This window comes from Lemur catta, chromosome 17, assembly GCF_020740605.2.
Source record: "Lemur catta isolate mLemCat1 chromosome 17, mLemCat1.pri, whole genome shotgun sequence".
In the NCBI taxonomy this organism is placed as follows: domain Eukaryota; kingdom Metazoa; phylum Chordata; class Mammalia; order Primates; family Lemuridae; genus Lemur; species Lemur catta.
In genome coordinates, this window is record NC_059144.1 from 24,289,014 (window position 1) to 24,359,064 (window position 70,051).

General features: G+C 51.6%; 2 protein-coding genes across 2 annotated transcripts in view; both read right to left on the reverse strand.

Annotated features, from left to right (window-relative positions):
• Positions 1-11,333: 11,333 nt before the first annotated feature.
• LOC123622441 (putative BPIFA4P protein) lies at positions 11,334-20,084 on the reverse strand. Its single transcript, XM_045528820.1, has 7 exons — positions 19,985-20,084; positions 18,708-18,855; positions 16,936-17,040; positions 15,671-15,820; positions 13,554-13,635; positions 12,849-12,912; positions 11,334-11,374 (listed from the first exon to the last, which is right to left on the reverse strand). The coding sequence occupies exons 1-7, from the start codon at positions 20,082-20,084 to the stop codon at positions 11,334-11,336; spliced, it is 690 nt and encodes a 229-aa protein (XP_045384776.1).
• Positions 20,085-52,768: 32,684 nt separating this feature from the next.
• BPIFB4 (BPI fold containing family B member 4) overlaps positions 52,769-70,051 on the reverse strand; it is a 22,697-nt gene continuing 5,414 nt past the window's right edge. The window contains exons 8-16 of the mRNA XM_045528821.1: positions 69,208-69,299; positions 67,383-67,586; positions 65,956-66,009; positions 63,797-63,967; positions 61,656-61,723; positions 59,971-60,013; positions 58,186-58,249; positions 56,298-56,374; positions 52,769-53,102 (exon numbers count right to left, since the gene is read on the reverse strand). Coding sequence (XP_045384777.1) covers positions 53,079-53,102; positions 56,298-56,374; positions 58,186-58,249; positions 59,971-60,013; positions 61,656-61,723; positions 63,797-63,967; positions 65,956-66,009; positions 67,383-67,586; positions 69,208-69,299 — 797 coding nt within the window. The 3' untranslated portion in view covers positions 52,769-53,078. The remainder of the gene's footprint in view (positions 53,103-56,297; positions 56,375-58,185; positions 58,250-59,970; positions 60,014-61,655; positions 61,724-63,796; positions 63,968-65,955; positions 66,010-67,382; positions 67,587-69,207; positions 69,300-70,051) is intronic.

The window sequence follows — 70,051 nt, forward strand, 5'->3', positions numbered from 1 at the left end:
GCAGGGGCTGTCACCCTGTATCTGCAGCAGGAGTGGGGGTGGTCTCAGGGCTGGAGTGCGGCCATGCTTCCTACTGGGAGAAGCAAGAATCTGGCAACTCGGGGGACTTGGCAGGCACAGCCTGCTCGGTAGGGGACCCCTCTGCAGTTGCAGCCCTCTTGGGGGACAGTAGTGGTCATCATAATGTGGTCACCTCTAGAGTGTTCTCATAGCACATGCAGACACCCCCCAGCAGGCCTTCTGGGGGCTCCAGGGCTGGAGGTGCCTCTTTCAGCCACTTTCCAACCCGGAGGCATCTTCCCTGGATGGACCAGACTCGCACCCAGGAGGCTTTTCAACAGTTTCACATCCAGCTGCCTGAGGAGTTCCCGGCTCACAGGACACACCTGGGCCACCAGCACAGCAAGGAGGGTCAGGCCAGGGGTGGGAAAAGAAAACTGAAGGGCTTGTGGCTGGAAGCTTCGACTGCACTGGATTTCCCACAGGAATCGTGGCCAGCGTATCTCCCTCGTACCAAGCACCAACTCCCTGCCGAATGCCACGTGTAGCGCTGATTGAACCAAACCTGGGGTTTTTCCTACCTGTGACTTTTAGTTACGTGAAATGAAAACTTTTATTATTGTGTAAGCCAGGTTGAGTTGGGCTTTCTATCACTTGTAGCTAAGCACTCTAACGCTACTACGATTTCACTGACTCGGCCTGCCCTGAGCTCGGGTCCCACACTGGGAACTCTGGGTTACTGTAGAGCAGCAGCTGCTACTGGTTGTAGCAATAAACATATCCACGGCGGAAGAAGCACATTGCACGTACTTGCCTTCACTTAAGTCTCAAAATCAGCTCTATGAACTCATAGTCTAACTGCACACATTGCACAGATGAGTTACAGATGAAGCATACACCTACACACCAATGTGTTTGATAACCTAAATGAAATGAGGGAAAATGGAAAACATCCATAATCAAAGAAATTAAGAAATTCTAAGAAATTTCTTAAATGGAAATAGTGATTGAAGATCTCATTCCCCCAAAGCTTCTGACCTAGATGGTTTCATGGAAGAGTTTTACCAAACTTTTATAAAGAAGGGACTGTGAATGAAAATAGAAAAAGAGAAACATGCCAAATTTATTCTGTGAGGCTAGGCAAAACTTACCTAGCCTCAAGGTTAGTATGAGGAAAGAAAGTTACATATTTGTTGTATGTATAGAAAATTTGCTTGTCCAAGTTCAAAACCAAGTAGTGGCCAAAAAAAAAAAATTTGCTACACACGTAAATAAATTATTGGCTAATAAAATCTAATAGTACATTGTAAAATATGTTTATTTGAGAAGCACTAGGATGGCTCAACAGCAGAAAATCTATTAATACAATTTATCATTTAATGGATTGGAGTAAAAAATTAACTTTTAGATGCAGAAAAACATTTGTTAAAGGCCAGTACTGACTTATGATTAAGAAAAATTCATAAAACTAGGAACATAAGGAATTGCCTTAATGTGATAAAAGCCATATTCCAAAAACCTACAGAAAATGCCAAACTTAGTGGAGAATTCTGGTTACATTCCCATTTTTACAGAAGGCCCTGGCTAGAGTGCAAGATAAGAAAAAGGCACAGGAAGTATAAGGCTTAGAAAAGAAAAGATAAAACTGTCACTATTTCTGGATGATATAATCCTCTAGATGGAAAATCCTATGGAACATATATATAACAAACAATGACAACCATAAGAGATCAGAAAGACTTTTGAATATCAGATTAATTTTCAAAAGTCAACAGCTTTCCTCTCCTCTGAACCTGCAATACCAATTAGAAAATATAACAGAAAATTAGGTAGCATTTACTGTGGCAAAAACATGATACATTCTCTAGGAATCAATTTACAAATAGCACTCAAGACATTGATAGGACTTTAAAATTCTATTATGGGATATATAGCAGACTCTGAATAAATTAAAAGATATACTAATTTTATGATTGGGTGGTCTAATGTTGCAAAAATATCAACTCTTTCTAAGTTAACAAGCAAATTCAATGTAACCCCAGTCAAATTTCCAGAGGAACTTTTTTAAAAGAACTCAACACATTCTGAAATTCATTTGAAAGAATAAAAGTCTATCAGATAAAACAGCATTCTGCAAAGATGTCATATTTACAATGTTGCGTTATTGGTATAGAAACAGTCACAGGGCTCAGCAGTGAATGAATCCTCATGTTTCAGAATTTGGCCATTTAGCAGATGGTTTGGGAAAAACGATTCATTCCATGGCGAGAAGTGAAGCTGAATCTCTGCCTTCCCTACATAGACTGACAGAAAGACGGCCTCCAGATGGGTTCACATTCTAAATGTAAAAGGTGAAACTCTAAAGCTACTAGAAAAAGCAAAGTCGAATACGTCTGAGGTAGGGGCAAGGTCTTAAGACTCTCCAGACATAAACCATAAAATAAAATATTGATGAGTTTGAAAATATTCCTGTTCAATGAAGGCCGTACAACGTTAATAGATGAGAGTTCTGGAGAAATATTAGCAATGCTTAAATCTGACAAGGTACTAATGTCAAGAATAAATTAATGGATCCTCAAATCAAAGAGGATAAAAAAAACCCAGGAAAGCAAATAGAAAAATGGATAAAAGATAAGAACAGGGAATTCAAAGACTTCAAAATGGTTAAAATTATGATGAGATGTTCAAACTTCCCATTAATCAGACAAAGTCAAGCTAAAACAACTAGAGATCACACATTAGGCTGGCAAAAAATTATCAAGATGTTTTTAGAGACTGAATTGTGTCCCACCCTCAGCCCAATGTGCAGGTATTTGGAGATAGGGCCTTTAAGGGGGCAATTAAGGTTAAATAAGGCCGGGTGCGGTGGCTCACACCTGTAATCCTAGCACTCTGGGAGGCCGAGGCAGGAGGATCCTTTGAATTCAGGAGTTCGAGACCAGCCTGAGCAAGAGCGAGACCCCCCCCCGTCTTTACTAAAAAAATAGAAAGAAATTATATGGACAACTAAAAATATATATAGAAAATATTAGCCGGGGATGGTGGCGCATGCCTGTAGTCCCAGCTACTTGGGAGGCTGAGGCAGGAGGATCACTTGAGCCCAGGAGTTTAAGGTTGCTGTGAGCTAGGCTGACGCCACGGCACTCTAGCCCGGGCAATAGAGTGAGACCCTGTCTCAAAAAAACCCAAAAAGGTTAAATGAGGTCATAAGGGTGGAGCCCTAGACTGATAGGATTGGTGACTTTATAAGAAGAAGAGACAGCAGAGATCTCTATCTCTGCATGCACAGAGAAAAGGCCATGTGAGGATACACTGAGAAGGCGACTGTCTGCAAGCCAGCAAGAGAGTCCTCACCAGGAACCAGCCCTGGGGGCACTTTGATCTTGGACTTCCAGACTCCAGAACTGTGAGAAAATAAATGTCTGTTGCTTAAGCCACTCAGTGTGTGCTATCTTGTTATGACAGCTCTAGCTGACTGATACAGATGCGTATTCTCCAGTCAGTGTTGGGGAGAATGGGGAGACATATGCTTATTTATTATGGAAGTAAGTGTAGACCGGCAAAGGCATTTCTAGGATTCTGGCAGTTTTAGTTAAATTGAGCTTACATCTACCCCAAGGTCCAGCCCTCCTCCTTCTGGGTATATCCTAGAAATTTTCCCACGGGGTCTAACAGGGACACATACAAGGATGTTCATCCCAGTGTAGCTTATAATAGTGGGAAATTAGACACAGCGTAAGTGTCCATCACTAGGGGGATGGCCAAATAAACTGAAATGGATGAATCTGTGGACCTCTTTGCACCAGCTGAAAAAACACAGATGCCAACAGCATGATGTCGAGTGGAAACAGTAAAACACCGAATGAGATCTATGTGGCAATACAATTTATGCAAATCAACACGCTGCATGCGCAAGGATACAGGCATATTTAAATGCCTACATTAAACACACCGCAGTGCCTGCCAAAGCAGGAGGGACATGGGAGTGAGGATAAGGGATAAAAGGGGAAAATGACATAGACAAGGACCTTGCAGGGATTCATGCTAGTGACGACGTCCTATGAATTGGCTTATGGTCAACTCAACCTCAATTTTCTGTGCTTGATGTCTGAGAAAAGAAGGAAGAAAAGAGGCTGGCTGACCCAAAGTCACACAACAGGTCAGTGGGGGGGGGAGCCCAAATGATGCCATCTCACCTGCTCTGTGGGCAGCAGGCAGAGCGTGGGCTCAGCTTACCTCTTGCCAGGGTGGCTTTGCTGTCTGTGGGGGCTTGGCCAGGCCAGCCCATGGCTGCCTGTGCAGTGCCAGGGCAAGGACAGCAATCCAAGGCAGATGAGGAGCCTCCAGAGTGGATGCATCTTGGGGTCTGGGACCTGCAAGTGTCAAGAAGTGTCAGTCGGGGCCTGGGCAGACGGCTGTGAGGGGGGTTGCCCAGATGGATGGGCTCACGGTTTTCTGCAGGAAGATGACGGCAGAGTTAGCCCCCAGCATGCTGTGGGGAGGGGTGCAATGGACTCTGGCAGCTGCCACTAGGGCTGGCTCACATGTGAGAGTGGCAGGTGGAACCCTGGTAGGGAGGCCAGGGCTCCAGAGGGAGGCCTTGTTGCTTGGGGACATTCACCAGAGCCCACTGTTGGGTCACCCAATGGCGGGAGGGGGGGAGGTCCTCTCCTAGGCCCTGGCACAGACTGGATGTTGGTGACTCTTCAGTGAAGCAAGGAATAGATGAAGGAGTGAGGACAGCTGATCCCAGGCTCTCCGATAGGACTAGGACTTTCTTAAGGGCAAGAGCAACCTCAATCCCTACCATGATGCTTGCTTCCCAGAAATTAAGTGCCAATGAAGGTTTGTTGAGTGACTAAATGACTGAATATGTATGTGGGGATGACTCATCTCTGATTCCCCACCAAATTATGAGTTTCTTGAGGGAAGGATGTGGGTGTCATTAATTCTTATGTCTACAGTGCCTCTAATGAAGGAATAAATGATTGGATGGGTGGATGGACGGATCTTGTCTTTCTGGGCAAGATTTACAGGATAGGAACAGAAAGGTTTACCTCGTGCCCTGGGGCTGGGGGTCAGAGAGCATTGGGTTCAGTTCAGATCCCCCATTCTCACCTTCTTGGGGACGGTGTCAAATGCATCCAGTTGTTCCTGTCCTCGCATTTCTCTTATCTTCCACAACTACCACTTCCAGAATGTGACCATGCTTAACGACTGCCCCTCAGCCACCATCAGCTTGACCTGAACTATTGCAAAGGGTCCTCCCTGATTTCCCGGCCTCTTATGCTGCCCACCTGCAATCTCTTCCCCATAGCAGTCTGAGACGTGAGTCGGACCAGGCTGCTCCCCTGCTCAGAGCCCTGCAACGTTTCCTACTGCACCCAGAGCAAAAGCCACACTCCGCGCCATGCCTGCCAGGCCCCGCAGGGCCCCTGCACCCCGTGGACGTCACCTCCTACCACTGTCTCCCTGACCCCCTGCACTGCAGCCGCACAGTCCCCCAGGGGTGGGCCCACAACCCGCTGCCGTGAGCTGAGACAAAGGCGCGAGGGATGTGCAGGGTCCCCATCGAGTGAGGGATGGGAACATCCTTGGCGAGTTTCGCAGAAGCGCTGGGGCCACTCGTGGGCAATTCCCTCTGGGTTTGCAGGAGACTGTGCTGAGGAAGGCTTGGTCGGGTGTTGGCTTTCCCCAGGTGAGGTCCCTTCTCAGAGTTCATGCTCCCCCAGGGGATGTTTGTAGAATATCGGTTACTTTGAAATGTACTTTTCTTGCCTTCCTGGTCTTGTGTAACCGGTTGGAATTTTGTTATTTTTTGCCAAGAAAATTGGAGAAGAGTGGACATTATCGAGAGGAACAAATCTGTTGTCCTTGGCTCTTTGGACGTCTTAACATGGGTGAGGGGGAGGTCAGTCCTGCCTCGTCACAGGCTGTGGGTCTCAGGGTCACAGAGTCTGATGAAGTGACAAAGTGGAGGGTGTAGACTTTCAGAGCTTGAGGCATGACAAGGGAGAACAGAAGTAGAGGGACAAGAGGGCCTCGCTCAGGATCTGGAGCCAGCTTGCTGCAGAATCACATGCAGCTAAGAGCATGTGCTTTGGGGTCACACAGACCAGCAGTCAGCTCCCGCCCGTGCCTCCTGCAGACTTGGTTCCCAGGTCTGTAAAGGGAGCTCACTGCAGACCGCAGAGCTGTAGCGAGGACCACAGGGACTCATGCTTGGCCAGGGCTCACAATCCACGCTATTATCATGGCCCTCAACCCATCCATTTCACAAACGAGAAAGGCAACTCCAGCAGGCTGAGATGACAACGGGGGGGCTAAGGTGGCAGTGGGGGTGTGATCATCCTAGAGGGAGCTGGTGCGTGGCTGCTCAGACGCTGGGCTTTGCTGTCGTTCACTCAAAGCATAAAGCTGCTAAAATCATTGCATGCTAAGTGCCAGGTGCTGTGGCGCTCAGGTTCCCACGGAGAGCAGCCAGGCAGACAGTCCTTGTCCTCATGGAGCTCACATACCCGTGGGGAGGCCGACAGACTTCAACTCGCCCTGAGAGTGGGCTCACGATTGTGAAGCGTGGCTGTGCCGGAGGCAGGAGGTGCTGGGGCGGGGGCACAGTGAGGGGAGACCTGGCCCATGGAGGAAGGGGGTGTCGGAGGAAAGACCTCCCTGCGGAGGTGGAGTTTGAGCTGACATCGAAGGGAAAAGGCCACAAGTTGGCCGGGAGTCCCCTGCTGGTTCTCCGGGGAGGGGGGGTGCGGAGAGGGGTGGGGAGCGGTGGCGGAATGAGGACTGCTCCTTCATACGCAGCTACCTGGAGGGTGGTGGGGCTGGCATTTATTTCTTGGGGCTCATTCATTCCCTGTGCTAAGTCTGCTCTGTGTGCAGTCTCATTCCATCCTCATACCACACAGGTGAGGGGACAGGGACCCAGAGAAACCCAGCAGCTGCCCGTGCTCCCAGCCAGAGCAAGACTGAGCTGCCATCCTAGTGGGCAGGCCAAGTGCTTTACTTGTAATGACTTATTTAATCCTCAGCACAGCCCTTTGTGGTAGGTACTGGTATTATTATCTTCCCTTCGCAGAGGCACAGGGATGTCGAGTAAAATCCCCAGAGCCACCCAGCTGAGGAAAGAGGGGCTGGGGCAGGAGCCAGACAGCCCGACCTGCAGGAGGGAGCGCAGAGGAGCTGTGGCCCCTTCCCCAGCACCCTCTCCCCAACATGGTCCTCACATCCCCCTGCCCACCGCAGCCAAGGCGTTGCAAGGAGAGGCAGAAAGACTGACGATAGCAGGCTGGTACCGAGCCCTGCCTCTGGAGTCACTTGTCTAAGGACACAGAGCTGGGAAATGTGGTGCTGGGATTGGAACCCAGGCCATCTGGCTCTAGTTTGTTCTATCTTTATTCTGCGTAAATTCACTCATGGTCCTTGCCTTTCACCCGGTCTCTGCAAAACTCTTTTTTCCGGTTGCATTTCCTCTCACGCTCTACAGAGGCCAGTAGAGACTGCATGGGACACGCGTGGCAAATATGAAAATGTTCAGTGAGCCCGAGTTGATCCAGCAGGGGGAGTGCAGGCTGCAGGTCTCACAGGGCCCTGCACACTCTGCACCATGGGGTGCAGGGACCGACCCATCAAGCCCAGGTCTCACCCAGGTCTGTGGTTTGCAGAATCCCAAGCCCAGCATTCAAAGCAGAGTACAGAAAGATAACTTTGGAACCAAGGGACAAAGGCTTAATAACCACCAGTTTATTTAAAAGAGCAAGTGACGTGATATACGTAAAGTGCATAGGAGAGTGCCAGGCATGAGTCAAAAAAGTTTTTTGAAAAGATAATGGTAGGGAAGAAAAAGGGCTGGAGGAGTAAATGGGGAGTAGTTTGGAGTAGTCACCTAAGGTGCACATTGTTAAATGGCTTGAGGAACATGAGCACTGAATGAGGTTTGCTGGTGTTGGACATTAAGGAGGTCGTGTATGACCTAGAGCAAGTTATTTGGAGGAGTTGGAAGAAGTCAGTTACACAAAAACTGAGCAATGGATGCAGGTGAGGAAGTAGAGGCAGCGCGTAGCACTATGTCTTTTTTTTTTTTTTTTTTGAGACAGAGTCTCACTCTGTTGCCCAGGCTAGAGTGCTGTGGTGTCAGCCTAGCTCACAGCAGCCTCAAACTCCCAGGCTCAAGCAATCCTCCTGTCTCAGTCTCCCAAGTAGCTGGGACTACAGGCATGCACCACCATGCCGGACTAATTTTTTCTATATATTTTTGGCTGTCCAGATAATCTCTTTCTATTTTTAGTAGAGACGAGGTCTTGCTCTTGCTCAGGCTAGTCTCGAACTCCTGACCTCGAGTGATCCTCCTGCCTCAGCCTCCCGGAGTGCTAGGATTACAGGCGTGAGCCACCACCCCCGGCCAGATCCACCACCATTTCTGGCGACTGTTGCCCCCACCCCATGACACTGTGGAAGCAGGGCCATCCGCAGTTCAGAGCTGCAAAAAAATTTATTTGTGGGAAAATTACAGGGAATCAGCACATGGGTTCTGTGAGGATCTACAAGGAAATAGCCTCTGTGCCCAGAGAAGTAGGGGATCTTTGAGTCCAGGGTGGGTCATGCAATTCCAAGCAGCAGCCGAATGATCGACATGATCTATGCAGGGGGTGTCCTGCAGCGTGGAGGACGATCCAGGGAGGAGACTAGGAAGCAGGAGCTGATTCTGTGTGAGATAATCCAGGTATTAGTGAACTTCATACCCTTTCTAAAGCAGGCTGTGAGCCAGATCTGCCAGCCTTTCCCCCTCCTCCCGCGCCCCTCCACGCGGGCGCGGCTGTCCACTGTCCATGGTGCTGAAACAGATTCCCGTCCCATCACCCATCCACCGTCTGTCCCTGGGTAATGTTTTCTCGCTGGTTCCCTGGATTCCTTCTCATCAACTAAGGTGGGTCTTCCTCCTCACCTTGGCCTACTTCATGACACAAGGCTGCAAAATATCATCAGATTCCCTAATTGACAAAAGACTTATTTCTTACTTTTAATCTTGGCAACTCATTCACATTCCTAAAACACTTTCTAGTCAAAACCAAATATGTCTGTGGGCTGAATATGTTATGGGGGTCACAGACTTGAGACTTCTGTGATAAGTGACAGCCTAGATGTATTGGTGGGGACAAAATGAGATGCTCCATGCCTTTCAACATCTTGCAACTGGCAGCAAATTAGCTTAGTTAAATTAGCACAGTCCACATGGAGCCAGTAGTTACATGTGGATACTAGCATTTGAAATGCAGGCAGGCCAAACTGAAATGTGTTGTGTGTATAACAAATACACCAGATCAAAGACCTGCTACAAAAATGGAATGTAAAATATTTTATTAACTTTTATATTGATTACATGTTAAAGTGATAATATTTTGGACATATTAGGTGAATAAAACAATTACTAAAATTAATATCATCTGTTTGTTTTTTTAAATGTCTTTGCTAGAAAATTCAAAACTTCATGTGTGTCTCATGTTATATTTCTATTGGACAGCATTGGTTTAAAGTGTTACATAACTAAGCTAAGCAACACAAGGATGTGGATGCAATGATAGCAGTGGCTGCTCAATTTCTTTTGTCCCCTGTCATGGATTGTACCTTCTTCTTAGCAGCTCGATTCATTACATGTGCCCTTGTCCTCAGAAGGCACGTGTACAGCCCACTACAAACTCATCCTTACTCCTCAGAGGATCCCTCCATCCTCTGTGACTTCTATGACCTGCCACCCAGAGCTTCTCCCCCTTGTCCGGAGATCAGATCCTTTCCTACTCCCATCTATTTGCATACGCTGTGTCCTCTGCTCAAAATGTCTTTTCCCTCAAACTCTTAATCGTTCTTCAATACCCAGTTTAAATCCTGCCTCCCAGGTGAAGACTCCTCGAAGTCTTTTGGCAAGGCTGCTGGGCCCCACCTCTCTGCTTGCGTGGAACCTTAACAAGAGCACCTGACAGCACGCGAACTTGCCTATTTATTTGTTTTATCCCTTACTAGGCTGGGGGGCTTTTGAGGTTGGGGGCCATGTGTGATTCATCTTTGTAATCCTGGCACTTGGGATAATACAGGGAATAATAGAGAATTCTTGCCTTCTTGAAGTCTACAGTCTAGAGAGGGAGACAGAAAAGAAACTAGTAATGTAGTCGGAAAGTCAGATAATAATGAGCGTTATGAAGAAAAATAAAGCAGGAAAGAGAGTGGCGGATGTGCCTTTTTTGAAAGACTTGAGATGGTGACACCTGAGCAGAGTGTATTCAGCACAGAATAGTTGCAAATACATACACAATAAATAAATGAATAGTTAAATCTCCTTTTTACAGAAACTCCCTGACTTTTCTCTGCCAAATATTACTCTTGTAAAGATGTCTCCTATAACTGAGCTCCCTCCATACTCCAGCCATGCCGGCCTCCTTTCATTGCTTCAAAAAGGAAAGCTCGGCCGGGCGTGGTGGCTCACGCCTGTAATCCTAGCCCTCTGGGAGGCCGAGGCGGGTGGATCGCTCCAGGTCAGGAGTTCGAGACCAGCCTGAGCGAGACCCTGTCTCTACTAAAAATAGAAATAAATTATCTGGCCAACTAAAAATATATATAGAAAAAATTAGCCGGGCATGGTGGCTCATGCCTGTAGTCCCAGCTACTCGGGAGGCTGAGGCAGTAGGATCCCTTAAGCCCAGGAGTTTGAGGTTGCTGTGAGCTAGGCTGATGCCACGGCACTCACTCTAGCCCGGGCAACAGAGTGAGACTCTGTCTCAAAAAAAAAAAAAAAAAAAAAAACAAAAAGGAAAGCTCATTCATTCCTGCCTCAGGGCCTTTGCGCATGCTCATCCTCTTGTTGTGGTGCCTGTGTCCTGGGTCTTGGCACAACTTCTTCTGCCTTATCATTCAGAGCTCAGCCAAAATGTCTCTTCTCCAGAGAGCCTTCTGTCTGGCTATATTAATTTGATGTCTCCCTCTCTGTCCTCGCCCCTGTACTCATTCTTACATCCTCCTGCTGTGTTTTCTTCATAATACCCACCATCCTTTGGAATTTAGTTGACTATGTACTCATTTCTTTGTTCACTGTTAATAGTCCCAACCTGAATACGAGCTCCAGGAGATCAGAGTCCTCATCTATCTCGTTCCCTGTTGTAGCCCCAGCATTTAGAATAGTGCCTAGTATATAGTAGACATTCATAACTAAAATTTTATGAAGATGAATGACACACTTCTGATGACCCTAAAGGCCAAACGTAATGGCTAAGGAATGGAAATATGCTCTGGTTTCTCACCGGCTTGGTGCAAACGTAGCTCCTTCACTTTGGGGACATTTAGATGACGACTTGGAACTTGTCCTGCTGTAGTATCAGATCTGGAATGCAAAACAGATGCCTCAGATGGCAGGGGTGGAGGACGATCAGAGAGGCCAGAGGAGGTTCCCCTGCTCCAGCTGGGAGCAGAGCAGGGTTGGGGGAAGAGCAAAGGCTTGGGGACAGAAGGCTGAGGCTGGAAGCTCTGATTTGCCACTGGCTGACTCAGATTACTTCACTGGCAGTTCTTTATGGAAGCTGTGGAGTGACTACTAGTGTGGGCTCTGCAGCCGGGTGTGCGGGTTCACTCTGGCTCTGCCACTTTATTCTGTGGAAATACGGGCAAACATTTTATATCCCTGTGTCTCCATTTCCTTATCTGTAAAATGCAGCTAGTGATGATACCTACTTCACAGAGTTCTTGTGTAGACTGATCAAGCTGATATCTGTAAAGTCCTCAAAGTTCCTGGCATGTATTGATAGTAAAGCACTTCATAAACGCTTAGCTTTTATTGTTATTATTTCTTGTTGAGTAATCTTGGATAAATTGCTTAAACGTCTTGGGCTTTGGTTTCTGTAGATTGGAAACAACCACCTCCTCCCAAACTGATCACTTAAGAGCTTGTACATGAGAATGAGACAGTCAGGGAGGTTGGCATTATGGCTGCCACAGTCCCCATTTGTGCCTGGCCTGAGTGATGGCCCAATAGCAGAAATTGGTGGCCAAGCTGCGTCACCCATTTGGATAAGCTTATGAACCCAAGGTTTGGGAGTTCTAAGGCCCATCCAGGTCAATTACCTCAAGCTTCCTACCTCATAAGTAGTGAGCTCCCTGTCAATGAGGGTGTGTGAGCAGAGGCCAGAAAATTGTTTGCTGGAAGAGCCACTTAAGGGAACTTTAGAAACTCCAGCACCTAGCATTTGGCAGAACTAGTGAATATTCAGTGAACGAAGAAATAGACCTTTCAGCCCAGCAATTCTTTCGGTTTTTGATTCCCATTGGGGCCCTGAGCTGCCAAGATTCAATCTTGTGTTTGTTGCTTTGAGTTCTGGCAAACATGGAAACTTTGCATGCTTGAGGTAGTGACTACTACAAGGAGACAGTCTCTGTCTCTGGCTGAAACCTGGCCAGTTTTCTGCCCACCGTGCGACATCATATAATTTAAGAGGACGGTAAAGGAGGAATTGTCAGGTATTCCTTCCAGAGAAACCTCCATTCGTATGTCAGCTTCTCTAAGCTTTCGGGACCAGAACAGAATTGAAACCAGCATCCTTAGCTCGCGGTGGGGTTTCACTCAACGGCCAGGGCAGGCACAGTGCTGCACTCTGGGCTTGGCACACGGGACTCCCTCAGGAAACGGCAGCTGAGTTTATTAGGGTTGTTATTATTAAGGACCATTCTGCCTCAGCAAGGGAGAGATTTTTGGTCTAAGAGAAGTGTTAGGTGAGGTAAGGGTGGATGAGTTGAAAAGGGTAAGGGAGGAGTCTGAGCTTTCTCCCAGAGTGTTCCTGTCCCTCCCCACTTCCAGCACTTACTAATCAACTCATTAACTTCATGAAGATCCAGCTCATAGAGCCATCTATTAATCACAGGACACAGCTGAAAGACAAGGAAATACACACAGATTAGGAGGAGGACTCAACCAATCTCAATAAATAAAAATAAAGCCTGAATGGGAAAGGTCAAGGCAAGTCCTCCTGAGCCAACCCATTCTAGGGAACAACCAAGTAGATGGGTTTTGGGGACAGACTGCCCTAGATTCACATGTCAGCTCAGACAGTTGGCCACTGAGTAACTTAGGTAAGTCATTGGCTATCTTTGGAAACTTTTCTCAAACCTGGAAAATGGAGATAATATTGTTACCCAGAGTATGTGATTGTTTGGAGGATGGGGTAATATCATTTCAGATACTTAGCACAGTGAATGCATACTTAATGGATGTTAGCTGTTAATTTTATGATTACTCATACCCATTCTGCAGGTAAGGAAGCTGAGTTTTGCAGAGGCTTGTCAACGCACCTCCAGTCACACGGATGCTGATTTTGACTTATTGAACTAAATAATGTCTGTGAGGCACTTCACCAGTGCCTGGCCACAGAATGGGAGCTTAATAAATGCCACTTCATCTCTCCCTAACTCTCTTTCCTGGAAGATTACCTTCCGCTTCATTAAGAAGATCCAACCCACCGTGTCCTGGGTCTCAGCTCAAAAACGTAAGTAACCTGGGTTTGCATACTTACTTTTTCTCCCAAATCATGGGCTACTACGGTTCTCAGGATTTTCTCTATGTTTCCCAGAAGAAATTTTGTAATTGGGTGGGTTCTAAGTGAAGAATGAGGAAAATGTGCAGAACAGATTAATTTCTCCTCAAACTCTCTTTTCTCCACATCACTTCTTTGCTCAATGGCCCTGAATCGCCTCAAGTCTCCTCCTTGTTTCCATAGTATTCCATGACCCAGCCTTGCCCAACTGCTCCGAGCTACCCTCGAGGGATCCTTAAATTAATCCTTCAATTTAAATCACCTTGCCCTTGTCATTGTCACCCATCATTATCTTCTCTGTAACTATTTTGTGTTCCAGTCCGACCACCCTAGTAAGCCCAACCAACTGGTTTCCTCCAGGACACCCTTCCTGACCTTTCTAGCCAACTCGGGTTCTCTCTTTCCTACCTGCTCTCCCATTTCCCTGATTATCGGATGCTACAGTGGCACTATCTCCTGTGCCAGGTGGCCAGTGCCTTCATGGAAGGAAGAGTGTAAGGTCCTTCACCGTTGGGGGAGATGAGAGAGCAGCAGGGACGGTGCAAAGGCGTCTTCATGACTCAGAGTTCCCAACCCTTACAGGGGAGGGGAAACCTGTCTTATTCTCAGGCGAAGCGTTTATGTCTCTATGGCACAGAAATCAGCTACGATCTACTGCTTCTAGCTTGAGCGCTCAGATTCTCCACAAAAAAGGGACTTCTGTTCTTTACTATATCAAAAGACACGGAGAGAGCCGTATTTTCCGTCTTCAGAGGGGGAGATCGGCTGTGAATCAACATTGCCGTGTCTGGATCTCACTTGTACTTGAGCAGGGCGGGAGGCCGTGACCAGCTTTGCAAGGGTTCGGAAAGGACTCCACACCCAGATCTCCTTGAAACAGTGAGCAGCAGAGACGAATCAAAATAAAGAATTTGTGAACAAAAAAGGGCAGGGTATAAAATGGCTTTGGTGATGACCATTGGATTCAGTTAAATATGTGTATCAGCCTCAACTTTAAAAATCTCAAAAAAAGATTCTTTTTTTTTTTTTTTTTTTTGAGACAGAGTGTCACTCTGTTGCCTGGGCTAGAGTGCCGTAGCATCAGCCTAGCTCACAGCAACCTCCAACTCCTGGGCTCAAGCAATCCTCCTGCCTCAGCCTCCCTAGTAGCTGGGACTACAGGCATGTGCCACCATGCCCAGCTAATTTTTTCTATATATTTTTGGTTGTCCAGCTAATTTCTTTCTATTTTTAGTAGAGACGGGGTCTCACTCTTGCTCAGGCTGGTCTCGAACTCCTGAGCTCAAACAATCTACCCACCTCGGCCTCCCAGAGTGCTAGGATTACAGGCGTGAGCCACCGCACCCAGCCTCAAAAAAAGATTTTTAAAAAAGAGATTATACATTTCAAAGAAAACACTAAGACTCTAGTTAATAAAAGGACAAAAACCTCTGATGACATTTCCTCTTTAGAGATTAATACACAGATAGTGAAATGCTTTTCCACAGGTAGTCAAAGGAATAAAAATAATAGCTTCCATGGGACTCTCCACCTACCGAAGAGCAAGGCTGTGAAAAGGAGGCTAATTGGTACTGACTGTGCACAGGGCAAAGCTGACCCTGGCCGGCGAGAGTGGTGTCACTTGGTTTGGGTCTACTGGTGAGGTGTTTGGTGAGCGAATTGGCGATGCCTTACAACGATGATATGCCTTAAACTTAACAGTTGTAGAACTCTTTATACTTTCAGAGTAATCTTAGAAATCTATAATAAGGAAATAACTCTATTTTTAAAAGAACTTCCTATACCAAAATGTTCAGGATTATTTATGAGAGCAAAAAATTCAGAAATAATCTGTCAACCCACGGCCAAACAACCTTCCCTTATTTTCCCTCAGTTCTATTTGGTGAACATCTTTTCATGTCAATAAAATTATGGCTTTTATAACAAGCAAAATTATAAAGGCGAGTAAAGTTATATTTGTCACATACACATCTGCCTACACACAAAAGGCTTGTTTTGTAGGGTACTGGTTTTCTGGTGACGTCTTTCAGGTGGGACCTCACTGGAGACTTCCTAATAAGCAGCTGGACACAGGGAAGAGAAGGTCGAGAACTCACGCGCTTCCAATTTGGGTCCGCACGGTCTCAGGGGTGACCCTGCAATTCCCAAAAGCAAGTGCGTAGCTGCCATCTAGATTCTTCTCCAGGTGAAGCTGGACCCTTATATCTGCTTGCACGTTCACTGTGAAGGGCCTCAAGGCTGGGAACCTGTGGGAAGGAAGAGTTGGAGCTGTTGGGAAAGAACTTTGTTGTATCCCATTTGTTTCTAGGACGAGGGTCCCCATGTTTGAATAGAACTTTCCAAACCACCTGTTGAAGGCCATTTCCTCATTTTTCAAAAGAAGTGATTCAGGACTAGAGAATCAGAATGGCTTTCTCCAAGTCCTGCATCCAGCCAGTGGCTATGTGCGTTCAGGGATGCTAACCGAGACCTGCCACCTGTGGCTCTGGGAGCTGCTAGAAAGGAAAATGTTGACCCTAAGTAGGGCATCCTGTCAGAACTGAGCCGCTGCTTCCGACCTTGGAAAGTACTCTTCTTCTTTTTTTGAGACAGAGTCTCACTCTGGTGCCCTGAGTAGAGTGCTGTGGCATCAGCCTAGCTCACAGCAACCTCAAACTCCTGGGCTCAAGTGATCCTCCTGCCTCAGCCTCCCCATTAGCTGGGACTACAGGCACAGGCCACCATTCCTGGCTAATTTTTCTATTTTTAGTAGAGACAGGGTCTCACTGTTGCTCAGGCTGGTCTCGAACTCCTGACCTTAAAGGATCCTCCTGCCTCGGCCTCCCAGAGAGGTAGGATTATAGGCGTGAGCCGCCGCACCCGGCTGGAAAGTACTTTTCTGGACGTCTCAAACTCCATTGCCTTGAGGGCTGGGCTTGAGTGGAAATGAGTGAAGTCGGCCAGGGCGATGTCACAGGGAGAGGTAGGAGCTGTAGCGCACTGAGGACACCTGCCCTCTGCAAACACACTGCACCGACCAGACAAGGTGTATCTGTAGGCCAGGGACGGCCCCCGGGGCGACCCCTAGGCAAGGGTGCCGAGGATCGTTGAGGCCCAGAGCTGGTTCTGTGTTCCTGCCTTCGGTCGTCCTCAGTCAGAGCCAGGTGGGCTTATGAAGCCTAAATAACTGAAGGTGGCAGCCGTCTGAATAAAGCAGGGAGAGGAACCTGCCCAACTCTTTGCCCCTAATTCAGCACACGGGGTGACCCAGGCCCAGAGAGGGTGAGTGTGGTGCTCAGCCCTTTGGTGGGCAGCTGCTTCCCACACCCCAGACACCTGCACAAAAGCAGATGTGCCAGCGAGACTCACAGCTGTTACTTACTCCATAGTCAGACCAAATGCCAATGGTGCCCATAACGTGGCCTCCTTTCTTTGATGGGCGATCTCGAGGGAGACTTGAAGCAGTCGAGGATCTTGCACCTGCAGCCTGGGGAAGACAGCACAGCAGGGGAAGGGTGCGGCTCCTGCAGGTGGACCTCGCTTTTTGCAAAGGCAAGTCCCTTGCAGAGCATCAGCTGAAGGTACGTAAGGGTGGTTCCTCACTCATCAGTCGTGTCATTTATTGCACAGCTACTATGTGTTATACGCACTGGGAGTGCAGCCCTGAGTAAAAGGAAGCTCTTGCCTTAATGTATCTCAGAATGAGCATGTTCAACACTTTGCCCAGCACTAAGCAGGCTGAAATTAATGAGCGAATAAGTGAATGAATAAAGAACTGAAAGCCATATATAGCAGATGCTTGGGGAAGGTATATATATGTGTAAAAGAATAAATTCAGTAAATGAGTACATACAGAAAGTGTCAGGTGATAGGCACTGTGAGGAAAAGGACCTACCGGATCAGGAGATGGAAGGCGACTTTGGAAAGCATAGAATTTTAGACAGGGTGGTCAGGGAAGGCTTCTCATAGGAGGTGACATTTGGGCAGAGTCATGAATAGAGTGAGAGTATGAGTCATGCAGACAGTCAGGGGCAGAAAGGGCCAGGCAGAAGACAGAGCAAGTGCAAAGGCCCTGAGACAGAAATGTGGCTGGTGTGTGTGAGGAACAGCAACAGGCTCCATGTGGCTGGAGGGGAGGATGGCAGGAGAAGAGGTGAGGGAGGTGGCCAGGGGCAGAGTGCGTGGAGCCCGTGGGCCAGTGGCAAGGACTTTGGGTTTGGTTCTGAGAGCAATGAGAAGACATTAGAGGGTTTGGGCGAGGGAGTCACAGGGTCTGTGCCCCTTCTTAGAAAGATCCCTCTGGATACGGGCAGAACAGAATGGAAGAGTGGAAGGGGGGCTCTGGGGCAGTCAGCCAAGGGCTGAGATGATGGCGGCTCAGACCACAGGAGATGGAGGAAATGGCCGGACGCTTGGGTGTGTTCCCAAGGCAGAGCTGGCAGGGTTTGCTGACAGGTTGCGTGTGGGTATGAGAGAGACCGAGGAGCCAAGGACATCAAGATTTCTGCCCAGCGCACCTGGCTGGGTGGGGCTGCCCTTAGCTGAGGTGGGCTGAGCTGGGGAGGAGCAGGCTCGGGGGATGAAGGTGGGAATTGGCCGTTGAGTTTCGGACGTGTTGAGTTTAAGATGCTTGTGAGACAAGGGCCCCGGGTCTTCTACGCTCTGGTGGTCAGTCTAACCTCAAAGCTCGGTGTCATCTGTAACTATATTTATTATTGTTACTGTTGTTGTTTCGTTGCCTTTGACTGGGGGCTTACTGAGCACAGGGAACTGTGCAAACATTTTACACGTTATTTCATGTAATGCTCACGACAGCCCTATGGGGACAGATGCTATTGCTCCCCATGGGAGAGGGGCAGACACTGAGGCTCAGAGAGGGGAGGAGATTGGGGTGCTCTCACAGCTGGTGAGCAGCATCCTCTTCCAGGACAAGGGGACTGAATTTCTGTGTCTCTCTCTGTCTTTATCACCTCCCAGCCTCCTGCCTCTGCGAGTTTCTTCCAACCAGGGGATCTCAGGCCAGCAGAGCTGGAAGGGCTGTTGGCTGAGGGAAGGGCCTCTGCAAAGTCAGGAAACATGGGGAGAGCTCTAACAAACCAACAAAGACCAGGACAGCCTGGACTGGGGGGTGGCTGGTGATCAGAGACCGCTCACCCGACAGCGCCGATCTCACTGAAGAGTGGGCCACCCACGGCGTTCAGGAGGCCCGACGCATGGCGGAGGGCGTTATTCAGTGATGCCTGGAAGTTGATTGGCTGCAGGCTGGGAAGAAAGCCCACCCTGAGGAGTCCTTGAGTCAAATCTGAAAAAAAGATGGGGCTCCCCCAGAACCCGATTAGACATTCAGATGCCAAAGATTCTCAGATGTAAACTTGACCTCCAAGCATGTCCCTCACTCACTCACTGTTCACCTATTCTTTCTGGCCCGCTGGGTGCCGGGCCACGTGCCCGACACAATCATCCAGCCAGCATTTCTGGGGCCTACTGTGTGCCAGGGCCATGCCAGGGGCTGGGGTCACCCGTGAGAGCAGACTGGAGCTGGTGTGCTAGTGGGGAGGAGGGGACAGATGATGACGCAGAGAATAAAGGGCCAGGCAGAGTCGGGTGCAAATAGTGCTGGGAAGGGGTCAGTCTGGGCACCGACACTGGCCGATCAGACGGGACCTCGGCCAGAGCTCTGTCGCCAGGGCCTGGGCTCCCCCAGCGGGGCCAGGAGTTAACTCCTTAGATTTTGGTTTGCGGGGAGGCTGGAGTTCTGGGGGTGCAGCTGGGATGGTTGGGGTGAGGAGGGGGAGGCCACCTGGGGAGTCTCTGAGCATAAGATAGTTGTCAAATAGTACAGAAAAATGTCAGTGTTTTAACCCCTGTGGCCACGCTGGTTACTCAGCTGAACAGAAGTCCCACCCATGCGGGGACAATCAGAGGCAAGGAATTGAGGGTACGGGATGCGGGTGCTGCTTTATGCGAGGAGGTCTAGGAAAGTCTTCCTGCAAAGGCGACATTTGAGAGCAGACTCAAAGGAAGGGAGGTGGCAGTGTTGCCAGTTAGGGGACGAGAGTTCTGGGCAGAGGGAACAGTGACCGCAAAGGCCTGGGCGTGCCCATGTGCCGAGGAGGCCACTGTGGCAGGGGCCTGGGTAGGGGGCGAGTTAGCAGAGTGGGGCAGGGCCGGTGTGTGTAGGACGGGGCCTTTGATGGTGGTGGGTCCTTAGACAGATGAAGCAGGGCAAGGACGCAGGGAAGGGGAGAATCTTGGGAAATGAGGATTAAATGAAGTGGCGATCAGAACAGCTAAGAATCAGTGGTGTTAACTGCATCCCAGGCATGACTCTCACAAGGACTTAACTGGTGTGGGCTCAGGGCCTGGACTGCGAACGAGGCCTATTGGGTCAAGGCAGGATCCAAAGCAGGACCCAGGTGGGATGGTCTCACCATTGATGAGCTGCGGAGAAACTCTAGCCTGGACCTCCTGGGCAGAGGATGAGGCCAGCAGCCCACAGAGGACAGCGAGGAGGGCTGAGACCTTCAGCATCTTGAGTCAGGTCCCTGCGGGAGATCAGGGCAAAGAGGTCAGTTCTGGGGAAACTCTCTGAGAGGTTTTCTCAGGGCTTAGGTCTGAGGTGGCCGCAGAACCCGTGTGGACCCATTTCAACCATATCCATTTCACAGATGGGTCCACTGAGGCTCAGAGAGGGGGCGTGATTTTCCTATAGTACTGAGCGAGAAAGAGAGAGTCCAAGAGACGAAGTCACTTGCCCAAGGCCACACAACTGATGTCCATACCCAAGAGCTGGACATGTGGCTTTTCCTTCAGGGACACAGCCTTCCCCAGCGGGGCTGCCCTCTGCCGCTGAGAGGCAGTGTAACGTCACAGTTACGAGAACGGTCTCTGAAGCCCTCCACCTCTTACCAGCAGTGGGACTGTGGGGTTTAGGGACAGTTGCTTCACCACACGATGCTGTGCAGGGCACACTATGCTCGTTCTACAGCGAAGCGTGGGTGGTGATGTGCCCTGGCTTCAGAGACAGGCAGGCCTGGGATGGAATCCCAGCTCCGCCACCTACTTGATGGAGAACTTGGACAACTGACACTCTTGGTTTCCTCATCTGGAAAATGCAGACGAGACATACCCGTACCTCCCTCTGGCTTTGTCCTGAGCTCATAGCATGGCACCCTTGCACATGGTGTGTGCGCATAAATGACCGCCACTGTGCCAACGAGTCTCTTTTCATTTGCTGAGCCAAGGGTTTGCTTTCATGAGTGGTGAGGAGAGTGGGCTCAGCAGTGTGGACAAGCTGGGCCGAGGCCGAGGGACAAGGGCTGGTCTGGAGTATGTGGACACCGTGGGCCAGTTTGCAGTGCTCCCGGGTCGGAACCCTCTGCTTGAACAGTGCAGTCCCTGGGCTGAGACTGGTCCTCGGGACTTTGGGACACACTGCACACATGCATGCAGGTGTTGGTGTGACTTCCTGGGACTTCAACCAAGTGGCAATGCAAATGGCCCCTAGTGGGGTGCGAGACTAACAGGGAGAGTCGCCAGTTCTCTCTTTAGACCCTTGACAGATTCGGGGTGACTTTTACCCCCGTCCCTGGTCCTTATTCCTATTTGGTTTAGCATTTTCATTTTGGTGACCTGCTTTCAGAGAAGCAGAAAAATTAGAAAATAAAGATAGGTGCAAAGAAGAAAAGTAAATAAAATCAATTCACAGAGATAACTGCTGTTGTATCTTCTTTCAGAAGTTTTTCTTTACATATTTTTGCATTCATGTAACATTAGGAAAACCCACGGTTGTCCTGCCACGCTCCTGTAGAATCGCTTATGTGAGGAGCAACACATCGTGACTATCTTTCTACTTTCTTATCCACAGAACTTTCTAGCATATGGGTTGGCCGAAGTCCATTTAATCAGTCTCCTCTTTGGGGCCATTTTTGCTATTTTGATCTTCAGGTTTTTATCCCCAACAGCATTGGCATGAACATACTTAGGTGTTTTTCTTGGCTTATCTGCCACGTTATGTCCCGTGAAGCATTTTCTGGGAATAATCGATCTCGAAGTTGATTTTACAAGTACACAAGCATGCTCTGTGTTGAACCTTCTCACCCTACCCCTGAGCCCCAAGTGAGTAGTTATGCAGTCCTCACGAGATCTAAGTTCAAGTTCCCTCTGCAGAGCTCTGCTTCGATCATGACAGAGTAGCTTGCATCAGACTAATCCTCCCAACTCCAGTCAACTATAAAAGGTAGAAATATACAAAAACAACGGAGGGAGTTCATGAGCAACTGCACAGGTACAATCTGAGAGCCTATGATTCTTGAGAGAAGGGTATCATTCAAGGTGAGCTCCATATTCACCCCAAATTTTGCCTGAGGTCATTTCCCAAAATACCTATGGGGAAATAGAGTACAAGTAGAAAGGGCCAGTCTTCCTGGGCTGAGGAGACAGAAGTCGGAATTTGGGACCGAGTCACTGGGAGTTGAGGGGCAAAATTCCAAAGAGGAAGGTACTGCAAGGAAGGAGCCTTGAAATTGGGGTGGAAATTTCCCTCAACTCCCTGGACTGCTCTTAAGCTGTCCTGCGCCGTGTGACACTCTTAAGACATCCAGCAGAAAACAGCAGCTGAAAGTTAAAAAGCCGAAAGGGGATTTCATCACCTCCACTGTGCAGTGTCGAGGAAGCACTGGTTGGAGCCACAGTGACCTTGATCGACACCTTGGGCTTTCAGTTAAGGCCCAGAGGACTAGCCAGACGCAGTGGCCACACCCGTAGTCCCAGCTACTCAGGAGGCTGAGCAGGAGGATCGCTTCAGCCAAGGAATTCAAGATAAGCCTGGGCAACACAGCAAGATCCTGTCTCTACAAAACGCTTACAAAGTTATGCAGCCAGAAGACCATGCTCTAGGGGAAAGGGCTGCATCCTGGGAATCAAGTCTCCCGCTAGGAGTAAGAGCAAGACCAAAATCATCGCACTCCAATAAAGCATACATCTGAGCTATCTTCCTTCTGTTTTGGGAAAAGATATTATCATTCAGAACCCCTACAATTTTCACCATAATGTTCAGCACCCAGTAAAAGACTATGAGGCACGCATGCTAAAAAAAAAAAAAAAATCAATGGACTGAAAATCAAGAAATTAAAATATACAACATAATAGACCCACAGGTGAGTCCAATGTTCAAACATTGAGCAGACAATAGAACAAACAGCCCACAGAGGATGAGGAGGAGGCCCAAGACCTTCAGCACCTTGGGGCGGTGGCTGTGGGGATCCCAGGTAAGCAGAGTCAGTTTCAGAGCCCCTTGGAGAGATTCTCTACGGAGCTAAAGGGGCTTGGGAGAGACCAGAGGCCTCACTGGACTCGTTCCTACCCACCCAGCACCCATTTTACAGATAGGGGGACACTGAAGCTTGGAGCAGGGTTAGGCTTTTCCTGAGACCAGCTGTATATAGTTACTGGTTGGAGCCCGGCTGCTCCGCCTTTAGCTGTGTATACTTTACCCCACTTCTTGCTAAAAACAGGTTGCTATGAGGACTCAACAAGCATTTTGAAAATTTCTTAGCTTGGTGCCACTCAATGGAAGTTAATTTCGGGCTTGCAAATGAAAGTTTCTTCTTATCCCTCCCTGGTCCTAACAATGCCCTAGGAAGATCCACAGACTAAGAGTCTGGAGGAGGGAGGGTGGCCGGGAGAGCCTCTTCCCTGCCTGGAGCTGGGGGACAGCACTGAGTCCTCGCCACAGCCTCGCTCGTGAGATAGATACTGACGCGCTTACTTTAAAGAGTAGGAAACGAAGCCTGGCGAGCTGAGGGCACGTGCCCATTCTTCCCTCTTTCTTTACAGAATCCTTTTATTTTTGAGGGCAGAAATGTGCCTAAAAAAGCAATGATCATTTCCAGTCTTCTTTGCCACCGGGCATAGTCAATGAGATATAAACGGAAGTCAAAGGTTGGGACTTCTTACAAAGTTCTTTAAAGTGGCTGACCCAGCTGGGAAATTCATACTTTCGTTTTCCTCTCCTGCTTTTTCCTGATTGGAAATAAGACACGATGGTGGGAGCTCGACAGTTATTTTATTAGCATGAAGATGGAAGCCACAACCTAGGGGTAGCCAAGGGAAGAGCGGGTAGGATGCCCCAGCCCACCTCTGGACTGCTCTTCATTATCGAAGCCACACTGGTCATGTTCTGTGCCAGAACCAAACACAGGATGTAACGGTAACATGTATCGAAAGTTTTAGTCTGGTTCAGCATCTGATAAAAGGCAGAGAGTGTCATTGTATGGCGCTTACCTGGATGTCCCCAGAGTCTATAGAGGTGCCCTGGCCTCCACTGGTTGATTCCTGACGGGCTCTGCAGACTTTATAAATGGTGAGTGACCTCATTGCTGGGGGAGACGTGGCACTGGGTGACAGACATCTGGGAAACTGATGGAAAGCCCTCGATCTCACCACGTCCATCCACTACCTCCACAGCAAACATTCCTGCCCGGAAGGCCCAGGGGAATGTCAACAACATATAAGAATCTGTACATCACGAGTGTCATCAAATGGACATGCGGGGACAGAGGGGACAGCACTGAGATACGCTGAGCAGGAGACTGTGTGCGTGTCTCACGTTCTCATCCCTGTCCTGTGCCGGGACCCTTTCCTCATCTGCACGATGAGCGGGGGGACCTGGTGACCCTCAGGGAGGAAGCCACTCAGCCTGCTCTGAGTGACGAGGGAGAGGGTGGCCCAGCCTCAGTTCACTGGTCTGTGGTGCTGGAGCCAGGAGTTCCAGCCTGGCTGTGCCCATCACTTGCTGTTTGACGCCGGGTGGGCCCCTGCCCTTTCAGGCCTCAGTTTCTCCATCTGTGGCAATGGTAGCTGACATCGACAGGCAATTTTCACAAATGCCTGCTGAATCCCCAGAGCATCCTTATGATATAGGAAGTATTAATATTATTAGCCCCATTTTAAAGTTGAGGAAGCCAAGACCCAAGGGAGGACGAATTTTTCCCAAGGTCATAGAGCTAGACTGTAGTAGAATCAGGATTAGAACCTTATGTCAAAGCTTGTAACCTTCACACCACATCACAGATTCCTCCTTTTAGAGCAGAGCTGGATCCTCCTTGTCGGCTGGGGTAACTGTTCTCTATCTCTTCTGCTTCTCTTCTGCCACGTGAGGACACGGTGGCCCCTTGTGCCCTTCCGTCCCTTCTACCACGGGATGTCGCAGTAACGAGATGCCATCTGGGAAGCAGAGATCAGCCCTCACCAGACACCAAACCTGCCGGTACCTGATCTTGGACTTCCCAGCCTCCAGAACTGAGATAGAAGTTATATTCTCTATAAATTACCCAGTCTAAGTCTGTTATAGCAGCAGGAACAAACTAAGACAACACGTATTTCAGATTATTCAAATAATCCCTGTTTATAAGGGAATATTTTTGCGTCCCGCTAGTCTTGATTCTGTGTGGCCAGACACGGATGTAGATGCAGAGACGTGCACAGTCGGCCGACTCCCCTCTGTGCAGCAGGCCCCTCGAAGGGACACTGAGTGGTGTGCTTCCCTGTGTGCCACCTTCAGTCACTTCATTGTTCCGGGCAAAGCTCAGACTGTCTCCCAGAGCCCCAGCCACAAGGACCTTGTCGAGCTTATCGCCCCCGGACCATCCCCACATGCGGCCCGAGCCCACTGCTGCCTAACCCTTTCCCTGGAGTGTCCTGCTCCCCCCTGCCCCAGGGCCTTTGCTCAAGCTGCTCCTATGGCCTGCCTGGAAGACAGGAAATGCTCCATGAAGCTGTGTTTGAAGAAGAAATGACCCATTCTTTGTGGCCTTGCTCTAATCTCACCCTTACCGAGAAGCTGTTACAGCTTTATACCCCAGTAGAAATGAGTTTCTCTGTGATCCAAACCTGGACATTTGTCCCCTAGTTCTGCCCTGAGTCTAAGGACACCTGCTTCTGCCTCTAATCTGTCAGCTTTGAGGGGCATGCCTATGTTGTACTGTCTCCCCAGGCCCTGCGTGCACGCTCCGCACACCTCACCTCATTCCGTCCTCTCCAAACCCCACGAGGGACGGACGCTCTAACACTGGCTTCCCAGGCAGAGCGGCTGCGCTCAGCGAAGGTGAGTAACGTGCCTCTGGCTCTTGGAGGAACCAAGATTCAAACCCAGGAGGCAGATCCCCAGGCCAAGCTCTTAACCTCGATTCCATTTTATCCCAGTGTGTTTCCTACCTGCTCACATGTGTTGGCGCCGCAGTGTCCTTTCTAATGTGGGTCCTGTGAGAGCAGGGGTCACAGGCAGATCCCAGACCCCCCATGGAAACACTGCCACAGGCTTCCTCCTTGTAGATCGAGGAAGCCCAGCAGAGGAGGCTGAAGAGGTCAAGTTCTAGGGGAAATGCAATGCTAGGCTTGGAGCCTCCACTCTGTAAGATTGTTTTATTTTTTTAAATAAACTTTTCCTTCCTTCCTCCCTCCCTCCCTCCCTCCCTCCCTCCCTCCCTCCCTCCCTCCCTCCCTTCCTTCCTTCCTTCCTTCCTTCCTTCCTTCCTTCCTTCCTTCCTTCCTTCCTCCCTCCCTCCCTGTATAGGTTCACAGCAAAATCAAGTGAGAAGTAAGAGAACTCTTGTATACTCCCACCACCCTCCCCAACCTTGCCCACTATCAATATTCCGCCAAGAGTGGTCATAAACCTACACTGCCACGTGGTTATCACCCAAAGTCCACAGTTTACGTTAGGGTTTACGCTTGGTGTTGTACATTCTGTGGGTTTTAGCAAATGCATACCACCATGTGTTGACCATTACAGAATCATACAAAATAGTTCTACTGCCCTACAAACCCTCCGTGCTCCTCCCGTTCATCCCTCCTGTCCCCCCAAGCCCTGGAAACCACTGATTTTTTTTTTTTTTTACCGTCTAAATAGTTTTGCCATTTTTACAATGTCAAACAATTGCAATCACATGCATGAAGATTTCAGACTGGCTCCGTTCACTTGGAAATGTGCATGTATGTTTCCTCCGTGTCTTTTTGTGGCTTGATGGCTCATTTCTTTTGATCACTGAATGATATTCCATGGTCTGGATGTGCCACAGTTTATGTGCCCACCCACCTACTGAAGGGCATCTTGGTTGCTTCCAAGTTTGGGCGATTATGAATAAAGCTGCCACAAACGTCCGTGTGCAGGTTTCTATGCGGACACAAGTTTTTAGCTCATTCAGGTAAATACCCCGGAGTGTGATTGCTGGGTCACGTGGTGAGATGCCCTGGAAATTTTGATTCAGGTTGTGACATCCCAGTCCATGGGCCCTACTGTTGGCACATGTGCCTCCATCAGCAGCCACGTCTGCAGGCACAGAGGGCCAGTTAATAGGACAAGGGGGACAAATGTTGACTTTGACTGCTGGCCTTGGATAGGAGCTAAAGAGCATCCTTTGTTTCCTCTTCTGGAACAAAGATGAAGTGTTGCTCCTTCCTGGAACACTCTCTCCCTCCCAGGCGAGGAGGGCGGGGTGCAGGGCTCAAACCATCAGCCCCGTCTCTGTCCAGAGCCTAGTCTCGGGGGCCCAGGATGGCAAAACCTCAGCGTGAGTGAACCATGGGAAGGGCCTCTCTGGCCGCCCCTCTCTGGCAAGCCCCCTTCCCCGGGAGCCACCCTCTCTCCTGGTCTGCAGCCAGCTACCCGTCCCCCACAGCTCCCCGCCCCACCCCGGGTCAGACTTCGCAGTGTCTCACCTGGCCCTGCCTCGGCCTTTGTCTCTTTTCGACCCACCCAACACATCAGCCACCAGAGGAAACTTCCTGCAGCTGAGAGCTGAGACTGGCTCTCCCCTGCTCAGAGCCCTTCCTTGGCTCCCTAGTGCCTAGCCCAGTGGCTCCCAGAGTGTAGTCTGGGGGTCCCCGAGCGCCTTTTCAGGGGGTCAGCAAGGTCAAAACAAATGCTGAATTCATATTAATACATTATTTGTCTTTTCACTCTTATTCTCTCACAAGTGTACAGCAGGATTTCCTGGGCACTATGTGACAGGTAATACCGCAACGGATGCAGGCAGCAGGCATGAGAATTGAACTGTCTTCCATTGTGCCAGACATCATACAAAGATTTTGGAAAATGCATTTGGAACATATATTTATTTTCCATAAAAATATTATTTTGTTAAAATATAATGAATTTATTATTATTTTAAAATGAATTAATATATCCATATTTTTAAAACTTCTCAGTATTAATTCCTTTTATGACAAATATCAATAAATGGAATCCACATAGACAAAAGCTCTTTGAGGTCCTCAGTTTGTGAGTGTGCTAAGACCAAAGACATCCAAGAATTGCTGGCTTAAAGAATTGCATCTAGGCCGTGCGCGGTGGCTCACGCCTGTAATCCTAGCACTCTGGGAGGCCGAGGCGGGTGGATTGTTTGAGCTCAGGAATTCGAGACCAGCCTGAGCAAGAGCGAGACCCCGTCTCTACTAAAAATAGAAAGAAATAATTTGGACAGCTAAAAATCTATATAGAAAAAATTAGCTGGGCATGGTGGCGCATGCCTGTAGTGCCAGCTACTCGGGAGGCTGAGGCAGGAGGATCGCTTGAGCCCAGGAGTCTGAGGTTGCTGTGAGCTAGGCTGATGCCACGGCACTCACTCTAGCCCGGGCAACAGAGTGAGACTCTTATCTCAAAAAAAAAAAAAAAAAAAATCGCATCTAAACTGCCCCAGCGTGGTGTGGTGCTCAAGGCCCTGCCATCCACTTGACCTTCATTTGACCTTGATCCAGCAGTCTCAAGGGCTGATTCCCGCCTCCCAGCTTTCACTCATTTTGTCACTTCTCCTTGGAAAGCCCTCCCTCCCTTCTCTCTCAGTGGGCACCTTCTCCAGGAAGCCTTCCCTGATTGCCCCTCAATTCCAGGTGGGGACAGCAGCCCCTCCTCAGAGTTCTTTTTCTCAACACTGTATTGTCTCTTCATGAAACCAGCTCTCCCAGGAGGCTGTGTGCCTTCGTGATGGCAGGAACAAATCCTGCCCTCTTGTCCCCTTCCTCCCCCTAGTACTTGCAACACGTGTGTGGCAGTAATTTGGAAACTTTGACTTTTTCACCCTAGTGGAATTTATTCTACTCCATTCAAATAGTAAATATTTAAAATAAGAGTATCCATCCACCCAGCAGGCAAAGATATAGTCAGATATGTACACTCTCTTATCGTAGTGCAAATAGAAAGGTCAGTTGGGTAAATAATTTTGTGATATGTTTCTGGGGTCATAAAATGTTCCAAGGCAGTCCCTGCATGCTGAGGTTGGGGAGCTTCTGCTTAAGTCACCCCTGAAATGCCCACCACAGGGCCTGGCTCAGAGAGATATTCAGTAACCTTCCTATTTTTAAAAAATGCATTCTATGTCTTGCATAAACACTAACATGGAAATGAGTCATCCCTAACAAACAAACTTTTGTCAAATGTTGGCACCCCTTTCGGGGTTTTTATCCCCCAGTTTCATTTTTTTGCATCATTATGTTTCCAGCTAAGCAAATTCTTAGATCTGTATTTTCACCCCACTGGAAACTACAAGTATTTTCCAATTTTTAAAAAAATGTTCAGAAAATAGTCTATTGAGTCGATGTCATCATTGACGCCCCTAATTTGGCTTTTTCACTAAAAGGATAAAATTTATTCTACTCCCATTCAAAGAGCAAATATTTTTTTAAAGTATCTGTCTGCTAGCCATGATACAGGGAGATAAGTACACTCTCTCATCGTCGTGTAAACAGAAAGATCTGGTTTGTTAAATAATTCTGTGATGTGTTCCTGGGGTCATAAAACGTTCCAAGGCATAGATCCGGAGATGTTCTCCTGAATAAAGTGTGCAAACATTGGAAAGATCCGCATGAATGGGCAGCATTTATTTAACTAGATTAAGCTTTCAAAAGAGCCCACACTGGGGTTGGGTGCTCTCATTTCAGGATGACTCAGCGTCCACTCAGGTTTTGCCTTTGTTCTTCCCACATGTCCCTTTACGGCAGATGTCTCCTCATTCCTCACCCCCTCAAAGCGTCCTCCTCTTCCCCAGCCCTTCATGGGATGTCACCACCTCTAGGAAGCCCTCACCCCCAACTTTGAGGTGTGGCCAGAGCTGATCCTAGAGGTGCCAGCCCACAGAGGGAGAACACTCCCTCACTTCTCCTCCCCGTCCCCTTTCCACCCTCAATGCCCACATCAGTCACCAGGGGGGCCAGGTGGCCTCGGCCCTATCCACTCCATGTCCTGACTTCAGGCACCTGGGAGCCACAGGTGTGGACCATAGCCCATCCCTTATGGCCTCAGGTGGAAGTTAGCAGTCCTACCTCGTGGGGGCAAAGTAGAAACCCAAGATCCCTGGGCCACGATTCCTCCTGCCACGTCAGCTTTTGCCAATCAGCTAACAGGAGCGTGGCAGTCGTAACAGCAGTTTCAGTGCCTCATGTGCTCACTCGTGTCAGGGCCTGGTTAAACACTTGCCACTCATTGACTGATTTAATCCTTCCAAAACCCAGGGAGGGAGGTTTTACTGTTAATTCCATGTGACGGGTGAGAAAACTGTGGTTCCGAGAGGTTAAGTAACTTGCCCAAGATCACACTGCTAGAAAGCGACTCAAGCTCAGATCTGCCCAACTCCTTGGTCTCAGCCTGGGCCAAGCAACTCACAGTTGTAACCTGAACTCAGGTCCTCAGCAGGGGAGCTCGGGAGAGGATTCAGGTCCAGGAATCCTGCACATGGTCCATATAGTTTTGGATGATGTGCAGATGAAAAAAAATATTTTATAGGTCTGTTTATTTTACCAATTAGTTATGATATGTGATATTAGTTTTCTATTTTTTGACAGGGATATGAAGTTTCCTCTTTCAAAATAAATGCATTTAAATAAATTTGTTTAAGTGAAATTGTGTTGACTGAAAGAAAACGTTAGCTACAAAAGCATATTGGTAATGCATGGATATGGCAAATGGCTCGAGTTTGGGGACTTGGGGACATCAGCTGATGGAAGGCCCCCGCTTCCCACCCCGGCCACCAGCCTGGGTGACGGAGGAGCAGGCGCCGGTGAACCTCCCAAAGAGGAGTTTTCACCTCTGGAGGAAAAGTGCCCAGAGGACACAGCCAGGCCTGCAAACGCCACACCTGCTCCCCACCAGGCCTGGCTCTGGGCCCCAGGGAGTGGGGGACTCACTTCCTTCTACACCAGGAAGGACACGTGCTTTTTCAGGATGCTGGTTGTGATTTGAAGAACGGGAATTGTTTAAAAAAAAAAAAGTGTGCTCTCTTTGATTCTAACAGATGCTAATTGCTTCTGTAAATATGGTTTGCTGACCTAGCTTAAGTGGAGCCCAGATGGCCGTAACAGGCCCCGATGGTCGTAACAGGCCTTGCTGATAAAGGCCTGGAGAGTCCAGGGGCCCTCCAACCAATTAACCAGATAAGAAGGGCAAGGCATAATCAGAAGCCTGTCCTGCAACTTAAAAAAAAAAAAAAAAAAACAACCAATCAGGAGCCAAGACAATCAGCCACTTTTGAAAGAGCAAATGAATTAAGGGAGGGAGGGGGGATCCATCGCCCCCTGCACGTACTCTGCTACAAAAAAGGTATAAAAGACATGCGCCCCCGCTGCGCGGGGTCCCTGCCCATGGAAAGAGACCACTGCGTTGGTGCTCGGGGCTTGGACCCTAGCTCGAGCTAGTCAATAAAACTCCTTTGCCTTTTTGCAGCCTCAGTGACTCTGTCTTTCTGTTCCTGGGGCCGAGCCGGCTGTAACATTTTGGGGGCTCGTCCGGGATTCCAAAACCCCCGGAACAGAATCTGGATCCGAGGAGGAGTTGAAGCGCTGAAAATCCGTACGGTGTAGGTAACTGGGCCCTGGGAAGTGACCGGCAGAAGACTTAGGCGGACGCGCTGGTGGGTCACCGGTCGGGAGTGACAGGAGACGTCTGTCACCCCCCCAGTTGGTTCCGCTTCTCTTTTGTTTTTCCAAACGGTGGGAGGCACTCCCGAGGGGGGGGGATAAGTCTGGGGCCACTGGGCGGAAACGAAACCAAGTGGAGCCGTTTGACGAGGAATCCAAATGGTAGCCGGCTAAAATCTCTGTTGTTTGTTGCTTCTTTGTTTGTCTTTTGTTTTCCAACCAGCGGGAGGCACCCCGAGAGGGGATAAGTCCGGGGCCACTTGGCGGAAGGCACTTTCCAAGAGCAGGAGGCACCCCAAGGGGTTAAGTCCAGGGCCGCTCGGTGGAAATTCTGCTTCTATTTGTCTGAGTTTTAGATGGTTAGCACAGGACCGGTCTAGTATTGTCTGTTTGTGCCTTTGTGGATTTCTTTTGAGTGATATTGGCCAATTTGTGAGAGAAAGACCAAGAAACGAGTCCGGACTCTTAGGTCAGGCGTGTGATTGGAATCAATGCTTACTGTGTGAGTGTCTGTAAGTGCAACTAATGGTGAATGAGATTTGTGGGTGAGTCTGCTGAGCCGAGGTGCTGCTGAGTGGAGCAGCCCAACAGCTTCTCCTTTTTCTAGGGCCCTCGCAATCTCTGGATTTACAAGCTCCTGGTTACAGATTGTTCTTTGGGGGCTCCCTTCCCTGTTGGCACTACTGCTTGGTATTGGCTTGTACGCTGTGACCCCTCAATCTTGGGGACCTCTAAAGAAGGCTGCCTTCACACTTCTCTACTGGCTCTTCGTGGGGCTCCTTGTGTGGCTGCAAACTGCCCCCCCTTTCTAGTGGCTTTGTGTCATGCGGCGTCTTTTAAATGTTTTCATTCCCCCTTTGTAACTAATAACCCTTTTTCTCCTCACATGACTCAGGAGGACGGGGCGTCCTCTGAGGCCCCACCGTGGAAAGAAATAAAACTAAAACAGGATCTGATCAAGGTCAAGACCTGCTACCCATTTTGTGCAAGAAACCAGAAAAACCAGTGGGCAACAAGAGCGGGCAGCAGGAACTTGCCGGTGACGCCAGAGCAGCTGGTGGCACCAAAGCAGACCAACTAACCGTGTCTGTTTCCTTGCAGGAGTGCTGCGCAGATATGGGACAGACACCATCGACTCCCCTGTCCATTTTTGTGGGCCATTTTAAGGATGTTAGGGAAAGGGCGCACAGCCTTTCCCTAAAAGTAAAGAAAAAGAAATTCATCACCCTGTGCGAGGCGGGGTGGCCGACCTTTGGGATGGGATGGCCACGGGAAGGGGCATTTGATGCTGAGCTTATTGAAAAAATAAAAGGGGTAGTCTTTGGTCATCACGGCCATCCGGACCAAGCCCCCTATATTATAGTCTGGCAGGACTTGGTCCAGGATCCGCCACCTTGGCTAAAGACCCTCCTGCCAGCATCGAGGAAGAAGACACAAGCCCTAGTTACCAAAAAGGTGAAGAAAAGTGGGGTGCAGGACCCTCAGCCCACAGGATCACCTGTGCTGTCGGACTCTAATCTATATCCAGATTTAATAGACCTAGAGTGGCATACACCCCCACCTTACAATCCTAGAGTGGCCCAGGCGGCTCCTGCGGCTCCCACGGCCTCCCAGGGGAGGACAGGACCTCCGATGGGGGGGCCGGCGTATGTCACTAGACAACGGACAGGACAAACTCCAGATCTTGAACCAGTGAGGGCGCTTCCCTTGAGGGCCGTGGGACCCCCGGGAGTGGATGGGGAGCAGGCACATCAGTACTGGCCCTTCTCCACCAGTGATCTTTATAATTGGAAATCTCAAAATGCAAATTTTTCTGGTAATCCAAGAGATCTAATTAACCTTTTAGATTCTGTCCTTTTTACTCATCAGCCCACATGGGACGACTGCCAACAGTTGCTTAAGGTTCTCTTTACCACGGAGGAGAGGGAGCGAATCCAGGGAGAGGCATGAAAGTTAGTCCCTGGAGAGGACGGCAGGCCTACTGTCAACCCTCGGGTCATCGACCAGACCTTTCCCCTTGAACGGCCGCCATGGGACTACAATGAGGCTGAAGGTAGGGAGCGTCTCCGGGTCTACCGCCAGACTCTGATGGCCGGTCTCCGGGCAGCAGCACGGAAGCCGACCAATTTGGCTAAGGTAGGGGATGTTCCGCAGGGGCCCGAGGAGAGTCCGGCGGCTTATCTAGAGAGGATTATGGAGGCTTTCAGACAGTACACTCCCATAGATCCTACTGCAGAAGAGAGCAAGGCGGCAGTAATGATGGCTTTTGTTAACCAGGCAGCCCCTGACATTAGGCGTAAGGTGCAGAAAATAGAGAGGTTAGGTGAAAAAACTCTGAGAGACCTGCTGGAAGTGGCAGAAAAAGTTTATAACAATAGGGAGACGCCGGAAGAGAAGTTGGAAAGAATGAGACAGGAAGATACGAAGTTCCAGGCGGGTGAGGCACATAAGGCAAATAAGGAGATGGCCAAGATCCTACTTGCAGCCATGGAAGGGGGTCAGTTTAGGGGCAAACGGCCGAAAACGACCTTGGAGGGAGAGGCTAGGCAAGGATCAGTGTGCACACTGCAAGGAACAGGGACACTGGGCTAGAGAATGTCTCAAGAAAAAGGGGGGGGCCCAGGAAGGAGAGCATCGCCTAAGAGAGTCTTACTAGCGGGGCGAGAAGAAGATAGTAAATAGGGCAGCGCAGACCTCTCCCACTATAATCATGACTTTGCCTATGTCGCTTTTCAGCTCTATCAGTTTTTGCTTCGGGCCTTTTCTTCTGTTGTCAGGTGCATACACATCAGGGTTGTCACGTCTTCTTGGAGAATCAACCCCTTTATCGTTATGTTATGTCCCTCAATAATGAGAATGGTAAGGTCTGCGCTCCTGCTTCGGACGCGGGAGAGCCAGGGTGGAGATTGTCATCACTGGCAGCCTAGGACGTGCCAGGCTGTGTGCTCAACATCTGCACGGTCTCATCTGGTCATCTCGGAAGCCTCTGAGTAGCTGTTACCATCACCACAATCCACAGATGTGAAAACTGAGGCTTAGAGAGATTACAAAGTTGGTTATAAAATTGTAAGTTAGTGAGTGGCAGAGCTGATATTTGAACCAAGGTCACTCTGACTCCAGAGCCTGAGCTCTTTCGCCACACTGTGCCTCCCCTTAGGTATAGGGTAGGGCTGAAATTAGGGGTCCTCAACTCCTCTGAGATCCCAGCTCTGCTAAAATGGACGGGCCTTACCTGTCCAGCAAGGAGAGTGAGATGCTGGTTGGGTGGCTGGTGCATTCCCCCAGGACCACCATGGGCAGTTGGGTCTGGGCATCAGTTTCAACTTTGACTCCACTCAGGAGGTCCAAGGAGGCCATTAGGCTGACAACCCGGCCAACGAAGAGTCTGCAGGGAGCGAGACAAACAGAGAGCAGAGTCTAGAAGGCCCTGCATGTGCCCCACTTGGGTTCCTCTACCTGCGTGGACATTTTCCAGAATGGTCCAGGTCATGTCAACATAGTCCACGTTCTTTATGGGATTATACGTATACTAGAGGCTTCTTGTCCTGGCCACGTGGGTTTAGTTCATATGAAATTTTTATACAGCATTATATTAATAATTAAAATAATACTAGTTGAGCCATATTCTTGGGGTCACCCATTCCTCTGCAGCCTCGCTGGCCCCAGCTCAGTGACGGTGGAACTTTGCCACACCCTGTCAAGGACCCCCTTCTGCAGAAGCTCAGGAGGACCTCCAAGTCTGGCCCATACTAGGCTAATTCTACCAACATGGGGAGAAGCCATGCCCCCTTCTTCCTAAGGGTTCCCTGCCCCCAGGAGCGTGTGTGGAACTCTGGGACGAGCGCACACGTGTGCTGTCCAGAAAGCATCCAGCCGTTGTTAATATACTGAGAACACAGTGCATGGCCGGATACTTTCTGGACAGCCCTTGTATGTACTTACACATATGTGTGTGCATGTTCACATACACAGACATATTACATGCAGGCCAGACCAAGACAGCACAAGCCAGACTCGTGAAGAAAGCAGACACATTTCCCTGCCTGCAACGCGGAGAACTTCCCAGTGCTCCCCACGAAGGCACTCTCTACCCAAAGCTGGATTTGGGTCTCCACAGATCACCTGGGTACGCCTCTGTCCATAAAGACTTTAGATACAATCACCTGGCAACGCCCACAGAAGAATGAAGCCAGTACTAAGGAAATGAGAAAATAAATATCATTTGCGTACCTGGATCCAGCAATACCTGAAGCCTCATACACCCCTGGAGTTTTCATTTCGAATAAAATCCACCCCCCAGCCTGCCCCTTCCTTTTTTTCTCCCACCTAAGCCAGTGTGAGCTGGATTCCTGCCTCTCAAACTCACAACTGTCCTTCTTGGGCATTTGTGGACTCACAGTGGCCTCCTCCTTTTTGATGGCATCTCGTGGTCACACAACCCCCTCGACACATCGCAGATGTCCAGGAGGGAGGGCCTGTCAGTTCATCCTTGCTGGGAAGTCTGAGAGCTGTGGCCCGAGAGGGAGGACTCACACAGGCTGCATGGAGACCTTGAAGCCCACTTATTTTCCTCCTTTCATTGCGTAGGTTTTAGTTTTGCTGGAATTTTCTACTCTGGTCAATAGCCTTTAAAAAAAAGATTAAACAAAATGACCTAGGAAGCTTGTTTAAATACAGATGCCCAGGTCCGCTGGATAACCTCAGTTGGCGGCTCTGGGCTGGGGCACCCAGGTTGCCAGGAGTGGCCCACCAGGTGGGAACGACCGGACCAGGTGACGCCAAGGTGCCTTTCAGCCGTGAGCTCTGACCCCCAGCCCGAGACCCAGAGCCTCAGCTCAGCCTAGACACGACCCTCATAACCCTACAGCTCATGTGCAGAGACTTTACAGTGCAGCCCGCAGACTACTGACAATGACAGTGGCCACTTAGTTGGCACCAACTGTGTACCAGGTGCTTTTCCTATTTCGTCAGGTTTCATCTCCTCAGCAAACTCCCAGGGGGTGGTACTGCCCCCATTTTTCAGATGAGAAGGGTGAGGTTGAGAAGGGGAGGACGACTTGCTGCTCGAGGCCCCGCAGACAGAAAAGGGCAGAGCTGAGACGTGAGAGCCGGGCCTCTGCCGGGAGTAGGGCGGCTGTTTCAGCATGTGACCTCCTGGGGGCAGCAGCGAGTCGCATTCTTCTCCTGCCCCCAGGGCCTGGGACCCAGTAGGTGCAGACAGATGCCTGGCAGCTGCTCTGTGTCTGCCACTGGCCTTCACACTGTAGGAACATTGTCCCCTCTGTCCTCATGCCACTCTGTGAGGCAGGTTTGGACAGCCCCATTTTCCAGTTGAGGAAATTGAGGTTCGGAGAGGCAGGTGGCTTGCCCAGGCCTGGCGAGGACAAGAACTGGTCATCTGGGCCCTCAGGGAAGCCCGTCCACCCACGTCAAGCTGAGACCAGGTGGCAGAACAGGAAAGTTTTGGGCTTGAATATCCTGTTTCTCCCTCAGCCGCTGCCGTTTCCGTTGGTTGCAAGGCCTGCCGTCGCGTGGGGCCTGTGTCAACAGGAACAGCGCAGGAAACACACATGGCGCCCGCTTGGCCTGGGGCTGGGGAGGCCTGGCAGAGAGCTCCCCTCTCTGCTCGCCCACCTGCGCCCAGCGAGGGCCTGGGGGCCTGTCCTCAATATGACACGACCAGGGCAGAGGGTGGGACAGGACCAGTGGCCCTGGGAGCTCCTTTTCCGCATGCTGACCATGGCGCCACCATCAGAGCACAGAGCAGGGTGGCAGCAGGGAGATGGTGGCAGTTGGACCCCAGGAGCTTGGCCCATCAGAGCCCTGCTGTGGCCTTGCTTGTGGCCTTGGGCAGTCACCAGACCCCCTTCCCTGGCTGCTGGCACCAAGTTCCACAAATAGCTGAGGCACCTCTTCCCTGGTTTTGGGGCACAGAGCTGAGGGCTGTGCTGAAATCTTATGAAGAGAGTTTCTCCCACCCCCAGGGGACTTGATGTGGTGACCTGAGACCTGGCATTGCCCCAGGCCTCAGTTGCCTCATCTGTGAAATGGGCCTGATGGCAGGATCCTCATCCTTGGATCTCCGTGGCATGAGGGAAGGACAAGAGCCTGGGACATCAAAGGGGCAGTGAGAGGGCTCTGAGGGTGGTGGCCGGAGCCCGCCCTGGGCTTGGGCAGGCCTGGGTTTGGATCCCTGCTCCCTGCTGGTTGCTGCTGGCGTGGCCTGGGCCAGAGGCTTCACGCCTCTCAGCCTCAGTTCTCAGTCTGTGAAATGGGCCTGATGGCAGTTCTTACCTCCCAGGGTGCTGTCAGGGTGAAGTGGGATGAGCACGTAAAAGGCTTGGCACGTGGTGGGCCCTCCACGCATGGTAGTGACAACAACAGTGACGATGATGATTACTACACATCCAGGCAGTCCCTGGCTTAGGATGGTGGCACTTAGGATTTTTCATCTTTGCTGTGGGCTTACTGGGATATAACCCCATATGAGGAGCATCGTATAATATTAATATTCCATAATATTTATAAAGGGTCCTTGTGGTGGGTGGGAGAATGGTTCCCTCAGATGCCACCTAGGTGCAGGCTGGCTGATCTGTGTCACTCCGGAAAGAGAAGGGGTGGCAGCTCCTCCCGTGTGTCCCTCCTCCTCCTCCTTCCCCTCCTCCCTCCCCATGGTACATGAAGTCTCCTCACATGGAAGATGTTTGTATCTTAGGGACAAAGGCCCCGGCCATGAGGGTCGTGAGATGAATTTCTCATTGAAAATCTCCATTGAGGCATTAAGGATTAGCTGTCCCAGGCCTAGGACATCCTACCCCCAGCGTGACTGCCAATCCCTAGCCGTCGCAGCTTCCTGGTCCCACTTTAAGCTTCCCGGTGGTATCTTTTTCCAAACACCCCCCCAGCACCCTGGCTCCCAAGGGCCTATGAGGTCATCAGCCTGCTGAGACCAGAGAGGGCGAGCCGCAGGGTGACGCTGCACAGGACGGCGTGCTGGGACAGGCTCAGGGCTTCTGGTGGAGCCTCCGAGGCTCTGCCCGGCTCCCACCCCTTCTCCACATGACCACAAGCACACGGATGGGCACCCCACCCGACCCACCAAATGCCACTTCTTAATTTTGCTATTAAAAAGCAAAGGCTTGTCACCATTTTGCTTCTGAAGTCAGGCAGGTGTGGATCATTCATCCAATTTCTCACAGGCCCTAGTTTCTCACTCTCGAACTGCCCACTCGGGAATTCTTGGCAAATAAGCAAGATCAAGGCGACAATATGTGTTCAGACATTACCGTCGTTCTCATGATGGCTAAATGTAACAATTTATAGTGTCATAGTCTGAAGGCCTTTAATCAAACTTTTAGCAATTTCAACCTTGCCGTTTTCTTTTCTGATTTTGAAGGCAGCACGTTCTATTTTCTCAGCTTGCAAACATTTCCCTAAGCCCTGGGCTCTGCACCTGGGGCACCTATTGGGTGAAACAGGCGCCCTCTGGGTCCTGCCACTAGGAAATGGGGAGCCACTTCCTACGGACTGATGGACAGGGCGTCTCACCGTCCTGTGCACTGGGGTCTTCTTCTTCCTGTCCCATGGAATGTTCCCTGAGCACTGTACCCAAAACTCCCAGAGAGAATTTAAAGGAGGTTTCAACGGGGCTGGCTTCTCCCCTGAGCCCCTTGAAGTCTGGGTACCTTGTCTTTTTCCCCCTTGGGTCCCCTAGAGCTGGTGCAGGGTCTAGTCTACAGCAGGAGTCAATGATGTTTGCGGGAGGGAAGAGGGAAGAAAGGAAGGAGAAAGGGAGAGAGGGGAGGAGGAAAGAGAAAGAGGGAAGGAAGGAAGGAGGAAAGAAAGAGAGGAAAGGAAGGAGGGAGGGAAGAGGGAAAGGAGAGAGGGAAGGAAGACAAAGAGGAAGAGAGGGGATGTGATGGAGGGAAGGAGAGAGGGAAGGATGGAGGGAGAGAAGAAGGGAGGGAAGAAGGTCAGCCTTGTCCTACTGGTCCAGATCTCCGAGGACGAGACCACTCCAGCTCCCAGGTCCCCGTGCAGGGTCTGGTTCACCTCTCTGGCCATGACTGTCTGGCTGGGCGAGTGAACCTCTTGCATGAACGAGCTCTCTGGGTCCTTCCTGCTAAAGTGAACTTGGCCTTTCATCTAATCCATCCACCCATTCATTCATTCACTCATTGAACAAATGCAAGTTGTTTTGTACTGGGGCCAGTCATCCTTTTGAGGGCTGAACCCTCTGGGATCTCGGTGGCAGGGGCAGAGGCAAACATGCACATTGACAATTGCTTTCCACAAAGCAGGTAACATTCTGGAAAATGTTCTGTGCATTCATAGCCCCAAGCAAATGAGCAGCTGCTGTCCCTGCACAGAGCCTGGCCTGGGTGAAGGCCCTTCATAAGCACTGAATTGGGTTGAACTGAGCTCCCTGGCACTTGAAAGAGAAAATGAGATGACACCGTGGGGTAGGTGAGGACAGATAGTACAGAAGACAAACAGTGGCAGGATTCCCAAACTGGGGTAACTCTCAGCTTATTTGCCTTGCAGGGACTTTTGGTAATCAGCCAGATGTCTGTTTGAGACCTAAACCTGCTGTCTTCTAGCTGTGTGACTTTGGGCAAGTCACATTGCCTCTCTGAGCTTCCATTTCCTCATTTGCAAAATGGAAACCCATGATCTATCGTCCACCTGATGTAGCTGCTTTGAGATCTAAGCCTGGAAAGCAATTAGCCCAGTGCCTGTCACATAGTAAGTGCTCAGTAAAAATAACCCAGCAATCCAGGGACAGGATGAAGGGTCTCCATCCAGACTCTGTCACTTAGCAGCTATGTGGTTTTAGGTGAGGCATGTCAGCTCTCTGAGTATCTCCCGCTCTCTAAAGTTAGTGCTAAGCCTGGCCCACCAGTTTCCAAGTGCCCTTCTGCATCCAAGGGTCCGCCGGGGGGATGTCTGTGCCTCAGTTGTGCACAGCGGGCCAACACCGCCCCGCAGTGCCCCGGAAGCTGCCGCGGAGCCCAAGACTCCCGAGCGCCGCCCCCCGGGGGGTTCAAGACCCCAGGCTGGGAGGAAACCCCACCCTCCCTGCGGCCCCTCCTCGCAGGGAGGGGGCCACCTGCCTACTCCCCTGAGAATGCAAAAGACATTTCTAGTGAAATGCCCTCCTCCTCCCCCAGGTAAAGCCTACCTCACTCAAACGTTCATGTCTGTGATTGGAAAAGTCACGCCTGATACCAAAGATTTTCCCCAAGGACTAGTGGGGGTTGCTACACTTCCCTGGTGGCGGTGGGACTGGCTTGGGCCTGCCTGCAGGGGCTGCCCCTTCCCCACCAGAGAGAGAGGGGGGAGGAGGGAGAGAGAGAGAGGTTAGTGAGGTCAGTGAGTGCCTTCTTCTTGAACCAAAGATATGTATGGAGTGTTCTCTTGTCCTTATCGACTCGCTATTCTCCCCGCTTTTTAAGCAGCTGGATCTGAGTGATGCTTCTAGAACCTTTGGGTGTTGGGGCAGAATCCTAAAAGTAAAAAGCGTCCCCATTCCCGCTCAGCAATGAACCCCTCTCCCCACACACAGACACCGACATGCAAGCACACACATGCATACAGATGCAGGCACATGTATGCACACATGCACATGCAGATAGGCACACATGCACACACAGGCAGACACACACATGCACACATACTGGATCCCGTTCCTCTTGTGGTGTTCCTGGGCGCCGATTCTAAGAGGCTCCTTCCTCCAACTGCCCACTAAAACCTGGGCCCATAGTGCTCCGTCCCCACTCCCAAGTTACCCACCTGGATCAGGAGCTCTCCTGCCCACTGGACATATCCTCTGGGCCCAGCAGGCCCAGGCCCATGAAAACGTTTTAATTTCTTTCAATATCAGAAGTGGAGGGGAGAGAAAAAACAACTTTCAGGTGGCATAAAACTTTTATGTACCATATTAATATATTTGTCTCCATGCCAATGTGGTCTGTATATGCACTGTGTGGAAGAAGGCAATGAGGTGCATCAGGTCCAGGAGGGTCCCCCTGTGGCCCCGGCCCCATGATCTTCTTAGGGAATCCATGCGGGGTGGGTGGGGGGGGCTTGGGCCACCAGGCAGTAGCCAGTTTCCTGGGCGCCCTCTGCTGGGTGAGTCGCTGGCGGGTCCCTGGCCTCCAAGGCCCAAGGGTCAGGTGGGCGGAGCCTTCTGTTTTGTCCCCTGTTAGGAAAGCATAAGCTCCGGATACTTTTGGACATGGAACATTCTAGTTCTGATGAATTGCGGTTGGGTTGGACCAAGCCCCATTGTCACAGCCCAGAACTCCTGGATCCTACTCAAACACCTTCATATCACACACAAAGGTGTGGAGAGTCAGCCACAACCTTCAGCAACCAAGCCATTGCCTTTGGGCCAGCCATTTTTGGACAGCCAGACAGAATCCTCAGCGGAGAAGCCATCATCTGGGAGTACTTCAGTACCGTTGGGGGAGAGCCAGTCATACGTCTCACCAAAGGAGCCCCACGCCTCCAAGGAGGAGACAGTGGTGGAGACTCTGCCAAGTACAGGAGAGTCATCTTTGAAGGAGCAGCCTATGGAGGTAGAGCCCTGGCCCACGGAGAGGCAGCCGTCACCGACAGAGTGGCAGCCAGTGCCCACTGAGGACCAGTTTCCACCTGAGTTGGTGGAGGGGCCACCCCTGACCCCAGGGGAGCATTCTTTGCCAGTAAAGGTCAAGCAGCCAGCAGGAGGCCTTCCTCTGATGACAAGGACACCACATCCTTTTCTTTTTCTAATAAACCAGGGTGCATCTGATCCTGGGGCTTGGTTAGGCTCACTGTGTTCCTACACCTCTTTTTGTGAAGCCACATGGAATAGTCTTTCTTGGTTTTTTAGGTTAGAACACTGGCCCTTAGAGGCCCACAGGGTATTTGCAGAGAAAGCTTTTTTCTTCCTTGCTTGGGAGTAGATCATGCGGGTGAACTTCATTGCTGCCAAAAGGGAGAAAGGTATGAGCAGACTCTGCTTAAGGGTCTTGGCCCTTGCCACTGCTCGCTGGCTGGCCCCTCCCCCAAAGTTTATAAACTCCAATTCTGGCACCATCTAGCCTCTTCCTCCACCAGGCTGCCCTGATCTTTTCCCTCCAAATAAACCTCCTTTCACTTTAGACACCGGAAAGCAGTGGGCAATGGCCACATCTTCAGAAGCAGGTCCTGACAAGGTCTGCACCTTGGGGCGTGGTTGACTCAAAGGCACCAAGCTTTTCAGATTCTTAACTGTTCCTGGTGGAGGGGGAACAGTGTGCGCCAGTCCTGGGCAGCTCCCCTGCACCCCGCCAGCACCCCAGCAGCGCCCTCCTGGCCAGGCCTCCGCCCAGGCTGTTCCCTCTGCATGGCCATGTCCTCACCCCTGGGTCTCAGTTCATACTTCCCAGCCCAGCCAGGCTGGGCCTTGAGCCGCCGCTGGGCGCCCCCCCTGCCCCGGTGTCCCCCATCCCAGCTCCGGAGGCCTCCGCTCCTCCACTTCTCTCCATCTGGTCGCCAGCCGAAGCCCAAGCGCTCAGGGCGGGTGTCTGAGTCGCCGGTGTCCCGGGGCCCGGCGGGGCAGAGGGGGGTGGGGTCAACCCCCCGTGGCCTCCGGGAGGCTGGGCGGGGCCCGCGCCCATCTCGCAGAAGAGGGAAACAGGCTTGTCGGCGGGAAGGGGTGGGTCGTGCTGGGGAGGGGAGGCTGGGGCGGCCGGGACCGCCCGCCAGTCTGGGGCAGAGACACCGCGGTGCTAGCCTCGGTCCCGCCCCCACTGGTCCGACCAGAACCCCCTTAGCGGAGGCCCCCGGCGTCCCGCACCCTCCGGGGCCCGACCGCGCGAACCTCGAGGGGGCGCTCTCTCCGCCGCCGCCGTGATCCCGCAACCCTCAGCCAGGTTGGAGCCCAGAGAGGGTGCGCGGGCGCCCGGGGACTCACAGCAGTGGGGGCGCCCCCGGCTCACCGGCGCGGGCCGGGGCGGATGGCGTCGGGCTGCCTGGGGCGGGCCGCGAGCGTCCAGGGCGGCGGGCATGATGGGGCAGTTAGCCCGGGCAGTTAGCGGTTGGCGCCGGGCTAACTGCCCCACCGCGCCCGCCGCCCTAGAACCCGCGGCGCGGGTCGGGGCCGGGCCGGGGCGGGGCCGGGGCGGGGCCGGGGCGGAAAGCGGGGCCAGAGAGCCTGCAGAATGGGCCGAGTGGGGGCGGGGCCACGGTAGGGGCGGGACCCAGTGGGGCGGGGCCGGGCTGAGGCAGAGGCGGGGCCAAGGCAGAGGGCGGGGCCGAGAGAAGCCTTGCAGAACGGGCTGGGATAGGGAAGGGGCCGTGTAGGGGCGGGGACAGGGTGGGGGGCTCAGCAGGGGGGGGGGGGGCGGGACGTGGGGGGTGGGGTCAACGTAGAAGGCGGAGCCAGAGGATCCTTGCAGAGCAGGAGGGGTGGGGAAGCGGGCCTCTGGGCGGGGCCAAGGTAGGGGCGGCTCCCAGCTTGGTGGGCGGGGCCGATGCAGAGGGAGGGCGGGGCCAGGTTAGGGGCGTGGCCTAGGTAAACGGAGGGGCGGGACCGGACGTGGGGGCGGGGCCAAGGTAGAAGGCCTGGCTGGACCGGGCCTTCCTGAGCACGGTCGGGGAGGAGGGACCTGGGGGCGGAGCCAGGGCACGGGGTGGGGTCCGGGGGGGGTCTGTGGAGCGGCAGGGCAGGGCTGGGGCCTGCAGGGAGCTAGGGGTGTCAGGGCAGGGCTGGGGTGGAGCGGGGGGCTGCAGGCTGGGGTTCGGGGGTCTTGTAAAGCAGGGCCTGGGAAGGGTCTGGTCAGCCCAGGAAGGCCTCGAAGACTGGCTGGAGCGGAGGTCAGCGGGGCAGCGTGGGGCCAGGAAGGAAGGACGCGCAGGTAATCTCAGGTATGAGGGCGTGTGTGTGGTCCATGCACCTGAATCTGTCGCTCATCTATCCTATACGGGTTAAACGAGCACCTGCTAAGTGCAGGTGCAGTGCTGGGCGCCGGGCTGGGGTTACAGCCTTTGAGGCCATCCCAAGACCGGGGGGAAGCTCACGGGGTCCTGTCCAGAGCAGCACCCACCCAGCCCGGCAGGGCTCGGGGCAGGGCCTTCCCTGAGGACTTTCTCCCCTCCAGAAATCTGTGCTCAAGCGTCAGACTTGGGCCCCCAGGTGCTAGGGCTGAGGGTCCTTCAGCATCTCCGTTCCATGAAGCTCTTCAGCTTGGCTTTTCTTCTTTCTTTTTCCTTTCTTTCCTCTTTCCTTCTTTCTTCCTTTGAGATAGGGTCTCACTCTGTCACCCCAGCTGGAGTGCAGTGGCATCATCATAGCTCATTGCAGCCTCCAACTCCTGGGATCAGGTGATCCTCCTGCTTCAGCCTCCTGAGCAGCCGGGACCACAGGTGCCCAACATCATACCGGCCAGCGTTTATACTTTAAATGGAAATTGAAGGCCTGAGCACCCCTGAGCCTCCTCCCACCAAGCCAGAACAATTCACAGATGGGGGCCGATTCAGCTGAGGTTGCTTGGGGCTGTGCGTGCGCTGCAAGCTTTATGGTTTTTGCTGGCAAGGTGATAGGCAGCTCTTGGTGGGCTGGGGTTCCCACCCCTTCCCTGGGATATGCAACACGGAGCTGCCCTCCTGGTCTCCTTAAGCCCCCTGGACAGTCTCTGGGCACCCCTATCCCCGCCGCGAGAGAGGCTAACTCCATTCCCAGGGCCCAGCCTAGGGCGCCTCACACCCTGTGCAGGGGACGCCACCCACAGTCCCTCAGAGAGGGGCTGGAAGCTCACAGGCTGCAGAGGTGTAGCCACCCAGGGCTTCAAGCTGGTTTTACGAAGGTGAACAAGGTTCACTCTCATGCGCGACGAGCGCGCTGCACTTCCGTCCGTGGGCCACCTCTACGGGCCCTATGGCAAGGAGCTGCCCGCCATGGGGTCGCCGCCGCCGCCGCTGCACGGTGCCCGGCAGCCCCCGCCCCCGCCGTTGGCCGCCTACGGCGAGCCAGGCCACCTGGCCGGGGACAAGCTGCTGCCGCCCGCCGCCTTCGAGCCGCACGCGGCGCTGCTGGGACGCGCCGAGGACGCTCCGGCCCGCGGGCTGCCTGGAGGCGTCGGCGGAGCGGGCGGCGGAGGCGCCGCGGGGCTACTGGGGCCGCTGGGCGGTCTGGCAGCGGCCGGGGCGCACCGGCAGCACGCGGGAGGCGGCGGCCCCGGCGCGGGCGCTGCGGCGGAGGAGATCAACACCAACGAAGTGGCGCAGCGCATCACCGCGGGGCTGGAGCGCTACAGCATCCCGCAGGCCATCTTCGCAAAGCGCATCCTGTGCCGCTCTCAGCGCTCGCTCTTCGATCTGCTGCACAGCACCAAGCCGTGGAGCCAGCTCAAATCCGGCCGCGAGACCTTCCGCGGGATGTGGAAGTGGCTGCAGGAGCCCGAGTTCCAGAGCATGTCTGCGCTGTGCCTCGCAGGTAGGAGCGCGGCTCGCAGCACCCGACCGCGGGGGCGGCGGCCCGGGGCTCCCCAGCGCCTGCTGTGCGCCCTGCCGACCCGAGACCCCCTCGCAGGGGGCTAGACTGCGATCTGTGCCCCTGCCCGTTTGAACCGTCGCCAAAAGGGAAAAAGGGATTGTGCCGTCTCCCCGCCCCTCTACCCCGTCGCCTCCTCTGCCCTTTTTTTGGGCTTCCCTAGTTCCTTCTAGACTGCGGGGAGGGTCCGGGCATCTCCCTGAAACAGCGCTCAGGGTGGCTCATTGTTTATGTGTGTGTGTGTGTGTGTGTGTGTGTACACGCGCGCGCGTTGGGGGGCTGTGTCCCCCGACGAGCCGCTGTTATCAGCTTGGGGTGCCACTCCCCTCTTCCGAAGGGCCCTGGAGGGGGCCGCTGAGCCTCCAGCCCGGTGCCACAGAGCTCCGGGACGGTGCACCGGCCGGCGCCACAGCAGCAAAGGCCGGGCCCGCGCTTCTTTGTAGTTCGGCCTCGGCGATCCGATCGATACCCCTTCCCCCGCCCCGGGCCGCTGGCAAAGGTCACCGGAGAATGGCCGGGGGAGGGGCGCCCCGCGGGACCCTCGGCCCAGGCTGCCCGGAGGCCTTCATACCTGGCGACTTCCCTGCCTGCCTTGCCTTTTGGTTTTGTGTCTCTGGTTTCTACGTCTCTCCTCGCTCTATCGGGACAAACCGGGCTCTATTTGTCGCTTGCTCTCCCTCTTCCTCCTGTTCCTCCCCATGCTTTCTCTCTCTTCCTGCCTCTCTGCCTCCGCGCGTCTCTCTCGCTCTGACACTCAGCCACCGGGCCCCTGGGGACCCCGCTCCCTCCTCCTTCCCAGCTGACAGCAACGAAATCCACACCGGCCCCCAGCGAGGCAGCCCGGCCAGGCCTCCACTTCCTGGAGGCTGGTGGGGGGTCCCGGGAACCCCTGGCCCAGGTGGGGGGTCTCTTTCCCTGGCGGTGCTGGGGAGGGGGCTGCCCACCCCAGTCACAGGGACAATAGCTGCCGCGGCTGGCGCCGGATTCATAGCTTCTCTAAGCACAAGGGCGAGGAGGACGGGGATAGGCGGGGGCTCTAGGAGGCACCTCACTAACGAGGAGATTGGGGGGCTGGTTGTGTCCCCCAGCTGACCCAGCTAGGGCAGAGAACCAGGGGGTGGTGAAGGGGCTCCACTTCATACACCCCAATAACTTGCGGTACTAGTGGGGAAACTGAGGCCAGAATGGCAAGGGAGACTCAGCACCTGACACCCACCACCTCCCGCTCCTGCCCTCCGCCGGAACACCTGGGGGTGAGGGGCCGGCTCTGCCCAGCTCTGTGGACGTGGGCCGGGCGGCCAACCTCACTCAGCCTCAGTTTCCTCATCTGCCAAACAGGGGTGCAAACAGCCACCTAGGGTGACTGTGAGGACTGAGTGAAATGATCCGTGGCTGGGCATGGGATAAAAATAAACACATAACTACGGCCTATTGAAAACATTCTTGCTATTATTAGCCCCACTTTTCAGCTTGGAGCCCGAGGAACGGGGAGGCTAAGTACCCCAGCAGGCCCAAGAACTGGGATTCGAACCCAAGCATTCGACTCCCGGGTCCACACATTGAGTCCTATCACCACTCAGAGCCTCGGTCTTCTCATCTCTAAAATAAAGACAGCGATGCTGTTGACCTCAGGAGGTGGCTGTGAAACTTAAACGACATCATGCAAATCGAGCGCCCAGCACGGTGCCTGGCATTAAAAATGCTACTTTCTACAGGAATCCTCACATTCTGAGGTGTGAGAAACACGGATGAGCGGGTTCAAGGCTCCACCTTGTGGCAAACTCTGGGAACTGCGCCTGCCCCGCCCCGCCCCTTCCAGCGGGAGCCCGGCAGGCACCCCTGGGCCTTTCTTGCCACATGCCCGCGTGACCCGCAGCAGGCAGAGGGCAGCTCAAGTGCATGCAGTTGGCAGCCTCTGTGGTCGTACAGGGATCGTCTCTAGGGAGGGATCGTCTCTGGGGAGCAGGGTGAGGTGGAGGGTTTGATTGCGGTCCCTCCGTCACACCTTTGCTCAAGCTGTTCCCTCCGCCTGGTGATTTTTGGACAGTTCGCGGCGGAGGTGGTGTGCTGCACCATCCCACGCTCCGCACTCAGGCCTCCTCCACCCATTTTCTCATGATCATCCTGTAGAATGGGTGCTGTTCTCGCTCCCATTTTGCAGAAGGGGAAACAAGTTCAGAGTCAGCGGAAGGGTGGGATTTGAACTCGGGTCTACCTGAGCCTGTCCCCTTCACTGTCACACCAAAGAGCCCTGACAGGGGCTCCACTTCCCACACAGCTGCATCATGAGGGTTTCATGCAGACAGAGCTCAGGGCTTCAATCCTGTGGAGCCACAGGCCCTACATCCTGCTGCTTCCTACCCATTGCCAAGGTCTTGGGGTTCCCAGAGCCTCTGAGGTCAAGATTCTGACCTTCTGGAATTCTAAATGTGTATTATCTTGGCATTCTTCCATTTTTTTCCCCCAGGCAGATCCTGAAGTGAACCTCATACACTGAGAAATGGACTATGGAGCACATTCTTATGCAGGAGAGGAAGGCTGAGTGCAGAGGTGTGGTTAACTGGGGATGCAGGGTCGGGGTTCCAGGTAACTGTACCCAACATCCATTTCCTTTTGTTCTAAAGGGCTTAGACTCAGGCCCACAGCCTGGTCGTACATCTCACTGGAGTGCCCTGGCCCTACTGGATGGAACATCTCATCAGCGTCGACGGTCCCCCAAAACACTCAAACCCCAGGCTATGAATCAGACCGTCTGTCTGGAGTGGCAGGGGCATTCACACTCCATCCCTCCCCTGCTAGAGCACTGCTCCTTTCGTTTGGTTCTTAGAGGCTCTTCTGCCCCCGTCAGCCCCATGCTGAAATACCCTGGGAGGTTTTCCATCTTAGCAGCTTCTGGCATATCCAAACCAAGCCCTAATGAAGAGACTAGACCCCACCTTTGGCTGGGTTTAACTTTCACCTCATAATCTCTGTGGCTTAGATTAGGGTCAAGCAGTCTGATGTCAGGACAACCAGCATTCGAATCTTAGCTCTGCTCATCATGCACTGGGTGACCTCAAGATGCCTCTCTGAGCCTCAGTTTCCTCATCTGAAAGGTGGCGTTAATGGTTGCAACTGCTTCAAAAGGCTGTTGTGACAGCTGAATGAATCCCATGCCAAGAGCTTATCACTATTCTGGGCACCAAGTAGACTCAATCCATTGTTGGTGTTGTGATTATTGCAAAGAGTCCTGCAGGTAAGAGCCAGAGGCCAGGACTGTCATCCCAATGCTGCCTTTTCCTCACCAGGTAGCTCTGGCAAGTCACACCCTCCCCGTGCCTCAGTTCCCCCATCTGTGAGATGAGAATCCCAATCTCTGCTTTGCCTTGCAGTTTCCAGATAAGGGTCAAATGAGATCACAACAACTTGGAGGTTGCCCAAGTCTGGGGAGGAGCATTGGAACCTGCACCTGGTCCCCTGGCAGTGCTCTGGAGAGACGACAGAACCCCAGAGGTCAGTGCCTGTGGGGGGGGTCAGGCCCCAGGACTCATAGCCCAAGCCCAAACCTTGCTCCCCTCAAACAGTAGAACTGCCTGAATTCAAAAGACAGAAGGGAGGGGAGGTTGTCTTACTCATCCATGGCACGTAGTAAGTAATCAGTAAATGATCGCTAGATGAACAATCAGATCTGTGGCCCAGGATAGGGCAGATCTGGGCAGGGACAGGAGCTGGGAGACTTTTCAGGTCCAGAAACCAGGACCATGACAATGAAACAGTTTGAATGGTCCCAGTGAGTTGGAGGGGGTGTGGTGGCAAGTGTGGCTGAGGGATCAGAGCAGGTGGAGGGCAGATGAATTCCCCAGAGGGGCAGATAGGTGGCACAGGCCAACAGTGAGATGTCAGCATGCAGGTAGGGCAGGGAGGGAGGCAGGACCTGGAGGGTCAGCTCGGGCTCAGAACAAGGGCTCCTTAGAGCTGAGCCCCCGCAACTCCCCAGTGCAACTGCCTGGCTTGTTTTCATCAAGCCCAGGCCATGCCAGCTTCTGTATTTGTCCTTCTCTCAGAGGGTGATGTTAATTTCTTTTCTTCTTTTTTTTTGAAAATCTATATTTTCTTTTAAAACTTATTATAGAAATTGGCCAGGCACGGTGGCTCATTGCCTGTAATACTAGCACTTTGGGAGGTTGAGGTGGGAGGATCACTTGAGGCCGGGAGTTCACGACCAGCCCAAGCAAGGGCAAGAACCCGTCTCTACAAAAAATAGAAAAATTAGCCAGTTGTGGTGGAACCTGTAGTCCCAGCTGCTAGGGAGGCTGAGGCAGGAGGGTCGTTTAAGCCCAGGAGTTTGAGGTTGCAGTGAGCTATGGGCAACAGAGTGAGACCCTGTCTCAAAAAAAAAAAAAAAATAATAATAATAAAAAATCACAGAAATTGATTTTTTATATAAAGAAAGAAATTCCTAAAGGGCAGCAAAACAACCCATTTGAACACTCTGGGGATTGCAGCCAGGTGCTGCACTTGAGGCCTTCCCTTAAGCATGGCCCTCACCTGTGTGAGTGACACTCCACCCCAAGACAGCCTCTGAGTAAAGACCTCCCAACACCTCCTGCTGCCCTGTTTATCCAGGTGCTCCTGGCATGGTGGAAATGCTTAGTACAGGTTCTTCTTGTCTCTAAATTGGAAACAACCATTCATTTCGTTTCATCATTGTCCATTTAGGATGCAGTGATGGTTTGATCCATATCGACAGGAGCAGCAGGAGGAAACAGCGGGGTCCGAGGCCTGAACCACCAGGCCAGGTGCTGAGGCCCCTCTCCTGAGTCAGCAGCACTGACTCGCGGAAGGTGAACATGGGCAGGGAGGAAACTGGATTTGCAGTGGTTTTTTTTTTTTTTTAATTATTATTATTATTTTGAGACAGAGTCTCACTCTGTTGCCCGGGTAGAGTGCCATGGCGTCAGCCTAGCTCACAGCAACTTCAAACTCCTGGGCTCAAGCAATCCTCCTGCCTCGGCCTCCCAAGTAGCTGGGACTACAGGCATGCGCCACCATGCCCAGATAATTTTTTCTATATATTTTTAGCTGCCCAGATCATTTCTTTCTATTTTTTTAGTAGAAACGGGGGTCTCGCTCTTGCTCAGGCTGGTCTCGAACTCCTGATCTCGAGCGATCCACCCGCCCCGGCCTCCCAGAGTGCTAGGATTACAGGCGTGAGCCACCGCGCCCCGCCTGGATTTGCAGTTTTAATAATCCAACACTTCCACCGCTGACTGGGGAATGGACGGCAGCGGCAAGACTAGGAGAGCGGGTCAGGGAGGACGCTGAAGCAGCGGTCCAGGGGAGAGATGATGGGAGCGGGGCCAGGGTGGAGTAGAGATGGAAACAAATGGATTAATTCATTTATAGGAGATGGTTCTAAAAATGAAAGAGACAATGTGCAGCCATAACAGGGACTGAACGGCCCCCTCCCCGAGCCCCGCCCTCGAAGGCGGGACTTCCTCCCCTCTAGCCCTTCCCGGGACAGGCTGGACAGGAAGTCCCGCCCTACTGCTTTCCGAGTCCTTTCCTCCTTCCAGCGGCTCGGGTGTGGGCGTTACCAAGGGGACCAGGGGACCAGGGGACCGCTCCCACCCCCGGGCCCTGGGGAGGAGAAGGGTGATGGACTGTGAAGGCCCCCAGAGGGGTCTCTGATGACGTGTCCCCTCCTCAGAGAGGCCTTCCCTGACCGCCCAGTGGTGCCTCCAGCCTCTCCCCCTTCTCTCCCTAATATGTGTCCCAGATTATTCCCTTTACAGCCCTCAAGACAATCTCAAAATAGTCTATATTTATTTACTTATTATTGTTCACTTTCTGTCTTGTGGACTAGAATGAATCTAAGCTTCGCCAGGACAGAAGCCCTGTGTCGCTTGTCAAGTGGAGAGTTCCCAGTGCCTAAAACGTGGGCAGGTAGGCAATGAATGAATGGATGGATGGAACCTAATTTTAACCAGACAAGCCAATAGTTTAGCTGCCTGATAGGTACATAAATGAAAACAAACAAGACATGAAAAAAAAAAAGCAGGAAAAAAATCTTAATTGTGTGAAAGGGACTTAAATATTTCTGCACACCCTCAAGGCTAGAAGCATTTTGAAATCAAATAACTCCTAAAACTGCCCTGAATGTGCCCTGTGACTCTCTGCATAGACGTGGCCTGCCTTTGCTCTGGGAGGGGCACCGGGTACTATATTGCTCAAGGGACAGGCCAAGTGCCCCTCCTTGTCTTCGGTTTACCTCTGGCCAGAGGCAGGGGGTTCCAAAGGCTTATACTTTAGGAATTAGCTGACTCTATTACTCACCACAGTGAGCACATATTGAGCACTTACTGTGTAGCAGACTCAGTGCTAAGCACCTCATTAAATAAGATCATTTTTTTACTATCTTTCCACTCACCTTAGAGTGTAATTATTATTATCCATTTTACAGATGGGAAAACTGAGGTTCAGAAAGGCTACTCATCGAATCTCATAACCAAGTGACAGAGTTGAGATTTGAACCTCATCCTACTTACTCCAAAATTCTTGCTCTTTAATGACCTCTTGATGCCAGAGTTGAGATTAGTGATGTACAAAGCTGTCCTGTTGCAGGGGAACCTCTCTGTCTAATGCCCTGTGATTGTTTTTAATATGAAGAGACTGCTGTTTCCCTCCCTGTCCAGCAGAGGGACCGTCCTCTGGCCAGTTGTAGTTACAACTGCCAGGTGCCCAGGCGCAGCCAAGAAGGGAAGAAAACACCCAGACCCTGAGGGAGCGTCCTTCATGGAGACTCACCCAATTGCAGGAGAAGTGGAATCGTTTATTGAAAGCATAAAGTACGCAGCATGGGGTCTGCAAGACCTCGGCGCCCAAGGTGACTTCCCTCCCTCTGATGGGGGCTGACCATAGGTAGATGGGATTGTTTGCCAACAGGGTATTGGCTGGATCCTTTCTGGGGTGGGGGCAAGTGGGAAGAGGGTTGAAGGGCTGGGGAGGGACCTGTTGTGATGGCTGAAGGGACTTGGGGTCGGGAGGCAGTATCCAGGCCAAGCTTCCCGGGAGCTGGTTCTGGCTTCTTCCAGCTGGAGCAGCGTCTCTGCCTCTGTCCCTCATGTGCTCAGCACCAGAAGGTCCTTGGAGGGCAGAACAGAGAGCCCGGTGAGTGGGTGGGGTGGCTCTGGCTACACCTTGGCCAGACACTCACCTGCCTTTGGATCAGAGCATCACATTTCCAGGAAGCATAACTGTGAACAGCAATGAGGGGTCACATGGCCTGAGGATCCCCTGGCCCCATAATGATCCTCCCCTGAAAAGAGGACCTTGGGCAAGACACTTCCTTCCCTACCACTTGTCTCCTTCTTCCCAAAGTAAGAGAAGTGAGCCTGAGCCCCTCCCCTCAGTCTTCCAAAATCCATTTTCATAATTAAAAAAATCTTCAACAAATTAAATAATAAAAGTAAGAGATTATAGCCTATAGAACAAAATAAATATTCACGAGTCAATAGTGACATAAATAAATAATTGAAAGAATAAATAAATAAATGGAGAAGGGACAGCTCTTCCTTATAGTAGAATTCCAACTAATAAATGAAAAAGGAATCACAGAAATAAAATATCACCATTAGGCTAACTGCACAGTAATAACTGTCTCAGGCAAAACCATTAATGGATGCCAAAAACCCCGAGAAATAGGATATTTACATAGTCTCAAAGCAGCACCCCACACGATATTCATTAGTTACAAAGAGAAAAACAGTAATTTTACAGTGAGGAAAGCTGGCAGGAGCCGTCTTAATCAACTGACCCACGTGAACACCTCCAGGAATAAGTCAGATACTGAGAAGGGCACAGCATCACTTCTGTGGTTCTTGCCAAAAACACACAGTCTTGATCCAGCCATGGGAAAACATCAGTCAAACACAAATTGAGGCACATTGCACAAAACAGACCAGACCCATCAGAAACATCAAGGTCATGAAACAAAAGGAAGAGGTGAGGAAGAGTGGAGGGCTCTAAAGAGATGTGAGGACAAAATGCAAGATGGATCCCGGGCTGAATCCCGTACCAGACAAAGGATAATAGTGGAAACTGCAGACTAAAATCTGTAGATTAGTTGACAGTTTTGCATCAGTGTTAATTTCCTGGTTTGGGTCACTGTAAGATGCTAACATTAGGGGGAAGCTGGGGAAAAAAAACTCTCTGCACCATTTTTGCAACTTTTCTCTAAGTCTAAAATGATTTCAAAATAAACACTTAAAATAAAGGGCTACATCCATAAAATTTACAGAGGGCCTACAAGACCATGCAAGGGGCTGAGGTTTTCTTTAAACCCTTCAAACCCAACACCCATTTTACATTTCATTACAGGCATTTGTCTTACCTCCTTCATTATTCTGGAATAAAGTTAATAGGTTATATGACCTGTTTATATTTTAAAGTCAGTATAATCCCTTTATGGAAATATAAGGGAGAAATAAAACATAAGTAATTTATAATAAAGTAATATGTATTTTGATATGAAAATACTTTAGGAAGGTAAAATTCATCTCCATCAATTTCAAAGAGGCCCTGGGGGAGGGGGCTGCAAGACAGCGCCATCGAGGGCCACTGGTTTGAGCTGTCTCACGTTATTGCGGTGCAAACTCTATCTCTCCCAGGCTACGTGGCCTCGAGCAAGCGGCTCACCCTCGCTGATACTCAGGCCCTTCGCCTACTATGTGAGGGCAGCTGGCAGCCAGGGCTGTGGTGAGGCTAAACCCATGTAAAACAGTGCGTGGGGCACTGAACATGCTCAGTGAATAGCAGAAGTGATGATGATGAGAAATTTGTGCCAATTCTGTTCGTGTTTACTAACCCCTTGGTGCACGTGAATTATAATACTTAACACTAAAATGCTGCATCTCATTTAATTTCTCACCACGAACTGTACAAGGTGGGTATTATTGTTCCCCATTTTCAGATGAGGAAACTGAGGCTCGGAGCAATGCTGAGGTCCCACAGGAGCTCAAGAGATGGAACCAGGACAGGCACCCCTGGGGACCGTCCCAGAGCCTGCATCAGACCCCTGCCCACACTGTCCATCCAGCGTCACTATAGACCTCCCCTGACTGCTCCTAACGTGGTGTGGGGTGGTCCCTGGGTTAGGGTCCAAGCCTAGCATGAGTGTGAACAGGTGGGTCCCCCACACACTGCTGATGGCAGCGCAAATGGGCGCAGCCATTTGGAAAGGAGATTGTTGATCTGACGCAAAGGCCCTTCATTCACTCCTGGGAATATGTTCCAAGGAACTAAATCCTGAATCTAGAAAGTTTTGTGTACCTAGATGTTCACTGCAGCACCCTTTATCATAATGATGATACTGATAATGGTGGATGCTTCCAGAATGCTTACTATGTGCCAAGGGCTATGCGAGGAGCTTTGCACACAGAGTCTCATTTTATCCTAAAAGCAGCCCTAGGGGTAGGTACTATGATTAGTCCCTTTTTATAGAGGAGAAAACTGAGGCTCAGAGAAGTTAAGTAGTTTGCTCAGGGTCACCCAGCTGGAAATTGGCTGAGTCAGGATTTGAACCCAGGCCACTGGGCTCCAAGCCCTCGTTCTTTAACCCTGATGCTCCACTGACTCCCTGAGCAAAGCCATGTTTAAAAATAAAACTCCAGAAAGACTGGAATGAAAAACAGCCAAATGTTCTAAGGGGTAATTTCTGGGTGACACACAGACCACATAGGAGGATACGCGCGTGTTTGTTTAATCTTTTCTATATTTTCCAAATGTCAGATACTGAGCACAGGTGGTTTTTATAGTGGAAACAAGAGCCCCTGCATTTGAACTTCAAGGCACCTGTCATGGTTCTAATTAGTCAATTACTTCAGGAATATTTACCCCAAGGTCCGTCTCCCCACTGGGCTGGGAGAGCTTTGCAAGGGCCAAGATTGTACTTGTTCAAAGCTGTATCCCCAGCCCCGTGCACAGTGTCTGGCACACAGTAGGCGGTCAGTAAAAGTTTTTCCAATGAACTACATCACACTCCCACTTTGGGCAAGCCCTTTGCCGCTCTGAGCCTCAGTTTTCCCATCTGTGACATGGGAGCGATGATGTCTGCGGTGAGGACTAAATGAAATTGTGCATGAGAGTTTCCTTTAAAGATTCGTAGCAGCTTTGCCCTTGGTCCTGCAGCCCCATACTCTGAAGGAAGAGGCCTTTGTTCCCTCCCTCTCCCTCCCCTTCTCTTCCTCTTCCCAATTCCTGGCCTGACGGTCTGCAGTGGCCAAAGTTAACAAGCAAAGAGCAGGGAGGGAAGCAGAACAGAGGTCGGTCTCCCCTTTTACCTCCAGCACGTCGATGTCTGCGTTGCTGAAGTCGATGTTGAGAATTTTGGGGAGAGGGACGCCAGAACCCAGCACAGCTGTGAAACAAACAGACAAAAAGTGGTCAAGCATGGTCAGTGGCATTAGTCTCCCTAGAAGCCACCAGTATTTGCAAGAAGACTGGCAATTTCTTTTATGCCTCTCGGCCTTTGTCTTTGCAGTTCATCATGCCTGGAGCTCGCTCCCTCACCCTGGCCTCCCTCATGAGTTCTGAGCCTTCCTGAGACTCTGTCCAGATGTCACCTCTCTGCGAGGTTTCCTGGACCACAGGCCAAGCAACTCTGGGCTCCTGCCACGCCCCACCCACCCCTGAACTCTACTAGATAAATCACAAAATATTAGTTCTCTGTTTCTGTGTCTGTCGCCCCTACCGCATTGCAAGATCCTTGCAGGCGAGGACTGTGTCCCTAGTATCACCCAGCCCTTGGCCAGGACAGAGGAGGGGACCAGCGTTTGCAGAGTGAAGGAATGGAAAGATGCACACAGAGCCCCAGCAAATGACTGCCATGGGGTGTGCTGCTTGTTCTCAGATTGTCAGAGCCTAAGTGGACCTGCTAAGTAATGTTCTAGAAAGAAAGCAGGAGGAAAGAGAGGAAAGGCAGAAGGGGGTGGGGAGGAAAGGGTGAGTGGATTAAGTGAAGCTAAACAGACTTCCTGGCTCAGCAGGACTTTTCAGAGAGCTGAGCACATTGTGAATCTAGCCTACAGGAATATAGTCAGCACTTCCCAAACTTGCTTGGCCAGGGAACCCTTTTCTCAGGGCATTTTGCGGGACTATGTTTTATGGAACCTACTTTGGGAATCATGGATCTAGTCCAATCTAGTCATTTGAAGATGGTGAATTGCATTTCAGTGAGATTAAAGGACTTGCCCCCAAGTTCACAGCACCCCTCAGTGACTGAGTCTCCGTCTCTCGCCTCCCAGGCCGGGCCAGCCCAGCTCTGACGGCAGACCCCATCCTCTCTCACTGGGGAACCAGCGCTTTCCCGGTCCTTGAGACTCAGCCTCCTCTGGCCATGGGTCCGTGTGCCATCAAGATTGCTCCAAAAGAACCCCAGCTGGTACAGCTGCCGACATCAGCTGGGACGTGCCATCCCTCCCCGTCCTCTCTTCCAGGGAGCAAGGGTGGGACAGAATAGCAGGGAGGCTCCGGCTGGGGTGAGGTTCCCAAACACAGTGGGTCCCCAGCTGCTCCAGCAGCTGCGCCAGGCCACCCCCACCCCGTGACCCCCCACGGTTCCACAAGCAGCCTTCCGGATCACATTCCTGAGACGCCACTGAGAATAAAGCGTGCTCAGTCTGTTCTATTTATGAAGTTGGGCAAGAAAACCTAACTGGATGTGGCTGCCAGGGGGGCGGGTGCTGGGTTAGGAGGGTGGGGGTGTTGGTAAGGGCAACTTTGGCTTCATCTACACTGATTGAACTTTTTTCCAGAACTTATTCATGTGTATTAGTCAGAAAATATCTTCACCATATTAAAAAAATGGGAGAAAAAAGAGTTTGGAAGGAAATATATTAATATCTAGATGTTGAGATGAATTGCCTCTGGGAGGTGAGATTTTTTAAAAATTGTACTTTCTAAAATTTGCACACATAAAATTTTCATATATAATTAGAATTTTCATAATCAGAAAAACAAAACAGTTATTCAAACAAGAAAGAAGAAAATAAGAAAGCTGATGGAGACATGGAGGCAACTTTTGCATTCAGAGGCGTAAATAAGCTTCCAATGGAGTTCTCGGAAACACTATGGAGCTGGTACCACTGTGCATCCGGCACACCCAACATACCGGCAGACCCCAGTCCCCAAACCACGTGCCCGAGGAGAGGTGCGGGCACCTGCACTCACCGTTCATCGCGGGCATAAATGCCAGGTCGAAAATCTTCCCGACCAGCACCTCCATGAGGCCGACCTGCAGGGGAAGAATGAAGGCTGAGCCCAGTCGGGGGGTTTGCTCAGCTCTGAAGGGCCCCGGGGCCCAAGATGAAGATGCAGAGCTGCTCTGGGAGAGTCTCAGGGTTCCAGTAATCAGAGCGCCTGGGATCCCAGAACCACTCAGCTGACAGCCCCTGGGTGCACCTCGCCCACCTGCCCATTGCACAGATGGGGAGGCTGAGGCCCCCAGCGGGGCAAGCACTGGTCCAAGGCCCCTGTGAGGCAGGGACTGAGGGAGGCCTCCTTCCTCCCCCGGAAGGCACAGAGCACAGGGTGCAGGGTGGCCTGCCCTGATGGCACGATGGTGTCACGGAAGGCCCTTGGGCCCCGTCGCCAACACGCCAGGATCCCGTGCCAGCTCAGCCTCTGTGGAGCTTCCTCGGCTGTAAAATGGGTCAGTAAACCCAGCTTGCAAGGATGCGGTGAGGATTGCGGGCAGATCGTATAAAATGCTTGGCCTTGAGTCTTCGTATATCACCTCCCTTAAGTTCTCTAAGCCTTGGCTCCACACCTGAAAGTGCGAGGGAACAACCCTTACCTCACAGGGCGCTTACAAAACCAATTATCAGCTCCTACGTGTAAAACACCTGCCGGTGGGATCCACACAGCGGTGGGGGCAGCGCACTCACTCCCCATCGCTACCTTGGGCGAGCCGCTTAACCTCTCCAGGCTTCGCCTCCTTATTTGGAAAATGGAGTTAATCATAGTGCCCACATCACAGGAACATTGTGTGGATTAAACGAGAAAAGCTTATTAAAAGAGAAAAGAGCTTCGTTTAGTGCCTAATGCACATCTCTGCAGCCCCACAGATATTCATAATTTCACAGTAAGTGTCAGCCCCTTTCTCAGCTCGGAGCCTGGAGATTTCAGTTCTAATCCCAACTCTGCCCTAACCAGCTGTGAAGACTGGGGCATTTTCTCCCTATAAAATGAACCTGGTGATAACCAACTTCACAGGCTGCAGTTTTTTGGGTTAGAAAAGCAAAAAAAAAAAAAAAAACAAGCAATACAATGAATGGGTTTGACTTTCTCTGCAGATGCAGAAATCTCACCCAAGCTCATCCCAGTAAGCAAGCATCTGTTTAGCTGTTAATTCATTTTTAAAGAATTATAAAAAGAGGAGTATTTCCGAAGCCTTAGGTGGGGACCCAAGAGAAAACACAGAGATGAAACAGGGCCGAATCCTGGTATGCGAGCGTCTCAGACTTGTGGTCCTTAGAAAAGCAGAGTTCTAGAAAGCAGGGGTCAGAAGGGAGGTTGGAAATGAATCCCAACTTGTTTTACAGACAAGGAAACTGAAGCTCAGAGTAGGCTGGTACTGCTCAAGGTCACACAGGAGTCAGTGGGCTCCTGGGTCCAGGGGAGAGGGGCCCCACAGGACACGGCTGCCCCCCGGCCTCCTCACCCTGTAGGGGAGAGATCTGGGCCCAGGGCCCCCAGCGGCTCAGCCAGTTCAAATGAGGCTGCACCATGGGCAGAGTGGAAGGCACTGTCTCTGCTCTGCCCCTCGATTGCTTTGCAGGCCTCAGTTTCTCCATCTGTCCCTCTGCAAAGTGAGGCCTGGCCGCACTGATGCCAGCCTTTGGGACTCCCAGCCTCCCCAGGCCCAGCCAGCCCCACGGGATTGCCGTTCCCGGGACACCTTTCCTGGGCTCACTCCCAGAAAACCCGGCCCTGGGGCCTGAGCGGGGGACTCACATCAAAGTTGCCCACGTTGGAGGTTCTGAGGTTGAGGTTCGTCCTGCGGGTGAAGAGAACAGCCCATCAGAAGCGGCGATGGCCTGAGAATCATATGGCACTTGCTTTGCAACAGCCTGTCGGAGGCCGGTCCCCCAACACCCTCGCAGACTCCCGATCCGGGCGGGCTTGATAGGAACAAGCCTGGTTTTCCATGCATGAGCACTAACTGTCTACCAGACACGATGCTACGAGCTTTCTATGCCACATGGGTAAGGCTCACATCCACTGGCTGTGTGACCTTAGCCAAAGGACCTCACCTCTGTAGGGCTCAGTTTCCTCATCTGCACAGTGGGTGGCTGCTGGGACTCAATGAGGCATTCGTGTGCAGCGCACAGAACCTGGCCCGCTGCATGGCCCGTGCCACGTGTGCGTGAGTGACTGCCACCCGTCGTGTGATCCCTGCAGCAATCCAGTGGAGGGGGAGCCTGAGGCGCCAGGGTCGCTCACTGTGGCCACTGCCCTAGCACAGGAGAGCCCAGGCCTCACACCCTGAACCTGACCCCTGGCTGCTGTGCTGTTCTGAGAAGGGAGGCCTGGGTTCAAGGTCTCACCGTGCACTGTGAGGGCCTCAGTCTCGCTGCACCTGAGTCTCACCTGCAGCTGACAGCCCTCCCTGAGAGAGGCCAGACCACGCTCGCCCACGGTGGGAAACCATGCGGGAGCGTCCCTAAGGATCAGCGCGGTGTCAGCAGGAGGCACACAAAGGAGCCTTCTCAGCAAAGACGCGGCTCCACTCGGGTGGGACATGCTTTCCCCAGCTCTTCTCGCGGCTGGCCCTGCTCCCCATCTGGGCCGCGGGCGGAACATCACCCCTGGGGACCTCCTGGGTGGCTCTGATCCGTAGCGTATTATGAGTAACTCCCATTGTTGGGCTTAATACAAATTGGTTGTAAAAGAAAAACTTACAATGACCTAGGTACATGCTACAAATTTTACATGTGATCTCATTTAATCTTGGAATGGAAACAATAATAGTACTTATTTCCATATACTGACGTCAAGAATTAAATGAAGACACGTCTTGGACGTCACTCAATGCCTGGCACATAGAAAGCATCTGATAAACAGTAGTTATTATTTTTATGAATCCTATGAAGCAAAGACTATAATCTCCATTTTCAGATGAGAAAACTGAGGCTCAGAGGTGAAGTCACTTGGCCAAGGTCGCATAGACATTCAGTGGACACAGCACTGCTTGTCCCCAAGGCTCATGGGTGTAGACATTCAACACGGCAGGTCACGCAGATCTGGGCTGGCCTGCAGCCGCTGTGTGGCCCTGAGTAAGTAAATCCACTGCTATAGGTCCTAGTTTTCATCTCCTTAAAAAGGTAAGTTAATAGCCCTGACTTCCACAGGGACCACTGGGACGGAGAAACAAGATAATATAAAGCAGCCAGAGCAAAGCCTGGTGCACCAGCGTCGCCAGTGCTGCTATTATTACTGATGTTGTTGTTGGCAGCGGGTTCTTTGTGACAAGTTCATGGCTTCACCCACCCTGCCTGGTCTGTGACCGTGGTCTTGGCAGTCACGGGCCATTTTCGCCCTTGCAGCCCCTTGGGTGCACCCAGCCCTGACAGCCACACAGGAAACCTCTAATCCCTCCCTCACGGCTGCCCTGGGAGCCGAGGCAGAAGAGCCCTTACTTGTCCAGCTTGGCATCGATCATGAGCTTGTCGGCTTCCACGGAAAACGAGGCCAGGAGTTCCGTGTCCTGGAGGGAAAGGGGGAGAAGAAGGAGACATCACTGCCATCACGTGCTGGCGTCGCTTGCTGAGGGCTCACTGTGTGCTAAGCGTCATTAAGCCCGAGCATAATAGCGGGTTGTTCCCTAAGGCCTGGGTCAAACCTCCTTTGACAAGCATGTGACTCCCAGTAACACTCACCATAGAATGGGCTCCCCCACTCTGGAAGGAAGGAGTTCAGAGTAATAAACTGCTGACATTCATTATTGGTTGCAAGTAAGTCACAGTGAGGGCGGAGTGAAGCTTGCTCAGAAAGACAAATGTGACAGCAACCCCATGATTGGCACGGGGTGTTTACCAAGTTTCTCTATGATAGCTCCAAGGGGGCGGGGCAGCTTGCAGCCTATGGAACTTGCTTTAGATGAGCCACTGCAGATGGGACTGGGCATCATCGCTGTCAATCACAACAGCCCTGTCCCCCGGGAGAGGGCAGAAAAGGCTCAGACTCTCCAAGTAAAAGACTTGTAGGAAAATCCCTCTTTGCTCCCCTGCCACCCACCCAAAATAAATAAGTAAAAGAGTGAAAAACAAGATCCCAACAAATTAAGGTGGTGTTATGATGGAGATGGGGACTCGGGATGCATGACACAGGGACCTAGTCTGGCGTGGGCATCATCCTGAGAAGAGACGTTTGGACTGAAGGGTGTGCAGGATCTGGCCAGATAAAAAAGAAGGTGGGGAAGTAATCCAGACAGCAGGGAGGGAATGTGCAAAGGCCCTGAGGCAGGAAAGAGGTTGGCATTACGGGGATGGAGGTGGGGCCAGAGGGCAAGGAGGGGAGAGGGCTGGTGAGGCTGGAGTGGTCGGGCCAGACCAGGCAGAGCTGGGAGTATGAGTCAGGGCTGTGTCCCTGGGTTGGTGGGGGTTGTGGCAGTGTTCTGAGCTGGCTCAAACAAATGTTTGGGCTTTTGATGGAAAATATGCTCATAGTGGAGGCTGATCAGTAGAGAGTAGACAGACGTTCCCACTCCTGGGTGAGAATCGACACTTTCAGTCTCTTATCTGACAATGCCCAAAGGTGGGTGTGGTGGCACATGCCTGTAGTCCCAGCTACTCAGGAGGCTGAGGCAGGAGGATCGCTTAAGCCCAGAAGTTTGAGGTTGCTGTGAGCTAGGCTGATGCCACAGCACTCTAGCCCAGGTGACAGAGCAAGACTGCCTCAAATAATAATAATGATATAATGATAATAATAATAATGTCAGGTTAAGGCTACAAGCAAAGTAAAGCAAGGGAGAGAAAGGAGAAGAGAGAGATGGGAGGGGTGGGGACATTTTAGACAGGTGATCTGGAAAAGTCTCTCTGAGAAGGTGACATTTGAGCAGAAACCTGAAGGAAGGGAGTGAGCCATGCAGCTATCTGGGGGAAGAGCGTTCCAGGCAGAGGGAACAGCATGTGCAAAGGTCCTGAGGTTGGACCATGTTTGATATATAGGAGGATCATCGAGGAGCTGAAAAGTGACCAGAGAATGGTCTCGAAGGACTTTGTTAGGAGACTGGCTTTTATTTCAGGATTGGAGGAAAGCAGGAGAGTAACACGATTTGCCTTTTAAGAGGACAGGATTCCTTTCTGTGAAATAATGTGGGAATTGGCGTATTTGTATCTGTGCCCTATTAGGTACCAAGGACAAGAGAGCAGGTACCATCCGTCTGGTTTCCCCTTTCCCCCGCATCTAGCAGAAAGCGTACACATGGTAGGTGCTCGGTGAGTGTTGCTGAATGAATGGCCAAGGCCACCTGTGGGAATAATAATGGCCAACACTTTGGAGCCTTCATGGTGCATCAGGTACTGCTCTGAGCATCTTATCAGTGCCCTGCGGCCATGCCCTTGTGCTAGAGGAGAAAATCAGGCCCAGAGATGGGGAGTGACTTGCCCAAGGTCACACAGCTAGAAGCAGTAAAGGCTGGCTTTGAACCAGATCCTCCGGCCCCAAAGCTGGGCTCACTGTCGTGATGGGGGGACTGTGGGGCTCTGAAGGGGTCTGTGGGCTCCAGGAGACCCAGGGCTCTGTCTGCAGGGCTCCACCTGCACCTCCAGACACTCACCACGTCAATGAGGCAGATGGTGGTCTCGACGTCGTTGGGCTGGGACACCATGACCTCGGCGGTGGCAAACACCTTCACCAGCGCCTTGTCCTTCTGCAGCGTCACGGACGGGGGGTTGGGCACCTGGATCCTGATGGTGAGCGGGCGGGACTCGGGGTACTGCTGGAACACCTGAGGGCGGGCACCAGGCCAGGTGGGCGGGGCCCTCGGCAGTGCGGGGTGCCCAGGGGGTCTCACACTAGGTCCCTTCAGATCCAGCAACATTGCTTGAGGTCTACAAACCACAGGCAAAGCCACCCCGCCCCCCGTGGGGTGTGGGCAAGGAGCTGCCCTCTCCAAGCCTCTCACACAGGGTTATTGCGAGATTACGTGTGATAATGCCAGCAAAATTCAATGCCTGACACGCAGAAATGCTCCAAACTTGGTACTGAGCAAAGTGGGGTCTCCTGGGGGTGCTGGGCCAGGTGCTAAACGGACGTTTCTTAGTTTCATTCAATCATCACAAAACTCCAAGGAGTATCTTTTCTCCATGTTACAGACGAGAAAACTGAGGCTCAGAGGGAAATGCCAGGCAAACTGTTCAAGGCCAGGTCTGTCTCACTCACAGCCCCGGCCCTTTGCTCCCCTCCCACTGCCTCTGGACACCCTTCCTGGGGTGAAAACTGCACGGGGAGGTCCCCGAGGGGGGCACATCTGCCTGCATTTGCTGGAGATTTGCCGCAGACTGGCTCCCTGAAAGCTAATTTACTAAAGGACAATTCACAAAATGTCCAGTTTGCCCTATTTACTGAATAACATATTCTTCTTAAATATGTTAAACGAGCATAAATATATGGGCAAACCCACAAAGTTGCTTTTAAAAGGAATAGAAAGAAGTCACCTCTCCTGGTGACTCCACCCCAGCCCGGGTCTCCAGGACGCGTCCCTCTGTGTCTAGCCTGAATCCCCCCTGCTGCAGACCCAGTGCCACTAAGGCCTGAGTCCCTCTTCTATCCCAGCTCTGCCACTGCCTCCTTGTGTAACCTCTCTGAACCTCTGTTTCCTCATCTGCAAAATGGGATGCTTGTCCCCTCTAGTCCCATCGATGGGGGGGATGATTAGAATCACAAGAAATAGTGGATTCTTAAAAAACATTTCATAAACTGTAAAGTGCAGTGCACATAGGAAGTGGTGAAATAAATAAAAGGTCCAGTCTACTGAGGGGTCTTGCTGGAGCTGCCTCTGTTATTATGTTAGATAACCACATGAGGGCGCTAGTGACCACGTGTTGAGTTTGGTCTCCACCCACTAGGCCTTTGAATTCCGCTGAGACCTAGAGGAGGGTCAGGCAGAAAAGAGATGAAAAATGTCCAAAACAGCTGTCGATGACAGCCACCTTCACACCGGTACAACGCCTTCTCTGCTGCCAGCTGCAAGGTTACATACGGGCCAGACCAGAGATGGGAACAGCCCTGGGGTGAGAAAGGCCTTTGTTCCAACTGTATATGGCCACTAACAGGACAAGAGCACGTTTGCTCTTAAAAAAAAAAAATGGTAATTATCAACAATAAATGATAATAGTTAACATTTGTCAAATGCCTGCTCTTTGCCTGGGTTCAGATTCTAGGTCCACTGCTACCCTGTGAGGTGAGATTTGTTACCCATTTTCCAGATGAGAAAACTGAGGCTCAGTGAGATGAATCCTTTGTCTAAGGCATGTTGCTGAACCATGTCTGTCTGCTTCAAAGAGCTGCTCTTCCCCTCCAGGCTACCCCGCACCCGAGTGTGCCCGGCCTGTGGTGGCATCTTTACTCGTTATCTCCTACACCCTCCTTGAATAACCTGAACATGGGATAGGTGTTTGCATCTTCTTTTGACCTATGAGGAAACTGATGCTCAGAGATGTTAAGACTCTCGCCCAAAGTCACACAGCGAGGGCGTAGCCAGGCCAGGATGCGACCTGCACAGGCCGGTGCACTGCTAGAACTCAGGATCTTCCCCCCTCAACCCTCTGTGCCCCTACCAGGGGGGTCTGGCCTCCTTGTCCCCTCATTGCACTCCCAAGCGGGGATGGAGGTGAGGGCACCCCGCCCTAGTGCTCAGTGTCTTCCAACCTGGTTCCTAGAACAGCTAGACGGAGAGAGAGGCTGAAGACAGGGGGACCCACCCACCTTACGTACCTTGGGAATCAGGGCTCCCAGTGTGGACGTGGTAAGTGGAGGAAGCTCTTCAAACTGTGGGACAAGAAAGGCCGTGTGGGTCCCGGGGGCTGCCGAGACAGGAGTGGCTAACATAGCGGTTACACTCCTGCCTGCCGAGACACCCAGCGGGGCATCTTCTCTCCCTTAAAGGCCCCTTGGGAGGCTCTGCCTGTCCAGCAGCGGTCACCATGGAGACTTAGGTAGCTGGCCAGCCGCTTAAGCTCCCCATAGGCAAAGAGGAGCAGGCAGGCCCTGAATCCTTCTCTAAAAATGTATTGCTTTATGAAAACAAGGTGAGCATGCTAAGTCCATTCGCATAACCCGTTGTCCACTAAATTCATGGTTCCTACCCTCTCCCTGAACTGCCTGCCTGTGCTATTATTGACTCAGTGTCTTCTTTAAATTCACTTACTGTTTAAGACCTCAAATGCTAAAAAGTGGAAAACCAGGACCACTTGACAGAAAGAGATGACAACTGTGAAACCAAATGCAATAAGAATGAGACAGCACCATTACATTGTGCGTGGGTACCATTGCCTGTGGCAGGCTTTGGGCCTGAGCTCTGTTCTTTTAGTTAAAGAGAGGACGCTTAAAAGTACAGGAGAGGAAGTGAAGACTTTCCTGTTAATGGAATCGAAGATTGACACAATTTGTGGTTTTGTGGGGAACGCCTTGTTCTTAGGAGATACACGCTGCAGTTTATGGAGTGAAATGGCATGTCTCAAAAAACTCAAATTGTTCAACAACAGATGGGGTAGATGGATGGACAGATATATAGATAGATAATGGAAGGATGGATGGATGGGTAAGTGGGTGGGTGGTAGGAGGGTGGGCGGATGGATATATATGATGATATATGATGCAAATGTGGCAAAATACTAACTTGTAAATCCAAGTGAAGGATATATGGGCATTAATTGTACTATTTTGCAACTTTTCTGAAGGCTTAAAATTATTCAAAATAAAAAGTTTAGAGAGAATGACTCTGGAGCCTACCAAAGGGTATCATTTTCTTCTAATGTACCTTTTAGTTACTTATCAATGTTCACCAAATGAAGAGATTCTAAACATTTATATTGAGGAAAATCTATGTGAATATATGTCATGCTCTTTAAAAAGGCTTAAAATAAGATTAAATAGGACTGTATAGGGAGCATCTTTCTCATCACGTGACTTGATGTCGTTTAATGCCATGTCTGTGGACCCCCTGAAATCCTCCCCGGCACCACGCTTTGGCAGATACTGACACAATTGATGTCCTCCTGTGAGCTGGAGATGAGTCGCGGGGTGCACTGTCTATTGTTCTCACTTTACAGCAAATTCCCGAGAGCGTGGGGACTGTGAAGGGTCCACGGGCAGCTCTCCACCTCCCAGCCCACCTCACGCCCTGGGCGGGCCAGACTCACCATGCCGTCGGTGATGTCAATGTCCAGCGCCCTTTGCTTCTGCAGGACAGTCAGCACCGAGCCCAGGAAGTTGGTAGAAATGGCCAGCTGGGAGTTGGTGTTGTCACCCATGGGGGGCAACTCTGGCATCTTTGGCCTGGGAGACGTAGCTGGCCGCCCCAGGGGATAGTCGACGAGGCCTCCTCCAGCCTCCCCAACCAGGGTCTGGGGGGAAGAGAGCAAAGGGGTCATGGGGAGGGGTGTAGGGAGACAATGGGGACAGGGAGGCTGAAGACTGGAATGAGGCCTGCATCTGCCTCCAGGAAGCCTTCTTTGATTAAACCCACTGGGTCTGAGTGGCTCTTTCATTTATGGCCCCCAACTCGTCTTCAGTTGGTGATGGAATGGAACCTCTTGCAGTTCCTGCTTTATGGTCGCTTGTAATTATAGCCATATGTCATAGATTCTCTCCGACCCCAGCCCTGCCGTAATGAATTAGCATGTTTATGCATCTGCAAAATGCACGTTGGCATATCTACTCTCTAAAGACCACAGTCCTCTCCATGGCCTCAGGGGACCCGGTCGGCCTCATCTCAAGCCACTCTAGCCCTCGGCTTCCCTCTGCAGGACAGCCACCAGGGCCTTGCCAGTCCCCCCACCTCCTCCCCACCCCACCGTGGGCTCTGCCCACAGGCTGTTCCCTCCTCCACACTCCTCGTGTCAGGTCCCACTCATCTGGCAGGTCTCAGCTCCAGTGCCACCTCCTTTAGGAAGCCCTCCTTGGCTCCATGTGTAGAGCATACCCCCCTGCTTTAGGCTCTGATAGCCTCGGGTCCTCTATCACAGCGCTCATGATTTATAACTGCATATTTGCTTGAGTGATTCTTTATGGCCTGTCCCCTCCAAAAGATTATAATCTCCATCAGGGCAGAGACTTTGTCTTGTTTGCCACTGTCCCTCCTGCGCCAAGCCCAGAGCCTGGCACCCAGCAGGTAACCAGCAAATATCTCTCGAATGGATGTATGTTTCTGAGTATTCCGGGCATGCATATACACGTGTGCATAGGTGCACGTGCATGCACGGGGCATGGGTGTGCACCCGCGCTTCTGTGCCTGACAGAGCAAGTGAGGAGACAGCCATGCTCGTGCAGCCCAGGGGAAGCACGGATTATCTGGCCCACGCACAGTCAGGGCCAGACTCAGAGCGGGGCTGAAGCAGCCAGCTCGTACTAGTTCTCAAGACCTGATTCCGTGCATCGCTTCCCAGCTCTGTGTTCGGCGACGTCATGTTACTAACTTGCAATTGCCCGTGGTGGAAGTACAATATTTATACCATGGAAATCAGCAAATGCTATAAATCAGGGCTTTTATTTTTTTTAATCATGGAGAGCAGGTTGTTAAATGCTCACTGGAACCTCACGAGCACCAGATACATTCCTCCAGCGAACCCAAGCCCACAGCGGCAGTCCTAGTAGCTAGAAGCTCCATTGCCTGCGTTCAGACCCCAGGTCCACATGTATTAGCTGTGTGACCTTGGGCAAGTGCTTTAACCTTTCTGTGCCTCATTTCCCTCAGTGAGAGTGCCTCCCTCATTTGGCTGCTGTGAGGACAGGCTGAGTTAATCCGCATGAGGCACCTGGAATGTGCCTAGCACACAGCAGGCACTGGGGCGGTGTGGGCTATGATTATGTTTTCTGACACCGCTGCTGGAAGGTCTTCACCTAATCAGAAAACGGTTCCTTTCCCACACTGCTTCCCCGGCACGCAGCAGAAGCCCGAGGAGCCCTCACTAGCACCCGCCTTTGGGGAGGAGGCCCCTGCCCTTGCCCCGAAGCCCAGGCACTCACGTTGAGGTCCAGCTCCAGGAACTCCCCGGTCACAAGCGGGAGGCTGGAGAAGGTGTATTGGACACTTCCCAATATCCCCAGAGGAATCAGAGCTGCAGGCAAACGTGGGGGTCAGAGGGAGGTCCCCCTCACCCATCCAGACACCTTCCCTCCTTGGGCCCTGTGCCTGGGGGTGGGGGGGTGGGACCTAGGTTCCAGCTCCAGACACCACAGAGAGAAAACATTCTGCCTCTTCCTTGCTGTGTGACCTCAGGCAAGTCACTGCACCACTCTGAGCCTCAGTTTTCTCCTCTGTAAAACGGGTTTAATATAACCTCTTGGACAATATTGGGAGGAGGGGAGCATAGTGATATCCCGGATGTTGATGCACTTTGTAAACTGTGAAGTGCTGTGCACCAGGGAAGAAATTTAGGGTTCCACAATGTGGCGCTTTGTTGAATTTGGCATTTCTTTGACTGTATGCAATGAACAGCCCCACCTTGTGGGCTCTTCCTTCCTCATCTCTGGCCATGAGAGAAAGAGTCTTACCTGTCTGGGAAAGCCATTCTCAAACCACGTGGAGTCCCAGAGGAATGGGAACTCCACGAGAGAGGACTGTCCTGCACAGCTGTAGGAGCTACGCACTGCACAATCTGAGGGGCTGCCATTACACTGTACATGAATGGAGGTCCCTGGAATCGTGCAGTGCACAAACTGCACGACCCTGTGGAGCAGCTTTGCTTTCAGGAATGTACACTCGGAAATCCAGCACCAGAGGTGGTGTCGAAGCCTGATTCTGAGGACCTGTTCAGTCTCTATGGTGTCTCCTGCCATTTGTTCTCCAGTCCCTCTGTGTGCTGACACC

What these genes read in the sequence shown, in the direction of transcription:
- LOC123622441 (XM_045528820.1), bottom strand. Translation starts at nt 20,084, where the DNA reads ATGCTGAAGGTCTCAGCCCTCCTCGCTGTCCTCTGTGGGCTGCTGGCC. An exon ending in AGTGAGATCGGCGCTGTCGG is followed by an intron (nt 17,041 to 18,707) that starts GTGAGCGGTCTC and finishes TGTCTTCCCCAG; the next exon opens with GCTGCAGGTGCAAGATCCTC. An exon ending in CGGACCCAAATTGGAAGCGC is followed by an intron (nt 13,636 to 15,670) that starts GTGAGTTCTCGA and finishes TTCTTCACTTAG; the next exon opens with AACCCACCCAATTACAAAAT.